This window comes from Lactuca serriola, chromosome 8, assembly GCF_051521515.1.
Source record: "Lactuca serriola cultivar US96UC23 chromosome 8, Lser_US96UC23_V15, whole genome shotgun sequence".
In the NCBI taxonomy this organism is placed as follows: Eukaryota; Viridiplantae; Streptophyta; class Magnoliopsida; order Asterales; family Asteraceae; genus Lactuca; species Lactuca serriola.
The window spans coordinates 174,524,090-174,596,178 of NC_136415.1; positions in this window are offsets into that span (position 1 = coordinate 174,524,090).

Sequence of the window (72,089 nt, forward strand, 5' to 3'; positions counted from 1 at the left end):
AGGCGACTGGTGTCTTGGAAGTGCAAGAAACAACAAACTATCTCAACCTCAACAGCTGATGCGGAATATGTTGTTGCCTCTGCCTGTTGCTCTCAAGTAATCTGGATTCAACATCAACTTCTGGACTATTGTTTGAATTTTCTTGAAGCCCCTATCTTTTGTTATAATGATGTTGCAATCTAAATAGCCAAAAATCCTTTCCAACATTCCAAAACCAAGCACATTGACATCAAAGTTTATTTTGTTGGAGATTGTTATGAACGTTCGCTCATTTGTCTGGAATAGATTCACACTGATAATAATGTGGTCGATCTTTTCACCAAACCGTTCAACATAGCTTAATTCGATGTGCTTGCGGGCTTTTTAAAAATGATACGCTTTGAAGACTAATTTTTGTTTTTAGGTAGTTTAAATTTGTGCATTTACTTTCTTTTCTCTCCTATTCACAAATTTAGGGGGAGAAATCAAATCAAAACAAAAATTAGAAAATCAAAAATCCAAAAATAGTGTTATTTCTGTTTTATTTCTTTTTCAGAAAATATGAAAAATCGAAAAATATTGTCTCATGATAGCTTTGTCTGTAGGTGATGAGTTGGGAAGTGATATCAACCAATTGATAACAGACACTTTTAATTTGTGTAAGGTACCAACGCTGAACTGTGTAGGCTCTGTGTTTAATGCGCTGATAGGCACGAAAGATTTAAATGGACCAGACTAGGCATAGATTGACATTTAAAAGGACTTGACAAGTATTGACTTAGAGAGTTCTATTTGGTCTAACAACAAGACGCTCGGGTAGATTGAGCAGTGAGATATACAGGGGAATCTGCAGGCTACACTAAAGTAATATGTATCTAGAACTGTTACATAACTTTTCCTCGATGTATGGACACATGTCCTTAATTTCGGTACTGATAAGGAGATTGGGGAATTCCGATAAAGTAGGTCTGTAGAAGGTTATTTTCATTCTTTCTTTTTGTTAGTCATATGTTACCTCTTCTCCGTGATTGGAAGAGATCCGACCTGGACTGCAACATATGCAACTCTATCTCAATGCATCTCCTTCTATATGCAAATTCTTTCTGTCTGTTAGTCGTATGTTGTCTCCTTTGCGTGATAAGTTCTTATCTGACCTGGAACACATCATATGCTCCATTCTATTTCTCAATCCCTTTATTCTGGTTAGTCAAATGTTAATCCCTCTGCGTGATTGGAAGAGATCCAACCTGGGTATACGACATATGCAATTCTAAATTTGACTTCCCTTCGAATAATTGTTTGCTCATCTAAAGTAAGTAGTATTCTGGAAGTTCTAGATTACCGGGGTATATCAGGAAGCGGGAAACGCATTCTAGTACATCTAAAATTGAACATTTAATAGGTTATCTATAGATCTCGCTACTGAATTTAGGTGGACAACAATATCCTTGGTCGTCGTCAGTTAAATGGTCATTCTAGGAGTATTATATAGGTATATAGGTTCAAATGTCTTGTCACTTGTCGTATGTCCAAATTTGTAACAATCTTTCGTGTTTAAGTGGTCCACAATACCGATGATTGATCATATCTATTCATGAAGGTGAATGTACTAAAAAACAGATTAAGGCTGTCCTAAAACTTTGATCCCAAAATCATAAAAAGATTATTAACAATGGTGAAGAGAAATTAGTGTTATTTTATATTTAATTTTATTTTTTATTTTTCAAAAAAAAATTACAAAAATTAATTAAGCAAAATTAATTTAGTTTAAATTTTTAGATTTTTTTTTTTTAATTTTTTTAAATTTTTTTATGTCTTCTAAATGTTTTATTTTTTTGATTAAATTGGATGTATTGGGTTTAGATTTGAGGCTATTGGGTTTGCAGCCCACGGGATATGGGTCAAATATGGTACAGGGTATAAAAGGTAATGTTTCTGACTGTAAACCCCATGTCTTTCATTTTTGAGTTCACAACCACAAACTTCTTTCAGTTTCTCTCAATTGTTCCTAGATCCATTCACTGATTCGTCATCGATTTGTTGTTATAATCTGACATTGACCTCTGTATCTTGTATGTACATCAAAGGTGAACCTCACACAACTATTTTTCGTATGATTTTGTCGTATTTTGTGGGATTATTGAAGCAAAAATGTTTTTCGGCATCAAACAGTGTTTACGACCGCAAACTGTTTACAGCCGTAAACCCGTTTACGGCTGTGAACCTATTTTTGGCCATAAAAATGTTTTTCGTTTAAATCTTGTTTCATTAAGGCCTAATAAATTGATAATTGATAAAACTTAATTTAATTGATTAAATCATTAGTTTTCTCACTTAGCTAGTTTGGTGCAGATCAAATGGCAGACTTGAAATTTTCTGATAAGCACAACATTGTTGCTTTCCTGTTTGATCCTCCAGCTGCACACCAAGAATTCAAGTCCATGATTCATGGTGTTAAAAATGTTGTCTTGCACATGCCTTCAAGAAAAATCCCATCGTTTATCAAGACTTAGTGAAGAAATTTTGGAACAAGGCTTCTGTGAATAAAAGAGAAGATGGTGAAGACACAGTAGAATCAGTCATTCATGGAAAGAAGATTGTGGTGTTTGAGCAAACTATTCGCGAGGTGCTGCAAATCAATGACCAGCCAGGGTTTCAAACTAAGATCTCCATGGAACAAGCTGAAGAGATTTTCGAAAGAATGGGATATGAAGGAGTGTTTCCACCTACAGTAAAGAAGTTGTTGTGTCCTTACTGGCGATTTCTTGCTCACTCTTTCCTAATTTGCATCTCAGGCAGGAAATCTGGTGCTGATAAGATTTCCCTATTGAACACTGGTGCTATTACTGCTCTTGCCATGGGTCTTGAGTTCAACTTTTCAAAATACATTCTGAATGAGATGATGAGTAATTTGGAAGGAAAAAGGAAGGACAAATGTATGATGTTTCCAAGATTTCTCCAGATGATATTTGATAGTAAATATCCAGAGTTAGAAAGAAGAGGTGAAACGTTGGACTTAAAGTCTCTGGGAGCTAATTCTTTTGCACTCAGGAAATAAAACCGCAAGGGTACAAAATTTGTATTCCAAGGAAAGGACCCACTAGAGAAGTTTGGCCAGTTTGCGGAGATCAGTGAAGCGTCTGATTCAGAAAGCTCATCAGGCAATGAAAATGATGAAGATGATGTTATTACCGCTTCTGAGCATGAAGAAGACCTTGTTCCTCCCATTGCAATTATTGCCGAGGAACATGTACCGATGGTTAATGTGGAGGTAAATGATGATGATGGTGATGATGAGGATGATGATATGGATCAAGGTGGTGATCTATCCGAATTTGATGATGATGACTTATTCTTTGACTTTGGGTAGGGTAATGATTTAAGGCCAAGTAACGATGACCTCGATGCGTTCTTTGATAATGTCCATGATGTTTTACAACCTGCCACGGAGACAGAGGGAGTTAATAATGTTCTCAAGGTGACGCCTCCAACTACTGATCAGATGGCCGACACTTTAGCTAATCTGGATTCAACTAGAAGGATTCCTCCCCTTGCAGTTACTACTTCAGCCACTTTGCCATCTAAATGTGATCTTATTATGACACAAGCCTCCCAGCATCTAATCAAAAGGAGAAGAGCCGATCCAAGGACGGGAGTGCTTTTCAGGGAACAAGCTCCGCCAGCCCAACAATCTACTGCAACTGCAACACCAGCCCAACCAACCCACGAAGAAAGTTATATTTTGAAAAAAGGACTAAGCGATGTTCGATCTTCGTATGAAGCCAGGAGTTCTTCAATTCCTGGGGCTTCCTCTCCACCACAACCTAAACACGATGTTGTATCCGAGAGGCTTGCTAGGTTTTTGGCACAACAAGATTCTGATCCTTCACCCCGAGGCAAAGGCATATCTATAGGTGGATGAAGTTTAGGGGGAGCGGAACCATCGATTTCTGAACTTAGAGCAGAGATTGGAATATTAAACCAGAAGATTATCAATAAAGATGTTTTGATAGGAACTCTGGACATTAGAGTTTCTGATCTGGAAAAGGAAAATCTTGAAAAATGAAAACAAATTTCTGGTTTACAACTCAACCTTGGAGCCTTGAACGCTGGTTACTACGACCTAAAGAACAAACTGATAGCAAAATTTGGCGAAAAATTCAAAACAACTGTCGAAGAACCAAGTGCATTTGTGACTTCTTAAAGTGCCCCTGCCAATACATCTTAACCCGATCTGCTTGATAATCCTCTACCAGTCAGAACCACAAGAATTGTTGACCGATTTGAGAATGAACCGGCTCAAGCCAATCCAAGAGTTACTCTCAAACGAGCTTGACAACCGGTCTCTTCACAAAATAAGGATAAGTGGCTCTTCATGAAAAATTTAGGTCAAAATGTTTGTGGAGACCAGCCCGAACTCACAGTGACTGATATTGGAAATAGGCAGTTAAGTGATAAGTATGGTGATCTGTCAGGAATTCTTATGCGGGGTTTTCATGAAAAATTAAATTGCTAGCTGATAAAGCGCAAGGGCAGAAACATAGAGTATTACAGTGACAAGAATGATTTTTCTTCTTTGACAAAGGTGGGCCTCACTGAACTTTTTGAAGCTCCATTCTCTAACCCAGCCAATGATCCTTGCAGAACGAATGTCAAACTCTTATTGGAGAATCAATCTAGGAGGAAATTTGATGGGATGAAGACTGCTGAATCCTTCTTGAAAAGAGGCCAAATATGTTTTTGACCCCAAGACCAACAAGCGCTTGAAGAATGTAATGTGGCCTCCTACAAAGCAGATGACACAGATTCCTATTGTAAAGAATTTTTGTGATGGATCACTGAACAATATGGAATATAGGGTTTTCGATGAAGCCACAACCTCTTCTGTCATCAAATTCCCAGATGGTTTCTTTCGTATCATTGATAAGAAGGATTGTCTACAGTTTGGTGAATGGGACATTAACATTTTGGCTCAACATCAAATCATATGCAAGCATGAGATTCTTGAGGTTGCTACTAAAGAACTTACAAGCATGATCACTGAGATTATCGACAAGAAGATGTGGCTAGGGGCGATGGGAAGGTGTAACGTGCTGGTCGTAGAGAAAGACTAAATTCATGCTAGCCTCAATCCAAGGGGGAGATTGTTAGGTCATATTTTGTTGGTTTGGGCTAGGCATTCATCTGTATAGGTCTTGTTAGTCTTTTTATGGGTATTTGTAGGGTTTGTGGTTGGGTGAACTGAAAACAGGGTTTTTCGGTTCAAGTGGTATTTGCGGCTGCAATCTGTTTGCGGCCGTGAACTATGTACAGTCCACTGTTCCCTATATATATATATATATATATATATATATATATATATATATATATATATATATATATGTGTGTGTGTGTGTGTGTGTGTGTGTGTCAGTCTTGTCAGAATGTACAGCGGTTGTGTGTATGTGTTCCATTGTACCCGACGTTTACGGCTCAATACAAATGTGTACAATTTGGATCAGTCTTGCTTCTACTCCTTCTTGTTCTCATTGATTATAGCTTTTTCTTGTGTTTGATCACCAGTTAATTCCATATTTGGGGACTTACAATAGCCCCCGTCCATCCTGCACAAATCGGGTGTCCTCACCCATGATCTTCTCCAGCTTCCAATTCTCTTGACGCATACCCTTAGCCAGAGCCTCCCTGATCAAACCCACAAGTGGAGAATCCACTGATATCCTCAAACAAGTCAATGGGGTAGATGATCCAGCTGACTTGCGGCTCAGAGTGTCCGTAACCACGTTCACTTTACTTGGGTGTATGCGCTGCGATCAAGCCGGGCCATTCCCTTTCGAGCGGAAGTACCCGAAACCATAAATAGCAATTGAAAGCACAAAGCTTAGTGAGTTCTCCAAAATATCATATACCATACATAATATACGAGCCATACATTCATACATATCAAACATGCGATAGAAGATACTATGTGCCAACCATAGTCTTGCCATTATGCCACGAGTCGTATCATGGTCTTTCCTTGCCAGGCTGGGGGAAAAAAACCTTGGTCTTATAGACAAATGTCGGGATCCACCTCATGGTCTTCCATGCGAGTATCACAAAAACAACTAGCATACAATCTACAACTAACTATCTACTTAACTGATAGAGTCCAAATTCTGGTCTTGCATATAGGATTACCAGGTACCACTCACTGGTCTTTCATACAAATGCCAAGAATCCCGTCGCCTTACTATAATACATAAACCAATAGGGTTGGCATTAGTGACATCGACCCATAGAATAGTGAGGAGACTCACCTCGCACTGCTGAAACACACTGATAATCCCTGACACCTGGTCCAACAATCCCCCAAACTATAAATAACCAAATAATACCCAATTAACAATTGGAATTGAATCTATATCCTGAATCCATACTTAGTGTAAAAGACCACTTTACCCCTTATCTAGCTTCGCCCAAGACTAAGGCCCAAAGCTATAATCCAAAAGACCCAACATGGCCCAAAGTATCCCATGGCCAACCCTATTGAAACTTCTAGTCAAAGTCAAAGTAAACAGCCCATGTTGATCAAACACGCCGTGTTGTCCCTTTGACAAGCTGTATCCCGCCAGCATCCAGCCAGTTAAAAAAAATCCCAACCACACGCATTGTTTCCCTTTGAACACGCAGTGTTCGACCGAGATCCAATAGCTTAAAACATTAAGTTGTTTTCTCCGACACCAAGAGCTCCAAAGCTTAGATCTAGTCCATAATATGGTCCAGAAGGATGAAGTTTCCAACTTTATCCATTGGGACTACCCAAAAAGGTTCAAAACTCAATCCATAAATCTTAATAGTGCAAGGTCTTAACCAATAAGCACTTAATCCATAAATACATATCCCCAAAACATAGATTTGACTTCCTTTAGCTCGAAAACCACGTAAAGTTGCCAACTTTATGGTCATGAATGTCTAAATCAAGCTCTTAAGCATAAAAAGGACTTAATAAGTGACTTAATGTGTGCATGTAACCAATTATCTCATAAATCTTGCACATTTATGCTCAAGGAGTCAAATACAAACTCAGATCTAGAATAACAAGCCCTTAAATGACTTTACTCTCTCATCAACCAAGAAAGGGACCAAAAGCACAATATAGACAAATCTAAACATCTATAAGTTAGGGTTCAAACTTGATACATTTGAAAGCTTGCATAAAAGAATATGATTCGGGATCCAAAACCTTTCCACCAACAATACAACTTCAACATCTCCACTTCCTTCACAAATACCAAAAATGAGCAGCAAGAACTTCTTACAAACTCAAGAACACCACCAAGAGACTTAAAAATTGATTTTAGGGTTTTAGTAGCAATGGAGGTAGGTAAGGAGGCCAACCATGAGGAATTAATGCCTTTATATAGGGTGCAACACCCTAAAAATAAGAGTTTTCTCCATGAGTCGCCAACGTGCTGCGTAATGGCATAAAAACGACATGTTGGCCTGAATGAAAGCCAAAATTTTTAAATCTAGACATGCCATGTTCATCTCTCCAACACTTTGTGTCCACTCTTCTAAATGGGATTTATTCCTAACAATTGATCCTCAAGATCGTGGGTGTTACAACTATTCACCACTTTAATTAGATTTCGTCCTCGACATCATTCCTTACCATCCCAGACACATCAGACAGCCTAAAGAACGCAACCACAACCCAGAACATACAAAGGCCTTCCCATGACTACTGAACCCAACTTTAGGAGAATTCTCCACCCCACAGTCTTATAAAACTCCTACTTTGCCATGGTCGCCGCCCATTTTCTTACAACTCATCTATCAATCCATCCATACAAATTTGGAGTCTAACACGCACCCGACCAAGACCCCAAGTTGGGCTCGATTCATGCCTAGAACCCCAATCTGGCTCCATCAAAATCCTGCTATCCATCACCAAGAAGGCACTAACCAACTACTGGGGAGTTTCCTGAACTCCTAACTCACACAATCCTCAATCTAGATGACCACCTGAGTCGCCTTCCTCCCTGATGGGGATATGAAACTCATCCTAGTTTCACGCCTGATTCCACTCTTGGATCTGAACGGTTCTCTTCCACTTTGATTCGATGAAGCTCTCCCAGTACACAAGGTTTGAAGGATTCCCAATCCACCTTACTTCTTATATTGAACCGATAACAACCTGCACTTACCAATGCTAGTGTTCCATTACTAGCCAAACCCAACAACTGTAAAAACCTTGAAGACCAGATAAACACTCCCCGAAATCCCAACAAATCTGATAACTCTAGACGCTTTTAATGATACAACACCCAAATCTTGAAGTACTTTATGTTGCTGACATGACCGAACCTTAGCAATAGACCACTTCCCTTGGCCCTCCCAGTGGCAAACAAAGCTTAGATACTAAACCACCGAACCCCAAAAATACTGGAGAATTAACCCGCTGAACCTGACCATGGACCTTCCATATAATACCCCTAAACCGATCTCGACTAAGAACCTGAAATAACAACTGAGCACCTTGAAACCCGCTTAACAAGATACAACCTCTTGCTGACCCACGAACGATTCATGGCATGTAAAAGGCATATAACAATTCTTGATGATATAATTTAAACATAATAGAGAATATAACTAAAGACCATGCTTACCTAGACCGATACTAAATTATGAACAACATAAATACTGATAAAAATGAAAAAGAAGGCAAAAGATAACATACCCGCAATATCATCTGCTGGAGTCCTGGCCTCCCTTGTCTGACACTGCAATGCCCAATTCCTCTGTGTTAGGGCTCCTGCCCTGCCCTCACGACCATCAATGATCCTCAAAGTAGCTAGAGTACGTGCACTCACTGCTCCTCCCCTCACCATTGGACAGTCGGCCTTCTTGTGGACCACTTGGTTGCAGTGAAAACATAACGGACTTACCCCCCTCTGCCAAGGACAATCCCCGCTGACATGACCAACACTGCCACACTTGTAGTAGCCCAAATCCATAGAACGGCACACCCCATCGTGCAGTTTCTCACACGTGTTGTACTGACCCCGGCCATGCTGGCCCCTCAATTGCTAATCAGAAGTCTTGGGTGTCTTCCCGGAATTGTCCACTGCCTACACCTGATATACTCACAAACTACCTGATGTCGTCCCTCAGCATATCATGATACCTCACATTCTTCATTTCCTCGCCCGCTGCATACTGTGGAACCAATAAGGCCATCTCTTGGAACTTGACAGTAATCTCTGCCACAGTCTTAATGGTCTAGCCGAGATCCTAAAACTCTTGCGCCAACTGTTGCACCTCAATCATCAGTGCGATCTCATATCCGAAGTTGGTCAAAAAATCATCCCATGACATAACAACAACAACATCATCATCACCCACCTCACATCCTACCTCCTCCCACCAATCCCGTGCCCTGTCCTTCAAAAGGCAGGAAGCAAATCTGACCTTTGACCCTGTGGGACAGAAACTCAGCTCGAATGCGTTAGAAATATCCACTAACCATCTCCTATTGGCAATGGGGTCCTTCTCCCCAGAGAACATGCACAAGCACTCATCCAAAACCTCTAAAATCCTCTGCTTGACCTCAGCACGACAAACGCGAAATTCATGGAAGGAAAAAGTGCGAGCTCCAGCGATAGCCATAACCTCAGCATGGAATGCACACAAGTACTCATCCAAAACCTCCAGAATCCTCTCCTTGACCGAAAAAATATCACATGAGTCTAATCCAAAATACCGTGGGTAATATCCGATGAGATAACTCCTGCAACTACTTGTTAATTGGATTAGTACCTACACCTGAGCTGGAACTAGAACCAGAACCTCCTTTTGGACTGCTCTTCACCAAACTGAAACACGACATGCAAATTATCAGAACATACCCAAGAATCTTCATTCCACAAGCTTCCTAGATTCTCCAAGACTCTCCCCGATTCGAGTATGGATCCTATGCTTTCAGTAGTACAGGCCCAATACTACCTTCCATATCTATCCATACTTTCCTTAAGAATCATACTGAAACCTGTAAGTCACCTTCTTGAACTGATGCACCAAACTCTCACTAAACAACACAACCAAACCCAGTGAAGCATATCCTAGGCCTCCTAGGTTCTCGAACTCACCCTGCCCTCAAGTGCTGAAAGGCTCCCACCAATGTCAACTAACTACCTCATGAATATAATAAAAACATGCACATCAGATAATCCTTCGAGTAAAAGACTTAACCCTAGAATGGTTGGACTTAGACAAGAGTTTCATAGTAGGTTCGGATCCATCACTCTGAGATTATTTAACTTGTACCACATGTGACTTAGCATATTCACTTAGAAGTTAATTAGGATTGCCAAGAGTCCCACAAAGCACAAAGCAAATAACATTCAGGCAACGGAAAATCTAACCAGCATACACTAGTCAAACCATTCTATCCACTTATTTGAACACCATAATAGCAAGCAATTCTAAAAGCTCATACAATCAGGCATATAAAGGCATCTCTCCTATCATAAAATCCTGAGCAAATCCTTATCCCTAATCTAGCATGAAATTCTCATAATCATATCACGTATCAGAATAAACAAGTATTGATATTTTAGGAATCACTTACTTGAGCTCGGCCAATTGCATGCATCACACCTCTTTCTTTGATTAGAAATCCTTTTTAATAAAACATTTATTGTACGAAAATTTTCACCAAACCCTCCGTTTGAGTCCAGGCATCCCCGAGAGTATGCCCGAATCCCTCGAACCAAGGCTCTGATACTAACTTGTAACACCCCAAAAGTACGAGGTAAAAATTTCATTTTTAAAACAACCAAAACACTCATTTATCATTACCAAAACACTTAAATGTATTTCATATTAAAACGATTATCCAAGTACAATCCCAAATACTCAAGTTCATAGAAAATATGGGTGTATACGTTGTAATCAAGCCGAACCCTTCCCTTTTGAACCAGAACTACTTGAAACCATAAACAACAATTGTAAGCACAAAGCTTAGTGAGTTCCCCAAAATAACACAAACCATACATAACATACGATCCATACATTCATACATATCAAACATGCAATAGAAGATGCTATGTACCAACCATAGTCTTGCCATTATGCCACGAGTCGTATCATGGTCTTTCCTTGTTAGGTCATGGACCAAAACCATGGGTCTTATAAACAAGTACTAGGAGCCACCTAATGGTCTTCCATGCGAGTATCACAAAGACAACTAGTATACAATCTACAACTAACTATCTACTTAACTGCCAGAGTCCAAACTCTAGTCTTACATACTGGATTGCCAGGCGCCACCTATTGGATAAGGTGTCTAAGTCCATAACTATTTCTAGTATGTACTTGACCCGACCCGGCATGGTCCATTTGGGTTGCATGGCACCATGCAATTGGATAGACTAAATGAGATAAATAACACTTGTGGTTTATTAATATATGATAAGTTCTAATATATTAATAGTATTATTTAATTAGTTTGATCAAGAATTAATTTAGAATTAATAAAGTGATCAAAAGATAACTAATTAAATATATGGGTTGATTATGTAAATCATCCATAACTTGTATAGTGGGCTAAGAGGCTCCATGAATTATCAAGTTGGGTTAAACCCATAGGATGCTTCATGGATGCTTCAAGGGAGTTACACACCCATGGGTCATGGAAATGAAGAGTGACGACACATTAGGGTTTACATGGTGTAACCCTAGATGTGTCAACACTATATAAGGATCATCTCCTCCACCAAAATCGGGTACACATGAACAAGTGAGGGCTAGGACGATTTTTGCTAGTGTAAGATTCTCTCAAAGTTTACTCCTTTGCATTTGCTGTTGTGTGAAGCATTTGAGGCATCACACTTGGGGTGCTAGGCTCACAAGGTTTCAAGGATCATAAGCAACAACAAGGTAAGTTATTCTATCTTTCATTCAAGTTAAAAATGTTCCCCATGTATGCTAGATAGGAATATAACCTTGGAGTTTAACTTTGCATGATAATTAGAGAAACATTGATCCAATGTTATTAGGGTTGCATGTACACTTACGAAGTGTTAGAATGCTCAAAACCCATCAGTGGTATCAGAGACTAGGTTTGTTTGTTGATTATTTGTGCAAACTGCTTGAAAAAATCGATTTTATGCTTTCTACTCGTATGAACTCACCGAGTCCATGGGGGGACTCAACGAGTCCATGAACAAATGCAAGCTACTCGTCGAGTATGTTCTTGCACTCGACAAGTACAGGCGGCAGTTTTCAGAATTTCTACGTTTGTTGCTGGAAATGGACTAGAAACATTAACCTAAACTATTTTGGTACTTGAAAACTTGTTTTAGATGGTCTAATGTTTATGCTAATCCATTTACAATGGAAATTATCAAAATTACAAGTTTTTGTGTAATTTTTTTATTCTTGAAAGTGTTCATAATAATGTTCTTGAACTTATGATGATTAGATGATCATAGGAATTACATGTAACCTTCATGGTAGTAAAATTCATGATAATAATGTGTTTTAATGGAGTCCATAACTTATCCTCAAGTTATGGAAAAGCAAAAGTCACACTTTTATTAAAGCCATTAAAAGAACACAAGAGTTATAAAAAATGAAGAGTCTTCATTTTTTTACTCAATTAATTCATAAGTTATAAGAAATGAAATGTTTTGAAAGTTTACAAAACTTGCCCTCAAGTTTTAGAACAAGTAAAGTCTTGATTAAAACTTTAGTTCCAACCCTTATAATTTTAAAAGTTAAAATTCAACCCTTATACTTTATAATATTATAAGTTAATATATATATATATATATATATATATATATATATATATATATATATGTGTGTGTGTGTGTGTGTGTGTGTATGTATGTATAAGATCAAGTCGTCTTACCGCTAGTACGCCTCATTCACGAAGTCGGTCTATAAAGGGGGGGGGGGAGTATAAGGCTGTTGCCTATAAAATGGCAACTTAATGGGTGTCCACTCTCACCCACCGCTCCCTTGATCGGTGGAGGATCGTTAGCCGAACGGGTAGGACAAGGACTTATAAATTCTCATTAAAAGTATAATGAATATTATAAAGTAACTAAATGCTTTTATTAAATTCCCATTCTTAGTTACTTTAGGAAAAATGTGAATAAGGTGCTAATCCATGAAATTACACTTTACACTTTGTTTAAGTCGTTGGTAGAGCGTGTGTAGTTAACCAGCACACTAACTTGGACTTAACAAGGTAGGTAAAGGGTGAATTACGGTTTATCTTAGTATCGGTGGAGCGTGTGTGGTTTACCGGCACATCGATTGAGTGATAAAATTTAAAGGTACCAAGTGATTTGCATGGTTACTTCACACCTCGTTTTGTGATCGTCGGTATCCCAATCACAAAACTTGGAGGGCACACTCGAGATTGAAACATGCCATTGAAAAGTTCAATGAATCTCAAAGAATCTAGGAATTTTTAAGAACCAATTAAAAACCTAATATCTATATTTCGTTTTTCATGGTGGAAATTGGTGAATCGTCATTCACCTACCTTTCAAATATGTTCTAGCTTGGATTACGGCATATCTCTTCTAAGTTATAATATATTGTGATTGGATCCTAGCCTTAATATTACATTTTGGTGTTTTATTAAGGACTCTCTTAATATCTAAACTAATCTTCTTCTCTTCTTTCAGATGTCTTCAAACAATGCTGCTTCTGGCTTTAATCCTAATGGCTCCTTTACCCTTATGAACTTGTGTGGGAAAGTCACTTTTAATGGATCCAACTTCAATGAATGGATCAGAAACATCAAGATGATTACCCGCTACGAGGACAAAGAATATGTCCTCTATAAGGAGCTTAAGGAAATTGATGAGACCACTGGAACTCCTCGGGAGATCGCTGACTTCCAGGCACTTGAAAGGGATGCTACCAAAGTTGCATGCATCATGATGGCCACCATGACAACGTAACTCCAAAAGTCCTATGAGGACTTTTACCCTTTTGAAATGCACCAAGATCTGATGGAAAGATACCATCAAAGTGCATGACAAGAGAGGTATGAAATCATCTGCTCCATGATAACAACCATGATGAAGGACATGGAATTTGTCACGAGCCACATGCAGAAAATGCAAAGGTATGTGGATCAATTGCTGAAGCTTAATGTGAACTTCCATGAGGAGCTTGCAATAGATATTATTTTGCACTCCTTACCATCGTGCTATGATCAATTCCGCATGTCATATCACATCAATAAGGAAGAGGTCACACTCAGCAAACTTCAGGGACTCCTCAAGACCGCAGAAACAGGTCTTAAGGGTAAGTCGGTTGTTAACACTCCTACTCCAAACTCCGCCCCGGTTTTGGCAATCTGGAAAGGACGAGGGAAGAAGAGAAAGAGCTCTTCGAAGGGTACCAAGGCTAGGACCCTTGATGGATCTTCTTCAAGCAGAACCAAGAAAAGTTCTGTCACTCCTAGTTCTGACCCAAAAGAGGCTGAATTATTCTATTGCCATGAAAAAATCACATTGGAAGCAGAACTGCCCAGAGTACTAGGAAGATGTGAAGGATGGGAAAGTTAAACCCAACCATGTAGGTATTTACACTATCTTATCTAATAACTCACCCCATTCTAACTCTTGGGTCCTTGATACTGGTTGTGGTATTCATATCTGTTCTGATTTGCAGGGACTAAGAAGAAGTGAGAATGTGGAGCATGGAAGAATAAACTTAATCATGGGGAATAGGAAAGCTTTACCTGTCACCAAGATTGGAGTTTATACTTTATCGCTAAGTAGTGGGTTTAGTTTAGATTTGAATAAATATTGTTATTCGCCAGAAATGGCAAGAAATATTATTTCCTTTCATGCATTGGAAAAACAAGGTTTCACCTTTTCATTTGATAATAAAGTTGGTTCGATTAATGCTTTCTTTAATAATGTTCTTTATTTTAAAGCATTACCTTGTGATGGTGTGTATGAAACTGTATCTGTGGTTGATAACTTAGGAAATAATGTTTTGTGTATTGATTCTATTAATAACTTAGATAAAGCGTCATTATGGCATTGTCGTCTTGGACATATAAGCAAGAAACACATAGGCCAACTCCAAAAGGGTGGAGTCTTGGAGTCATTTGACCTAAAGTCAGATGATAGTTGCGGATCATGCTTACTTGGAAAAATGACAAAGTCACCCTTCACAGGTTCTTGTGAAAGGGGTGAAGGTTTGCTGGATCACATACACACGGATGTGTATGGACCCTTCAAACATGCCACAAGGGATGCTAATTGTTATTATTTGACTTTTACTGATGATTACAGTAGATATGGATATGTCTACTTAATCAAGCATAAGTTAGAGACTTTCGAAAGGTTTAAAGAATTTAAACAGGAAGTCGAGAATCAATTGGGAAGGAATATTAAGATGCTTCGATCCAATCGAGGTGGTGAGTATCTTAGTTCAGAGTTCCTCGACTATCTTAGGGAAAGTTAAATTGTCTAACAATTGACACCTCCCAGGACACCGCAGTTGAATGGTGTAGCTGAGAGGCGTAATCGAACCTTGTTGGATATATGGTTCATTCCATGATGATTCGAGCTTCACTACCAATCTCATTTTGGGGGTATGCCTTAGAGACTGCCGCCCATATCCTTAATTTAGTCCCTACAAAGAAAGTTGCCAAAACTCCTCATGAGATGTGGACTGGTAAAGTACCCAAACTAGACCACATTAAGATTTGGGGTTGCGAGGCTTTCGTGAGATGTGAGACTCATGATAAGCTCGAACCTCGAAGCGAGAGGTGTATTTTCATCGGCTACCCACAACAATCCTTTGGTTACCTCTTCTACAGACCTAGTGAAAATGTGGTCTTTGTAGCAAGGAGGGCTGTCTTTCGAGAGAGAGAGAGTTTATAAGCCAAGGAAATAGTGGGAGGCAAATTGACCTTAAAGAAATTCAAGAGTCAAGTGGTGAAGGAACTTCAAACCCTAGCACTCAACTTGAGGAGGAAACTCCTGTTGAGAAAATTGACATGTTTGTACCTCTGAGGCATTCCACAAGGGTTAGGAATGCACCTGAGCATTACTATGGATTCCATATTACTGCGGAATGTGATACACTTATCAGTGATGAGACACTGATAGGTCTGGATGAACCTAACAGTTACGCGGAAGCCATGGCAGGCCTTGAGTCAGCTAAGTGGAAAGAGGCTATGGACAGCGAGATACAGTCCATGTATGACAATCAAGTTTGGAACTTGGTTGAGAATGTACCAGGTCGTAAGACTGTAGGGTGCAAATGGATCTTCAAGAAGAAGACCGACATGGATGGTAATGTACAAACTTATAAGGCACGATTCGTTGCAAAGGGTTTCTCACAAACTCCGGAAAATGATTATGATGAGACCTTTTCTCCAGTGGCCAAGATTAAGTCTATTAGGGTTCTGTTAGCCATAGCTGCATTTCATGATTATGAAATATGGAAAATGGATGTCAAAACTGCTTTCCTTAATGGAAAGTTGGCTGAGGATGTTTACATGAATCAGCCAGAGGGTTTTGTCAGTACAGAATACCCTAATAGAGTGTGTAAGCTTGAGAAATCCATTTACGAGTTAAAGCAAGCACCTCGCAGATGGAATCTTTGCTTTGATGAGAAAGTCAAAGAATTTGGCTTTTCTAGGAGTGAAGATGAATCTTGTGTATATGTCAAGGCTAGTGGGACTATAGTTAGCTTTTTGGTATTGTATGTGGATGACATACTACTCATAGGAAATGACGTCCCAACTCTACAGGAAGTTAAGTCCTGGCTTGGGAAGTGTTTCTCTATGAAGGACCTAGGAGAAGCTGCCTATATTCTAGGGATAAGGATCTTGAGAGACCGGAGTAAAAGACTAATTGGACTTAGTCAAAGTACCTACTTGGATAAGGTGCTGAAGAGATTCAGCATGCAAGACTCCAAGAAAGGAGAGTTACCCATCCAAAGTAACGCCATATTGAGTAAGACACAAAGTCCTAGTACTGAGGCTGAGATAGCAGAAATGAGTCGAATACATTATGCTTCGGCAGTAGGATCGATCATGTATGCTATGACGTGTACTCGACCTGATGTAGCCTTTGCCTTGAGCATGGTTAGCAGGTATCAGGGGAACCCTGGCAAGGCACACTGGACTGCGGTAAAGAATATCCTCAAATACCTACGGAGGACTAAGGACTGGGTCCTTACCCTTGGTGGGAGTGATGACTTGAGAGTTGTAGGGTATAGTGATGCAAGCTTTCTGACTGATAAAGAAAATTTCCGCTCTCAGTCAGGTTGGGTCTTTACCTTAAACGGAGGAGTAATTTCTTGGAAGAGTTGCAAGCAAGAGACAGTGGCTGATTCAACTTGCGAATCAGAGTATATAGCAGCTAGCGACGCAGCAAAGGAGGTGATATGGCTGAAGAACATCATTAGAGACCTTGGAGTTATACCAGCTATTAAGGAGCCAGTGTAAATTTTCTATGATAGTGAAAGTGTTGTTGCCTTAGCCAAGGAACCAAGGGATCACGGGAGATCTAGACACATTGACAAAAAATACCATTTCATCAGACATCGAATAGAAGAAGGACTCCTCGTGGCGAGGAGGGTATCATCGGATGAGAATCCATCAGATCCCCTCACAATGTGACTGAATCGGGTTAAGCATCTCTAGCATGCTCGGAGCATAGGGCTGAAGGATGATATTAGATTTACTAGTTAGATAACCTTGAAATTTGTAAACTGTAATTGACATTAGATGATGAATAAAAGGTGTTTTATTTATGAGTAAAGTGTTGCTATCTCTTGTCAATCGTTTACTATATTTCTTTTGCATGTTTTGACTTCCAACATAATTATGTTTGGTATATCATATTATTCGAACCTCCATAGTCGGTCATATGTCGGAAGTAGGTATAAATCAAGACTGTCATGATTGGTTGTAGAGGTCTAAGTTGTTGGACATTGCTACAACACTCATGAGTGCTCATAAGTTCTGAGCATTGGACTCAACCCACGCTCACTAGAATCACTTCATGGAATTTATCTCGAGTGATCGTGAGACGGTAATATCATATAAGTCTTCAAACCGAGAGATATGATTTGTTACTTATGATTTGGTTATGCAATGATTGTACGTAAATGCATTGGTAACTCGATGTTATAAAACGTGCTTTTGTGTATAATTCAATGAGTAGTATAACAAACATATGATTCGAAGTTTATCTGTTCCTTCTTGGATTAGAAGCTGATATCTGGGCCCCTCGATGATTTTGTTTTGACCTATGTATCGGGCCCGGTCAGAACTGTAAAATCCAAAAATACGACCCAAAAATTTTTGTTTTATAATATTAAAATCATGATACTGAAAACCATACTAATAAACGTATGTCATAAATCTCAAAAACATAATGAAATGTATCATATCAAACTGTATCAAACATGTGAAAATGTCCAATCAAACTCCCAGGAAAAGAAACTGCCGAAGCTGTGGTGTGTGCGATGCTATCAATCCGAGCTCTTCCCTTTTCTTGCGGAAGTACCTGAAACCAAAACTGAAACTGTAAGCACGAAGCTTAGTGAGCTCCCACAAACTACCACATACCATACAATACATATAAATCACATATTGGGCCTTGCCCACTGCATCGGACCGAAGTCCGGAAACTGCATCGGATCGAAGTCCAAAACTGACTAGGACCTCGTCCCCTGCATCGGACCGAAGTCCGGAACTAGCTGCATCGGACCGAAGTCCGGAACTGACTGCATCGAACCGAAGTCCGGAACTAACTGCATCGGACCAAAGTCTGGAACTGACTGAGCATAGCATAGCATAAACACATATCAACTAGCATATAAACATATCAACCAGCATAAACACATATACTGCATACTGCATCAGGCCGTAGCCCGGAACACATAACACATAGATCTTGTCTGAGCCACGAAGGCATCAAACCCACTAACCGCTACATCAGACTGAAGCCCGGAAACTACTGCTAACTAGTCGGGTCGGCATTGTGGCCGTAGACCCGTTCCTACTGGGAGGAAACTCACGTCGTGCACTGGCTGCTAAGTGAACTGCTCTAGAAACTGTCTGCTACTCCGGTACCTCCCCGGCTACAATTTCCATAAATACACTCAATCAATTACTGATAACTATACTGAGGGTAAAATAACTATTTTACCCCTGGTCAAAGTCAACTTCCAGTTGACCGGAATCGCCGAGTCAGGGCGCAGACTCGCCGAGTCCTTCCTTTACTGACTCTAACTTACTCACTGAGTCCCTCTTTCACTCACTGATTCACTCCGAACTCTCGACTCAAAGTAAGACGGGGACTCGCGACTCGACTCGTCGAGTCCGAAGAACTACTTGTCAAGTCTGAGGAACTACTCGCCGAGTTCTACCGTGCAGACTCCATACACTGCTCTCGAATCCTCTCTATGGTTCCCAACTCGTTGATCTGAAATCTTGGACCCATTTGAACACATAAAGTTGCTAACTTTACGTGTAACTACCAAGGAATGAAACCATTCATCTTTGACACACTTTACTCGAGAAAACTCATCCAACTCGCCGAGTTGCTCATGCAACTCGTCGAGTTCTAACGCAAACTTCATCGGACTTGCCGAGTTGTTCTTCCAACTCGCCGAGTCAACGGCTATCTTCATATAACTCGCCGAGTCGCCCTGGGGACTCGCCGAGTTCTTTCAGTCCTTTTTCCATACAGGTCCGATCTAAGCCATGCAGCTGATTCAAATCCTGGATCTGAACTTCTAGGGCATGCTTTTCACGTAAAGTTGCTAACTTTACGTGCATGCATGGCTTTAAAGGCTTCATATGACCAAAATAAGCTCTTAATGGGGTTCTAGGCTCAATAGGGACTTCAATCACAACCACAACCAAAACTTTATACTTCTAGCATTCCATGAGTGTCCAGATCTGAAGTATAACCCGGCCATAAGGCCTAATAAAAAAGGATTTGTGGTTTTAGGTCTTAGAAACCACAAATTAAGGACAACATAGATCTATATGAACAATAGCCAAGGTATAGAATTTAATACCAGAAAAGCTGACCAATAGAGTGTGTATTCTGGATCTACTTCCTCTTCCTTGAACTCTCTAACTTCCACCTTCTCCTTCTTACTCCAAAGATGCCTTCACAAGCAATAAACACACATACACACACACACACTAAGAAACGGCTAGGGTTTTGTTAGCAGATGCTCTGGGGTGAAAGGGACGAGTTTGGGCGCATAAGAAAGTTTAAATAGGTCCAAAACCCTAAATTTAGGGTTTCCTCCAGACAGGCAAACTCGTCGAGTCCAGCGTATGGACTCGCCGAGTAGCCGACTAAATACGCGTGCTCATCCCGTCTCTACTCGGCGAGTCGGACAACAGACTCGTTGAGTTCTCCTCAAAAATGGAAAAAACTTATTTAAATACATACCGGGAATGAGGCGTTACAAGAACTAAGTTGATGTGTTCAATTAAGTTCTTTGTCAAACGAATCAGAAATCGGGAAACAAACTGCTAGACAATAAGTAAGACATTGTTCCATGTATTTGTCTGGCTGATATCTAGAATAGAGGATTATTTGATCACTTTTCTTAAATGGCATATCATCATCTTCTCAGTTCCGAGAAATCTTGTAAGAGCTACGATTGCTGATCGGTTCCTGAAGTCAACTTGCAGTTATAGTTATTTGATTTATCCAAGTGGGAGACAGTTGGATAAGGTGTCTAAGTCCATAAGTATTTCTGGTATGTACTTGACCCGACCTGGCATGGTCCATTTGGGTTGCATGGCACCATGCAATTGGATAGAATAAATGGGAAAAATAACACTTGTGGTTTATTAATATATTATAAGTTCTAATATATTAATAGTATTATTTAATTACTTTGATCAAGAATTAATTTAGAATTAATTAAGTGATCAAAAGATAACTAATTAAATATATGGGTTGATTATGGAAATCATGATGGGTGTTGAGCATTCTAACACTCCCTAAGTATACATGCAACCCTAATAACCTTGGATCTATGTTTGTCTAATTATCATGCAAAGTTGATTTCCAAGGCTATGATCCTATCTAGCATACATGGGGAACAATTTTAACTTGAATAAAAGATAGAACTACATACCTTGTTGTTGATTGTGATCCTTGAAACCTTGTGAGCCTAGCACCCAGAGTGTGATGCCTCAAATGCTTCACACAACACCAAATGCTATGGAGTAAACATGGAGAGAAAGTATAACACTAAAAAAATCGGCTCTAGCCCTCTTGTTTCTTGTCTAACCGATTTTGGGAGAACACATGAGCTTTATATAGTGTTGACACATCTAGGGTTACACCATGTAAACCCTAATGTGTCATGACTCTTCATTTCCATGACCCATGGGTTTGTAACTCCCATGGAGCCTCCATGGATCATCCAATGGGTTTAACCCAACTTGACTATCCATGGAGCCTCTTAGCCCACTATATAAGTTATGGATGATTTACATAATCAACCCATATATTTAATTAGTTATCTTTTGATCATTTAATTAATACAAAGATTAATTCTTGATCAAACTAATTAAATAATATTATTAATATATTAGAACTTATAATATATTAATAACCACAAGTGTTATTTCTCTCATTTAGTCTATCCAATTGCATGGTGCCATGCAACCCAAATGGACCATGCCGGGTCGGGTCAAGTACATACCAGAAATAGTTATGGACTTAGACACCTTATCCAACAGTATCCCACTTGGATAAGTCTAATAACTATAACTGCAAGTATGACTTCAGGAACCGATCGGCAATCATAGCTCTTTTCAAGGTTTTTCGAAACTGAGAAGATGATGGTACGCCATTTCAGATAAGGGATCATGTAATCCTCTGTTCTAGATATCAGCCGGACAAACACATGGAACATCGTCTGGCTTATTGTCCAACAGTTTGTTTCCCGATTTCTGATTTGTTTGACAAAGAACTTAATTGAACACATCAACTTAGTTCTGACCGGGCCCAGTACATAGGTCAAAACAAAATCATCGAGGGGCCCAGATATCAGCTTCTAATCCAAGAAGGAACAGATAAACTTCGACTCATATGCTTGTTCTACTACTTGTTAAATTACACACAAACGCACGTTTTATAACATCGAGTTACCAATGCGGTTTCATATGTTCAATGCATAACTAACTCGTAGTTAACATGTCATATCTCTAGGTTTGAAGACTTATATGATATTACCGTCTCGCGATCACTCAAGATAAATTCCATGAAGTGATACCAGCGAGCGTGGGTTGAATCCAATACTCAGAACTTATGAGCACTCATGAGTGTTGAGGCCATGTCCAACATCTTAGACCTCTACAACCAACTCATGACAGTCTTACTTCCTATCTACTTCCAACATATGACTGACTGTGGATAATTTGAATAATATGTAAAACAACATAAATATTTTGGAAGTCAAAACATGCAAAAGAAATAATAGTAAACGATTGACAAAAGATAATAACACTTTACTCATAAATAAATAAAACTTTTATTCATCATCAAATGTCAATTACATTTTACAAATTTCAATATTATCAAACTACTAAAACTAATATCATCCTTCAGCACTATGCTCCTAGCATGCTAGAGATGCTTAACCCTACCCAGTCCCTTCGTGAGGGGATCTGCCGGGTTCTCAGCCGATGATACCCTCTTTGCCACAAGGAGTCCTTCTTCAATACGATGTTTGATGAAATGATATTTTTTGTCAATGTGTCTGGATCTCCCATGATCCCTTGGTTCCTTTGCTAAGGCAACTGCACTTTCACTATCACATAAAATCTCTGTAGGCTCCGATATAGCTGGTAGAACACCAAGGCCTCCAATGAAGTTCTTTAGCCACATAGCCTCATTTGCCGCTTCGCTTGCCACTATATACTCTGATTCGCAAGTTGAATCAGCCACTGTCTCTTGCTTGGAACTCTTCCAAGAGATTGCTCCTCTCTTTAAGGTAAAGACCCAGCCCGACTGAGAGCGGAAATTATCCCTATCCGTCTGGAAGCTTGCATCACTATACCCTACAACTCTCAAGTCATCACTCCCACCGAGGGTAAGGACCCAATCCTTAGTCCTTCTTAGGTACTTGAGAATGTTCTTTACCGCTGTCCAGTGAGCCTTACCAGGATTACCCTGATACCTACTAACCATGCTTAAAGCAAAGGCTACATCTGGACGAGTACAGGTCATAGCATACATGATCGAGCCTACTACCGAAGCATAAGGTATCCGACTCATTTCTGCTATCTCTACCTCAATACTCGGGCTCTGATTCTTACTCAATCTAGTGTTACTCTGGATGGGTAACTCTCCTTTCTTGGAATCTTGCATGTTGAATCTCTTCAACACCTTGTCCAAGTATGTACTCTGACTAAGTCCAATTAGTCTTTTACTCCGGTTTCTCAAGATCCTTATCCCTAGAATATAGGCAGCTTCTCCTAGGTCCTTCATAGCAAAACACTTCCCAAGCCAGGACTTAACTTCCTACAGAGTTGGGATGTCATTTCCTATGAGTAGTATGTCATCCACATACAATACCAAAAAGCTAACTATACTCCCACTAGCCTTGACATATACACAAGATTCATCTTCACTCCTAGAAAAGCCAAATTCCTTGACTTTCTCATCAAAGCAAAGATTCCATCTGCGAGGTACTTGCTTTAATCCATAGATGGACTTCTCAAGCTTACACACTCTATTAGGGTACTCTGAGCTGACAAAACCCTCTGGCTGATACACGTAAACATCCTCAACCAACTTTCCATTAAGGAAAGAGGTTTTGACATCCATTTGCCATATTTCATAGTCATGAAACGCAGCTATGGCTAACAATACCCTAATGGACTTAATCTTGGCTACTGGAGAAAAGGTTTCATCATAATCCATTCCAGGAGTTTGAGAGAAGCCCTTTGCTACCAGTCGAGCCTTATAAGTGTGTACATTACCATCCATGTCAGTCTTCTTGAAGATCCATTTGCACCCTACAGTCTTACGACCTGGTACATTCTCAACCAAGTTCCAAACTTGATTGTCATACGTGGATTGTATCTCGCTATCCATTGCCTCCTTCCATTTAGCAGACTCAGGGCCTGCCATGGCTTCCGCATAGCTGTTAGGTTCATATAGACCTAGTAGTGTCTCATCACTAATAAGTGTCTCACCTTCCGCAGTAATATGGAAACCATAGTAATGCTCAGGTTCATTCCTAACCCTTGTGGAACGCCTCAGAGGTACAAATGGAGGTATAATTGGATCAACAGTAGGTTCCTCCCTAAGTTGACTGCTAGGGTTTGAGGTTCCTTCACCACTTGACTCTCGAAGTTCTTCAAGGTTAATTTGCCTCCCACTATCTCCTTGGCTTATAAACTCTCTCTCTCTCTCTCTCTCAAAAGACAGCCCTCCTTGCTACAAAGACCACATTCTCACTAGGTCTGTAGAAGAGGTAACCGAAGGATTTTTGTGGGTAGCCGATGAAAATACACTTCTCGCTTCGAGGTTCGAGCTTGTCATGAGTCTCGCGTCTTACGAAAGCCTCGCAACCCCAAACCTTGATGTGGGCTAGACTAGGAACTTTTCCAGTCTACATCTCGTGAGGTGTTTTGGCAACCTTCTTTGTAAGGACCAAATTAAGGATATGGGTGGCAGTCTCTAAGGCATACCCCCAAAATGAGATTGGTAGCGTAGCTCGACTCATCATGGAACGAACCATGTCTAAAAAGGTTCGACTGTGCCTAGATCTAGTCCATCATGTGGTCCAGAAGGACATACACGGTGTTGCCGCTTGAACATGTGGCGTTCGCCCGAGATCCAACATCTTAATACATAAAGTTGTTTTCTCCGATACCAGGAGCTCGAAAGCTTAGATCTAGTCCATCATGTGGTCCAGAAGGATAAAGTTTCCTACTTTATCCATTGGCACTACCCAAAAAGGCTCAAAACTTAATCCATAAAGCTTAATAGTGCAAGGGCTTAACTAATAAGCACTTAATCCATAAAGACATAGCCCCAAAACATAGATCTTACTTCCTTAAGCTGGAAAACCAGGTAAAGTTGTGAACCTTACAGTTATGCATGTCTAAATGAAGCACTTAAGCTTAAAAAGGACTTAATAAGTGGCTTAATGCATGCATGTAACCAATTATCTCATAAATCTTGCACCTTTATGCTTAAGGAGTCAAATACAAATTCTGATCTGGAATAACAATCCCTTAAACGACTTCACTCTCTCATCAACCCAAAAAGGGACCAAAAGCACAACAAAGCATGATATAGAGAGATCTAAACATCTATAAGTCAAGGTTCAGACTTGATAACTTAGATAGCTTGCACAAAAGAAGATGATTGTGGATCCAAAACCTTTCCACCAAGCAAGACAACTTCAAGATCTCCTCTTCCTTCACTAAGACCAAAAATGAGCATAAAGAATTTCTTACTAGTTTAAGAACACCACCAACAGACTTAAAGATCAATTTTAGGGTTTTAGTGGCAATGGAGGCAGGTAAGGAGGCCAACCATGAGAACTTAAGGCCTTTATATAGGGTGAAACACCCTAAAAATTAGGGTTTTCTCCACCAACCACCATCAAGTCGCGTAATGGCATAAAAACACCGTGGTGGCCTTAATGAAAGCCACGTTTCTTCAAATATTGACACGCCGTGTTGGTCCTTCCAACACGCTGTGTCCACTCCTCTAAATGGGATTTATTCCCAACAATTGATCCTCAAGATTTCGGGTGTTACAAGTGTCATATAACTGATCGACGTTTCTCCTTCCATAGTTATATATAAACCATAAAACTCAGGAGGTTGGCTAACCCTATTGGATCTGCGAAGAGGTAATGAAATTTCATTTGGTTCAACAGGTTTTTCAACCTCTAGTTGAGAGCTAGTGCAAACTATAGGTTCACTATCAATTAACTCTTATAATTCCTCAAAGTCAATTTGACTCCCACTAACTCCTTTAGATATAAGTTCTCTCTCAAGAAACACTCATTTCGAGATACAAACACGACGTTTTCATTGGGTCTGTAAAACAAGTATTCGAAGGCCTTTCGTGGATAGCCGAAAAAATGACACTTCACATATCTAGATTTGAACTTGTCTTGGGTTTCATGCCGAACTAAAACCTCACAACCGCATACCTTTATTTCATTAAGTGATGGAACTTTTCCAGTCCACGTCTCATGAGGTGTCTTAGAAAATTTCTTAGTTGGGACAAGGTTTAAGATATGGGTTGCTATTTCAATTGCATAACCCCAAAACATAATTGGTAATGAAGCCCAACTCATCATGGATCGAACCATATCTAACAAGGTTCGATTTCTCTTTTCAGAAACAACAGCCAATAGCAAAACTATTTCACAATTTCTGAAATGATTGCAGAACTTGATACTAAGGTGTTCCCCGCCCATGTCGAATCGGATAACCTTTATCTTCTTACCCAATTAATTCTCATCTTCGCTTTGATACTCTTTAAACTTTCTAAAAATATTTGACTTATGTTTAATCAAATAAACATAACTATATCTACTAAAATCATTAGTAAACATAACATAGTAGTGTTTATCGTCCGTTGTGATATATTTGAAGGATCCACACATATCTGTGCGTATGAGATCCAACAATCATTCACCTCTTTCACAAGTTCTAATGAATGGTGACTTAGTCATCTTGTCTAACAAACATGATTCACATACATCATCTAATTTGAGATCGAATAATTCCAAGATTCCTTTCGATTGGAGTTTGGCGATACATTTCTTATTTATATGGCCAAGACGGCAATGCCATAAACACGATTTATCTAAACTGTTAGAGGAATCAATATTTAAGTTAACATTGCTATTATTAGAAACACAAATAAGACGTTCAAACACACAATTGCTAGGAAAAACTTTAAACAAAAAACAACTATCTTTATAAACTAGAATATCACCTTTTTCACTGTCAATTGAGAGTTGAAAACTTTATTTATACAATGCATGAAATGAAATAATGTTTCTAGACATCTTCGAAGAGCAACACCAATTAACTAAACTAATCAAAATTCTTCTACTAAGCTTGAACTCGAACTTTTCAACCATCTAGACAGACAATGTTCGTCTATTTTCCGTGATTTGAGTCATTTCTCCATGCTTAATGTTAGTGGTATGCAATCTCTCCTGTGTTTTATTATGATAATCACACACTCTCTCTCTGTGTAAGTCTCTCTCTCTCTCTCTCTCTCTCTCTCTATATATATATATATATATATATATATATATATATACATGGCCGATCCAAACGTATATGGGGCCCAGAGCGAATAGAAAAAAAGGGCTTCTTAAAGACAAATATAATAAAGATTCAAAAAAATATCATTTATTCTTCACTATAAACGCATTCAATTAGCAATAACAAACAAACCAAATTGTTTATCTTTTGAGCTAGTTTGAATTTGAACCAATTTAGGCCCTAAAATCATTTAGGTAATATATATATATATATATATATATATATATATATATATATATATATATATATATATATATATATATATATACACCACATAACCCATAAATTTTGGGCCCCTGGACACGTGGGCCCTGGGCGGTCGCCCGGGTTGCCCACCGTCTGGACCGGCCCTGTATATATATAACACCAGGCCCGCACTATTTATGGATATACATTGAATATATAATATCTTCTATGACAAACAAACATTCCTATATGTAAGGGAAGAATATCTCGTCTAATATTTGAAACTGATTCACAAGTTGATGGTGGTTTGGCTGCTCCAGTTGAAATCGATTTGCACATTAATTTCCTTGCAACATATCCAAAGTCTGGAAACCATGGATCTATCGCTAAAATGAATAATATGGGGAAAGGCGATGATAATACAAAATTTTTCTATGCACGTTGAATCGGAAAAAAAATGTTAGCATTTTAGGGAGTAACATCATCTCAGATTGAATTACAGATATCCCTATTCTAATAAATGAATATGTTTATTCTTCTATTGACAAGTGACATACTATTGGAACTCTTCGTTAATATTATATGTTATCTATCATGACACTTGTCAACCTATTAATTATTAATTTCAAATTAAAAATTTTAAATTTCTCATTCTAATTATATTAAATTAATAATTGATTCTCCATTTTAAATTTTTCACTATAATTATATTAAGTTAATAATATTAGATTAAAATATAAAATAAACTTAATAAAAATTATAAGATGATATAATTTTGCGTATTTATTTAAATCAATGATTATTATTTTATATAACGAAAAAAATATCTCTTCAATAATAATTTATTTAAAATAATTGATTAATAATTTTTATTTTTTAGTATAAAAGTCTAATTAATTTTATAACCGTGGTTTTTTAGAGTTATAAAGTAATAATATAATAAGTATCAATGAAGAATTTTTTTTTTTTTTTTTTCGAAATTTCAAAACTATGTTCAGTGAGGATATGCTCAATCGATCCACTCAACAAAGTAACACTTATAAATATCTCGAGTCATATCAAACTAATTTCTAAGAAGCTCCCTTCATTGTTTTTGGAAATTTAAAAACTTTTTTGGGACTATGGTAATGAAAAATCATCGGGTCAGAAAGGCTTTAACTTTTCATTCGTTAAATCTCTCTTGGAAAAAACTATTTATTAAACACTTCTATAAAATTATTTTTGCAAATATCATTATTATATGTTTTTTAAAACTATTTAAAACACCTTAAATTATTTATAAAAATCATTTTGTAAAATATGATTTTAATTTTCTTTTTTGACAAAGTTATTTAAAACACTTTAAATTGTTTGTAAAACTCTTTATAAAATTTTCTGTTAACAAATATCATTTTAATTTTCTGTTAACAAAATTGTTTAAAGCACTTTAAATTATTTGTAAAACTCTTTATAAAATTCATTTTTGTTAAATATTTTAATTTTCTTTTTGGCAATTATTTAAAACACATTATATTATTTATAAAACTCTTAATAAAAGTCAAATTTGTCAAATATCATTTGCATGTTAATTAGTTAACACTTTAACAAATTTTTTGTGTTTAACATTTTGAAATCCAGTTTGAGAAGACATTCAAACAATAAAACACAACCACATGTAAGTAACGCTAATCATTGCTTCAATCCTTTGCATTTTTTGGTGAATCATCACATAAAAAAACTAAATGATTTTAGTGACAAACAACCATAATTATGCATAACTCTCACTTGCTTCATTATCCACACATGATGCTCCAATGCAATGCCATCAATACTCCACTCTTCACAGACATTGCTTGGTTGACTCCGGCCTTCGTTTATTTACAAATTGCAACATAATACATTTTCCTATCTAATATAATAACTATTGAAATTACAAAAGGAAATTGTAATAAGAAAAATAAAGAAATGACATGCGTGTCGAATTTAATAAACTTAAAATAATATATAAAAAAACAAGACATAATAAATATTGGTCCAACTGAAACAATACGTTACTGGTCCATACAATGAGTAAAACAACTCGTAACATTACATAAAATAATATTTTGATAAGGATTTTTATATACTATAATGTCAATAAAACAACTTTAAAGATATAAACATATAAACACTATACAAATCTTTATAGAATCAAAATAAATGGGAGTTAACAAATTCAAAAACATTGAATACATATAAACACTAAAATCAAAATAAAAGGGAGTTAATAATGTAAAAAACATTGAATATACCTTCATATAAATCAATTTTGCTAAACAAAATTGTTTGAAAATGGTATCCCTTGGAAAAAGGTTGCGTATTTTTATTATTTTTTACACATTAAATTTTCATATGTGTTATAAAACCATATACCATCAAGACAGGTTGATAACTTGATATGACCTTATTTAACTATGTAATTTAGGCCATTATTCTAATATATTTGAGTAGAAATGTTATATTCTAAGATATATCATATTTAATATGTTTTTAAATATTCAATTATAGTTAACACGGAAGTTGAGATGCAAAAGGAGAAGAACGGAGTTGAAAAAGATGTAAAAATGATGTTGTTGGACAAATTGACCCTTTTCAGTATTTTGGTCATATCTAATGACTGATAACTCTGATTAAGGAGATTCAAAATGTTCCGAAAAGTAGATAAAATTTCGGATGACTTTCGTGTTCGTGCCAAATATGAATTTCCAGTCCCCACGTTGTTGCAAAGGCATTACCGCGTCGTGGTGAATCAAAAATCGAAAAAATGTCCATATTGGTTTACGAAGTTGAATACGTTACGAATTTAAGTTACAACGATGTGGCAAGTCTTTCACCACATTGTGGCGATGATGAAACCTATAAACTTAGCCGAAAATTTACTCTAAAGGGATATTTTACATTCGACTTCGTTTTCCACGTTAATAAACCCCAGAGCTGCTGTTTTAAGGGTCTAGAAGGCAGATGGAGGGTCGTTACGCTGATATGGAGTGAAGATCTGAAGGATTCGAGCGCTGCTTCATGACAACAATCATTCGATTTGCTGTTCTGGCCATGATTAGCATTCTAGTTATTTCTATCTATGTTTTACTTTTTGAATTAGGGTAATAAAACTTTTTTATTTTCGTTTGGAGTAGATAAACATCGATATTATACATTGAATTCAATAATTCTGATTTTATTAGATTGGTTTTTAATTGTCTTTAATTGATCACATCACCTATCATGTTAAAGTTATAATTTGTATTTCCTATTGTTGAGTTATGTGTAGTTTAGATGACCAATCTGATTACATTGACTTGAATCTTAAGTATTTTATGATTATCATCTGTTAGGACTAGAGATTGAACAAATCATTGAGTTAAATATTAATTGTTGACTTTGACTATGTTATAGATTATTAATTATCCATGCGATGCTTCGATTGATTTTCATAACCATTGATGAGAAATCACTAGATCATATCTTTCATATTTTGAATATATATCAAACTAATTATGGGTTCACTAATAACATGATCATTGTATTTTTTGTTCATTAACTATTAGTACTAGGAAATTCACTCAAAATAACTAGTCACATTAGAATTCGGTAACCATCTATTAAATCCATTGCACTATTAATGAATCTAACCATGATTTTGAGATGTAATCCAATTCAAACCAAAGTACCTGATGTGATTCATTTCAAATTAGTTTATCTAGTTAGCTTGGTTGTTGATTAACTGAGCTTTCATAATTAAACCCCCCCCCCCTCTTTTTATTGTTTGCATTTAGTTAATGTAACCTATAATCATGGATTCTAATATTAATTCAGTACCGTTCCCCTTGAGTTCGACACCTTTGCTTATCAACACTTTAATATACTCGATCGGATTTACTGCCTGTAACGTGTGGTTTAGATGTGATATATTAGAAATTATAAATTTAAAACTAGTGTATTAAAATACACAAATTTTTGGCGTCGTTGTCGGGGAATGGTTCTCAATTCATTTATTTTGTTTGATTATTTGTTATTATTTTTAGTTATTTTATTTGATAACATGTCACTTGTCGGAAAGGTTGTTGTTATGTGTAGGAATTCATGATCATACACATTGAATGGTTTATGTTTTTACATGGGTTTTGAGATTGCAAGCTATTAGCGAATTCTTGACTTGTTTAATCTACAACTTTGGTGATTTGTCCAACTCAATCCACGAGGTATAGTATAGAAAGACGGACGTGGTGATTAAGCGGAAGACCAAACTCTTGCTACTCTTGACTAGTTGGGTCACTCTTGTTCTACTTACTAGTTAATGGTACAAAAAAAAGAAAAGAAAATAGTCTGATGAGTGTCAAAAGTTTTTATTTTCACAAAACAATTCTTGCATGCAAGAGATTTAATCAACAATTGTAGCATAATTCTGGCAAAGACGAGTGATTGTGATATCATTTTTAGTTGATTTCTATTTGCTAAGTTTTAGTTATTTTAATGTGGTTTTATTTTTTTATTTTTTATGTTTTAGTTTGTTTAATTTTGTTTTCCATGTTGATGCTCTTTGATGTTTTAGATCTTTGTAGAATTATATTGTCCTTCAGATGCTTTCAGTAATTTCAGCAATTAGGATCGAGTGAGGTTTTGTCATGAGAGATATTTCATGAAAGGCATTGCTTCATATAAGTGTGGGGTTACTTACCCATACGAGAGAGGAATCGAGGCTTTATTAAAACCATGACTAGAGGGAAGAACTTACACGAGAGACAAAATGATTGTTTGGCCGACACAACTCGTGTTGATTTTTATTTGTAATTTTTTTTCATTGTTTAGTTACCATGTCGTGGTGCATGCACATCCACGACGCGAAAATATCTTTTTATGAGACGACATTTCCCGAGGTTTCAAAAGCGTCGTGTCACCATAAAGCGCACCACATTCACATTATTCCCAGATTTTTCATATTCACTGTTATACGATGTTTTTGTAGATGTCAAATTTAGTTGTGAGGTGTCGAATGTTATTATTAAGCTTCGTTAGTTTGTAACTTTATTACAAGGACATTTATATTTCGAAACTTAGTGTGTCTAGTCCCTTGTATTTTTTTTTGTTCGCTTTCATATTTCCTATAAATAGAGAAGTGTATTAGAGTAGATAAGAACTTTGCTTTTGCTTATCGTTGTAATCTTGTTTAAACACTCTGTACTCCATTGAAAGCTAATTTGAGCCACACAGATATTATTTACATCTTGTGTTCATCTTTTATACTTTACTCTGATCATATTATTCATTCTCAATTTCATTGGAACTTCATTTAGTATCAGAGCAGGATTCATACAAATTTGATATGTTTTCTGATTTTTTGCAAAAGTTTTGAGTCTTGTTCTCATTTTAGATTTCAATTTTATGCTCTTTTGCATTAGAAAATCATCTTAGATCTACTGTCGTGATTCGATTATGCGTTACAGTTGCTAAATCGAGTGTTTGATTGGTGAATTACAAGTGTTTTAGCTGTTTGATCTTATTCAAATTTAAAGGTTTTCTCAAAAACTATCCGTACATAAATGAAGAACTTCAACATGAACACAATGACGTCTTACTCTCATCTCCTTGGTTCATCAACGAAGATTCTGATGTTGATACCCGAGTATTATGATCAGTGGGCGGATCGGATGGAAGATTACTTAAACGGGGTCTATGAAGAGTTATGGAAGTGTATCTTGGTGATGTTCATCCACCTCCTTCTGTTCAGAGTATTGGAACTTCTTCCAATAATCAAAATGTCACTGAAAAAGCTGAAAGATTGTTAAATAATGAAAAGAAGTGTATGAGAGAACTCAAAGGTGCTCTACCTCCTGTTGTTTACAATTATGTTTGTAGTTGTAAAACTACTAATGATATCTGGAATAATCTGAAGCAGAAGTTTCAAGGGAAAGAAAAGTCAAAAATCAATTCATTAAAAAATTATCTGGTTGAATTAAGAGAATTCAAATAAAAAGATGGTGAATCTATCGAGTTGTACTATGATCGTCTGAATAAGCTAATATACAAGTGCAATCGATATGGAATCACTAGATCAACAATGGCGTTTAATCTCACATTTGTTATGGGGTTTCACAAAGAATTGAGAAATATGAGTTTGATGTTGAAGACTCAACAGAGTTTTGATAACTTTTCGTTGAATGATTTATACAATCTATTGAAAACTCATGAATCCGAAGTTAATGAAATTGATGAAGAAGCGAAGATTAGTCTGGGAGGTCCGCTTGCTTTGGTTTTGAAAGTTACTTAAAGGGAAGCTGAGAGAGAAGCTACTGAAAAGGAAGGTTCGGATGATGAGGTTCTGATTGTAAATTCTGATGATGAGGCTATTACATTTTACTCTAACAATATAGTAAAGAATTTTTTTAAGAAGCCATTCAATGCAAGGTCGAAAAATAGTGATATGAAAGGAAGTGCTGTTACTGGACGTGATGAGAAGAAGGTAGAAAAGAAGGAAGTTTGAGCTAAGGAAGAAAAGAAAGAGAAAAAGCTTAAAGGTGATGTTGCATTCAACTTCGATTACTGCAATGGGGCAAATCATATGGCATTTAACTGCATGCTTCGTAAGCGTGATGAGAAAAAGACCAAGGTGAAAAATGAAGCTTATTATGTGGAAAATATGGAAGAGGTTCGTATAAAAGCAAAGGGTTTGTCTTTGGTGGCCAAAGGTGTAGATGAAGAAGATGACACATACCAAATTTGGTCTTCAGGTTCAGACGACAAAGAGACGCAGAACCCTACACACGGGGCAATGTTTGTTGTGCATGAGGAAGGAGAGGAAGACAAGATAATCGGGAAGTGCTTTGTGTCAACATCTTCGCATAAATCAGTAATGACTTCTCATGTACGTCCTTTATTTCAATCTTTTAATATTCCCTCAAGTGCATATGAATCGATTTTATCTGAGTTTGATGCAGCCATTACTTACATTAATGATCTACTTATTTTTGCTAGTAATGAGGCTAAGAAGTGAAGCATCCAACTCTTATAAACTCAGAAGGTGTTGGATTTGAAGAAAATGAAAATTGAATACTTAGATATGCAAACTACGAATTTGATGTGCCATAAGGATAATTTAAATGCAGATGTTAATTTTGTTAAAAAAAAAAAAACAAAATATCTACTGTAACTCTGCCAAAAGAATATATAGTAAATTGACAACATTGCATAATTCTTCGGACATTAGCAAAGAGCAACATAGGAAACTTTTTCCCTTTTTAGCATTCGAAAGGGAGAAAATTGACTCAATTTCCTATGATTGTGAACAAACAATTGCCGACTTTGATAAAGTTCCAGATAATATATATGCATATGGAATAGTAAAGATTGATGAATGTTTGGATGCTAATGAATTAATTGACATTGTAAATGAAACCTTGAATCTAAGTCCTTTCACATATCACATGGTCAGATGTTCAGCTTTGCTACCATAATAACACGAAATAAAAACACGAGATAATAACACGAAAAATCACATAACACATATAACACATAACATACGATTGTTCCTATATATTGAACTCATCGTGAAATAACTAAAGGTTAAAATAGTAATTTGGGCAGCACTTCGGCTCTAAAAATGATTTTCTATGAAGAAACCAGGGATTTTAGTTGAAAACCCGGCCTTGCTCGGGCAGAGATTCGACTTGAAAATATGCTTTTCGTGGGAACTTCGGAGCGTCAGGGCTTGCTTCGAGTGCCAGGGATGATACTAGGCTACGGGGGGTTAAGATATGCTAAAAATAGAATATAGAGTGAAAGAGATTCCAAAATTGTAAGACAAATCTGGAGACCTCGCACCCCTTTTATAGGTGACCGAAGCCTTGGAGTACGCTAAGCGTACTTCGGTACGTTGGGCGTACGAGGCGTGCCACCTTCTCGATTGTCGGGTCTTGGACGTGTCATCCATGTGAGATACGTGGCTTTAGCGAAGGAAGGGTCAACGTGGCTGTCTCTGGGTCGCATACGTGTGAAGTACGTTGGGTATACGAACGAAGCATGCTGGGCGTACGAGCTTCAGACCATTTTCGAAGTTTATGTCCAGAATTTCAAAAATCCATATCTTTCGCATACGAGTTCCATTTTTGACGTTCTTTATATCCACGCATAGGTGAAATTATGCTATAAAGATTTTGTTTAGACTCCGTTGGCTAATTTTGAATTTATTTTTAATGTTATATTTTTAGCAGGCCGGGACAGGAAAAGTCCGTTAAAAATTCATAACTTCTTCATCCGATATCCGTTTTCATTTGTCTTTTTACTGTTGTAATACCATTACTGAGTCCTTCATTTCTCATTAAGATTGTGTCGGATAAATGTCGCTCGATCTTTATTTCAAGTTTTTAGCTGTCTACTATTATACCGAAATTTAGAAAAATCATAACTTCCGCATACGAAGTCAAATTTAGACGTTCTTTTTATGAAAATTTTCTGTTTAACGAATATTACAAATTTCATTTAGATCATAATGGCTAAAAATTAGTTTATTGAAAACTCATTTTTTACGTCAAAAGGAGTGGTGCAAGTTCTGTCGCGAAACTTCAATAAGCCATAACTTCTTCATTATAACCCGGATTTCGATGAGGTTTTCGCCTAAATGTTTTTAGCGAGATTTTTTACAACTTTCATTAACATTATTTTCACTTATTTCCAACTACATATTTTTGTTAATTTCAATAACTGACATTTGGTTGGAATCTCATAAGACTTTCAAAACATTATGAATGATTCTAAACATAGTTTTACTTCCATTCTAGTAAAAACTATTTGTTAGAACTCAATACTCAAATTCATATAATATTTCATAATATTATTCATTACAAAACACGGTAATTGAACGTGTATGTTACATGTATCCAAATTTCAATTGCACTGATGATGTCGTTTTTCCAAATCAAATGTTTGTCACAACTGGAAATGGAGAGAATGTTAATCCTGTGGTTAACAAATTTGTTGAAGAGGACACTTAAAAAGCATCAGAAGAAGGATTTTTCTGAAACCCAAGTACCATAAAAAATAATTTAACAAAGAATTCCTACACATTTCAAAGACAGAAACCACAACGAGTTTGGTTTGAGAAATCTGAAAAATCAAAAGATGTTTCAAAGAAGGATGAAATTGTCTCTCAAAATGTCAAACTTAATTCTCAAGCTTTTAAGGATCAACTTGAAACCATTTCAAAAGAAAACAATATTTCAAAGAGACATCCACGAAAGAAATTTTTTTGGCATAACATTGAGTGTCAAAAGAAACAAAATAATTTGCTTAACAAATCTTCTAAACAACAAAAGTCTAAATGTGTTTAAACCGTTTTTGTAAAGAAATATGTGAACAAGCAAAACCACCCAATAAGTCAAAATAATTTGTCTCTACAAAAATTGCAAAATGCTTTTACCAATAACAATGTACGTGTTTCAAATCTAATACAAAAATCTAATGTTCACACTTCTTATCATGATAGTTATGTGAAACATCAACAATCAAAGAGTTTTGTTAAGAATTCACAGAATCATATATTTTCACAAAATAATTTTCAAAGAAGTGATTTTCACTCAAATGAACAAAAGGGTTATCATCGTGTTCCACATTAAAATCAATTTTGAACTCTCAAAAAGTTTTTCAAAGAAATAACATTGGTTATCAAAATAGATTTCAGACTTGTTATACCTCTAATGTTTCAACAAGAAAACTAACAAGAAACTATGAGCAGTTACAAGTTCAATGGAAAAGAAATGAACCTTTCAAACATGATCCAACTCCTTTTCCAAACCCACCTTCAAAAAAAACGATAAAAGCTTCATTTATTAAAGGAAAAACAAATGTGAAGAAGATTAATCATTGGTTGAATGGAAAGGGAAAGAGATTTCAATCTGACAAATTTTCTCAAGAACAAATCAAGGGTGAATATGAGAAGTATCTGAATGAATCATCTAATGGAACTTCCTCATCAAAAGACTCAAATATTTCTATCAAACAAGGAGAGCTTTTCCAAATGCAAAGGTTATTGAGAAACAAATTGAGAAGAAAAAGGCAAAAGTCAGTGAAGATTTTAAACCAACGAGTACTTACTTTTCTGTAGCTTTAACTAACGAAGTAGATTTAGTTGATAGTCTCAAGTCTAAAGTTTGTAATTGGATCAAAGGATCTTTGTTTCACAGTATCATTCATACTAATCACCAAGGACCCAAACAACCTTGGGGAGCTAAATTCTTTCATCAATTGCAGGTTATGAGTGACGAGCAATATGATGATAAATGGTATATCGATAGTGGTTGCTCTCGTCACATCACTGGCAAGAAAGAGAATCTTCGTTATTATAGAACTTTGGAGAATGCAGGAGTAGTGAAATTTGGAAACAACAATAAATGTCATGTTAGAGGATATGGAAAAGTCACAAATGGGAAATTCACAATAAACAGATTTGCTTATGTCGAAGGTCTTCAACATAACTTGATAAGTGTTTCGCTACTTGTTGTGGGCACTGGAAATCAAGTGGTGCTTAATGAAGAAGGCAGTGTGAGTTTGAACATTGACACAAACGAAATATTTCTCAAATCCAAATGAAAAGGCGATATGTTTACTTTTGACATCAATCCAATTGTTGGGATTCCTTCAGTATGCTTACGTGTGAAAATTTCCTCTGATGTTAGCTGGCTCTAGCATCGACGACTATCTTATTTGAATTTTCGAAATTTAAATAAATTGGTGGTAAATGATCTTGTTAGAGGTGTACCTGTATTAAAAGTTGATAATGATACTTTGTGTGCAACTTGCGAACAAGGAAAGCAGCACAAAAAATGTCCTCTCATTGTTATTGATTCGAAGATTGTTGAAGCTCTGGAATTACTTCACATTGATCTTTGTGGACCATCAACTGCTGAGAATGTCAACAAGAAAAGACATATATCGGTCATTGTTGATGATTTTTCAAGATTTACATGGGTATATTTTCTAAGATTCAAATCTGAAACTGCTCAAGCATTGATCGACTTTGTCAAGCATATTGAACTAAGTTTGAAGAAAAATGTTAGAAAGATTAAGAGTGACAATAGCTCTGAATTTAAGAACAATGTTCTTGATTCGTTTTTTACAGGCAAAGCAGTTTCACATAATTTCTACTCAATGGAATGGTGTTGTAGAAAGATGTAATTGTTCACTTTGTGAATCTGCAATGACGATGCTCACATATGCGAATTTTCATCAACACCTATGGTCCGAATCAGTTTCTACTGCCTGTTTCACTAAAAATTGATCCTTTATTGATCGTTGTTTTTAACATTACTCGTTATGAAATTATCAACCGAAAACCAAATGTTAAATTTTTCCATGTTTTTGGATGGAGATGCTTTATCATGAATCTCAAGGATCATCTTTCGAAGTTTTAGCCAAAAGCTAACGACGGGATATTTTTGGGATATTCACACAATTCGGTTACTTACAGGGTGTTAAACAAATGAACGAGAAAAATCGAAGAAACATTCAATCACACTTTTGATGATTATTTTGTTAAACAAGTTGATAAAGTCTTTGAACAACAACCAATAATGAATGAATCAAATAATGAATCTCAATCTTTGAATTCATTAGATTTTGATTATGAGTTGATTTTTGGTATTCCAGATCATGCCATTGATGCAGAAGTGAATGCTGATGACAATGATGTGCCTGAAGCTTCGAAACATTTAGATGACTCTACTATCACCCAGGATAACAATGATTTGTTATCATCAAAAAATTCTTCAGGAAATAACGAAAGTCTGCCAATTATGACAAATGCTCAAATTGAGGGGGATCATATTTTCGAGGGAGAGAGAGAAAGTATGAATGTTGATGTCGAAGGGAGCATCATGATAATAATCCAATTGTTAAGGGGAGCAAGTTGGAAATAATACAAATGTCTTGAATGATCAAACTAATGTTTTTCATGATATTAATGATAACTTCTCAAATGCAGGTGAAGGATCTAAAACTGAAGAAATGTTCAAAGATGCACCATTGGATTTTGATCTAGCACATCCTCCTATGGATAGATGAACTCGAAATCATCCACATGAACAAATTCTTGGAGATCCACAAGTTGGAGTATTAACGAGGGCTTAAATTCATGAGAAAAATGAGGTACTCAATACTCACTAGCAATTTTGTATGTTTAATTTTTTTATATCAAAAATTGAACCAAAGTCAGTAAAGATTTCTATGGATGATCCTGATTGGATTCTTTCTATGCAATTTGAATTGGCTGAGTTTGAAAGAAATAAAGTGTGGAGACTTGTAACAAAGCGAAAAGAAACTTCGATAATCGGTTTGAAATGGATTTTTAAAAATAAACTGATAAAGAAGGAAATATTGTGAGAAATAAGGCTAGGCTAGTTGTTAAAGGATGTTCAAAACAATAATGGATTATGAAGAAACCATCGCCCCTGTTGCAAGACTCGAGGCTGTTTAAATCTTTTTAGCCTATGCAGCACACAAGGATCTTGATGTTTATCACATGGATGTTAAATGTGCATTTCTCAATGGCATTCTCGAAGAGATAGTTTATGTTGAACAACCACCAGGTTCTGTCAATTCTCAATACCCTAATCATTGTTATGTATTAGAAAAAGTTGTTTATGGTCTTAACAAGCTCCTCGTTCCTTGTATGCAACTCTTACTAATTTCTTTAAACCTTCGAAATTTAAACAAGGATATGTTGATCCCACTCTCTTTCAAAAGAAAGTTGGGAATCATCTCATGCTTGTTTAAATTTATACTGATGATATTATTTTTGGTTCCATTGACCCTCAATTATCATGATAATTTAAAAACATGATGAAAAGTCAGTTTGAGAAGAGCATGATGGGGAAAATAAACAATTTTCTTGGATTAGATATTCGTCAAATCAGAGAAGGGTTTTTTTATCAATCAAGAGAAGTATACATGAAATCTACTTGAAAAGTTTGGAATAACGAATAGCACAAAGTTGAGAGTACCGGTGGCAGTTGGCACAAGACTAAGTCCTTCATTGGAAAAACCAGCGGTTGATATCACATTGTATCAAAGCATAATAGGTTCGTTACTATACCTTACAGCTAGTAGACCTGATATCATGTTTTATGTGTGCAGTTGTGCTAGGTACCAATTGAATCCTAGAGAACCTCATCTGACAGCTATGAAAAATATCTTTTGCTATCTCAAAGGCATAATTTGTTAGGATTGTGGTATCCTTAAAAAATGGGGTTTTTCATTCAAGCATTCTCAGATGCTGATATGGGTGGATGTCAATTAGATCGAAAAAGCACAAGTGGCGGATGGCAACTATTATATGGGAAGCTTGTGATCTGGCAATCGAAGAAACAAACATGTGTTTCGATTTCCACTACGGAAGCAGAATATGTTGCTGCTGCAGCTTATACTTCTCAAATCATATGGATTCAAAGTCAACTGCGTGATTATGCAATCAATATGAAGAAAATTACATTGTATTGTGATTCACAAAGTGCAATACACATTTGTCACATTCCTGTGCAACATTTGAAAACAAAACACATTGCTCTTCATTATCACTTCATCAAAGATCATGTCGAGGATGGAAACACTCAAGTTCATTTTATAAAAACTACTGATCAGCTTGCTGATATTTTTACAAAACCATTGGACGAAAATTATTTCATGAGAATTCTGAATGGATTAGGAATGTTGGATGCGAATTATGTTCCTAGACACACTTCGTTAGAATGACAAGCAAACAAAGTGGAAAGATGTTGATTCAGCAGTTACTATTCATAGTCAACGCTTCGACATGCTTCAATTTCGACAGTTGTGCACACTGGTTTCACAAAAATTTTCATTCATTTTATCATTTTTTTTATTTTCGTTTGTTATGAATTTTTGTTTTTTTTATAGTTAAAAATTAAAAAGTCCAAAAAGATTTTCGTTTTTGTCTTTCATAGTTAAAAATTAAAAACACCAAAAAGATTTTCGTTTTTGTCTTTCATAGTTAAAAATTAAAAACGCCAAAAAGATTTTCCTTTCTGTCTTTCATTATTAAAAATCAAAAATATCAAAAAGATTTTTCGTTATTCTTGTTCTTTTCTTTCACATATCAAAAATTCAAAAATATTTTTGTGTCTTATTAATATTTTATTGTGTAGATTTTTGTGTAGATTTTGCTGGTACATGCTACGATGCTTGAGGGAAAGGTGTATTTTCATAAATTTTATCCTAGTTAGGATGTCCCTAAAAGCATGTTGCAGCGTTTTGTCCCAAGCCTCCATGAATCTATTTGTTTTCATCACGAAAATTCCTTCCCAATTATGATGTATTCACATTAGTCTCTGAGCTACCTTACTCTTCTCATATAAGTTAACAGTTAACTGCTTGGTCCAATCATAGCAGTGGTACTTTTTATTTCGAAACCAAATCTTTTTAATCCTAAAGTTCTTTCACGATCACACACAATTACATATGTCCAAGAGATTTCTAGTATAAACCAATCACGATCTAGAGATATCAAAATTATGTGTTTATGATCTAACATCATGAGGCCGTGATGAAAGTGAAACCCAAAATTATGAACCGATTAAGGAATTCATAGGGAACTTTGTTCCATATTTTACGAAACTTTTTGTTTCCGTACCCATTTTCGATACTCAAAGTCATATTCTTTCTTTTTGAGTGATCTTGATCAAATGTTCAAAACCCACGACATTTGTTATCCAACAAGATCCAGCTATAGTTATGTTTTATGGAGTATGATTTAAGTATGAGTATCATTCTAAATCTTAGATACTTACTAAAATTTTCCAAAGCTTACTTGTCCCTCACTACACTAGCCAAACAAGTGATTTTGTTTACAACTTGTCACTCTTATGTATAGATGTGCTTTGTAACGAAATTTTAAGCCGCCTTCGAAACTTGATAAAAGAAGCCCTTCAATACTTATCTAAAAGTATTTGATTGTAATTTATAGGAAACCACACAAGTTGTTGATCATCTCTCTTGATGATTAGCGAAGCGATCTATGCCTGGGATCTAATTGCATTTGTGTCAAAATATTTTTGACATCACAAAACCAAAATTTTCTTACTTTGATTCTTATTTTTTTTCTTTGGTAAACATTGAACTCATGAAATCCTTGAGGTTCTGAGTAATACCAACTCATGCTGATGATTTCAAACGTCTGGCACTTGACTTCGCTTTAAAACACAAAAGTGAAAGAGCCCAACCTCCATTCCGAAGGTTTTTGACGTTCTCATTCTCTTGGGGCAAGTTAACAGCCTGTGTGATGTGATGTTTTGTGTTCCATTCCTGGTTTCAAGGAAAAAATGATGAACACTTTGTCAAGCATGGATACTTTTCCGGTTACTGGTGCGATTTTCAAGGAAACATGTCAGCTGCATTTAATGCTGAAACGTCTTCAAATTCAAATTTCCGAGCAACTATAAAAAGGGTTTTTAGGGATTGATTCCAAGTTTACGCTTACTTAAGATTCTCAAAAGATTTGTGTCTTGATTTTTTAACGTCAAAACCCTAACCATGGCTGCTAATCAATCATAAACCACTGATGACATTACTTTTCACCCAATCATGAAGATTCAAAGTACCAGTTATCAAGTTCTTGGTGATGTTGATGCTTATCCAGAGGGATTACGGATGCTAATAGTTGCTCTTCAGAATTCTGTGTTGTCCATGGCTATGTTCAGTTCATTTTCAGTTCCTCTCACTTGGCTATTGTTTGCTGGTTCTACTACTACTCACAGCAAGACAATGTGGATTGTCACTTTCCAACTAGTGAATGATATGAAATTTAGGTTAACCAAGAAAATTTTTGCTCAAATTCTGACTATTCCACATGTTGAACCTTTTTATAAGGTTACCAATGCACAAATATTCACATGTTCAACGATGGGTCATCAAGTTGTTCTTCATAAGATTAGTGATTTCAAGACTTCTGGTTAACCATGTATCTGGCTTACAATTCCAATGAACGATCTGCAAGCTTTTCACTGAAACTTCATTACAAACAACAAGTGAATCGAAAGGGGGTGATTTTTCATGAAATTTTGAATCCTGTTTCTCCACAATCAAAGAAAAGGCGCGCTGATGACGTGGCCAAGCATATTTCAACGAAACGGAAGAATCACAAGAAGTAGAGGAAATTAGTTTTTCAAGAAAACTCAACTGATGACGAAGTGGTTCCGATAAATCCAATTGCTGATACTATACTGGGTCATTCTTCACCTGTGAGGGATTCTCCAGTTAAGTCGACTTTCAAGGTGACTGGAAATATTAATGGCATTGTGGAAACTTCTATGGTGAACTCAACCATTAATCACAGTGAACAACCAAAACATTCTACTCCTAAGAAGACACCGGTCATACCACCCAAAGATTCGCATACTGAATCATTTAATGAGGAGGTTCGAACTTCAAACAATAATGCACATGTATCTGATATGGGTGTAAATGTTAATAAGGGTGAAGGAGTAATGACTAATCCAGCCTGAGGTAATCCTACTTTCGTTACATCTTCCTTTATTCACACTTCTTTCATTGACACTACTGTTTCGTTTCCACCTTACATTGTGTAACACCCACAGATTCGAGCAAGTCAATAATAAGCGTTAAAAATGGTTTTTTTATTATCTAGGATAAATAATCTTAACAAAACTAATACTTATGGTAAAAAATTGTAACCATTTGATTTAATAAAGGAGAATTATTTGAATATTATATGTTCCATGATTATTTAATATAATGAAATACGAAAAATTAGCTGAATCGTCCGTAAATCGTAAAAATAAGTGCGCCAAAACACACACACACACACACACACACACATATATATATATATATATATATATATATATATATATATATATATATATAAAGTACACGTCTTCCCAATTCCGAAAGTATAAATTTCGTAGAAATCCGACTCCGTATGAGTTAGATATGATTTTTATAACATATAAAAGTAATTCGCGCATAACGAATGTATGACGTAAAAAGCTATGAGAGAATCGTAGACTTTTAGCGAATGTGACCCAAAAGAAAATCATAGTACTCCTTAAAAAAAGAATTTTGAGAAAAAGAATGCCAAAAACAGAGTCCGTACGAAAGAGTTATGATTTTAGCAAAATAATTTAATTTTATAAAAAATATTGACAACAATATAAATTCAAAATTAGCTGATAGAGTCTAAACGAAAGTTGTAGATCTCGTCGATAACTACACGTGGATATAAAAAACGTCAAAAATGGAGTTCGTATGAACGAGTTAAATTTTAATAGCACATTTAAGTACTAAAATAAAATGTAAATCATATATATATTCGTATATATATATATATATATATATATATATATATATATATATATATATATATATATATATATACACATACACATGCATTTATCATTAGAAATGTATTGATGATGTGGTCGTTATAATACTAGTATGGAGTACTTTCGCCATTAGTGTAGTACAAATATCATTAAGTCTAATAAAATAGTATTATAAATGAGTGTTTAGTCTTTTAAGTTAATATAGAGGGTGATTTATTTGAAAATTCAATTATTATAAATAAGAGCCTCTAGGCTCTCATATTTCTTACACCATTCTCTTGATTCAAGAGTGTTTCTCTTCTTATCCCCCAAACATTTCGGTCCCTAGTGATTCGACTTCTCTTTCTATAGTTTTAGTATAGTAAGGTGAGGATTGAAGCCCTGCAAATCTTTGTAAGAAAGATTCAACGATGAAGTTCTGCCCCTGCAGAGCCTGACTCCTTGATAAAATCCCCTTATAGGTAAGTTATGCTTACCCTTTTTTAAATATAGCTTATATTTAAAATTAATATTTTTATTATGAACTTATAATAAATATTTGGGCTATTATTATGACTTATATAAGTTTCGTTATAATATCTTTTTAACTAGTCGAGGTACGGAGAATCTAGTTTAAAGGGCCGCATAGGGTTGTTTGATTTTAGAAGTGCTATATGCCAAAATGGTCCTACCCTCCGGTGTTTTATGTCTGGCCCCTGTCTGTACATAGTGGTTGAAAATATTGTTTAAACGCTTAAATATTAATAATAATGCTAAGAGTAATAATTAGTCATGGTAAATATTAGACTAAAATCTAGTGGTGATAATACTAGGTTTCGTCGAAGAAAATTATATTGTTAAGAAGCGAAGCGCTGTCCGAGTTTGGGGAATCATCACTTTAACAAGTGAGCGCATAGTCCCTTTCATAAACATGATTCTACTACAAGTATTGATTGAGGTATTAAATATATGTTTATGTGTGAAATATTTGATGTTGCCTGAAATACATGTTAAAGAGCATACCTGATAATATATGATGATTTAGGATAAAGAGTAAAGCTAAATTACTTATGAGGAATATTGGGTAGTATCTTCTTAAGAGTACGTGTCAGATATACACGGAGAATAGAACATTAAATTATGTCATTGATCCGGGAGCATGGATTAGACATATTAATTCATCCCTTGTCCAAGAGTATGGATTGGGCACAATCATTTGTCATTAATCAGGGAACATGGATTAAGACATAGTCAGTTGTCATTGTCCGAGAGTATGGATAGGACATAGTTATTTTTCATTAATCCGGGAGTATGGAGTTAGACATAGACATTTGTCCCTAGTCCGAGAGTATGGAATGGGGACAATTATTCATCTGAGAGCATGGATTAGACCCGGGAGTATGGATTAAGTAAAAAGGTAAATTTTAGATCTGAGAGTATGGATAGTGTCGTTGAGAGGATTGACGTGGTGTGGTAAGAGTTGTTTATACATGGTGAAATTGTATACTTGTGAGTTCAAATATATATATATATATATATATATATATATATATATATATATATATATATATATATGTGTGTGTGTGATATAACATTATGGGATTGAAACCCCTATGTACTCACCAGGTTTCCCAACCAGACCCACTCAGTTTATTTGTATCTAGGTGTTGATATGAAGTTATATTACACAGAGAGATTAAGGAGATGTAGATCACTAGTGTAAATGAATGTAAGGTCCGTTTATGCTTATGTTTGTATTAACAATGACATCCCAACATTTTAAAAGGAATAAAATACATTTCTTCATAAATGGTTTGATCACATATTTATCATGTTGTTCTGGGAACAAATTCCGCAACATATTACTGTAAAAGATACTATGATTTTCAAAATAAAGCATAAACAAATCGGTCTTTTATGGCCTTAAAAATGGGGATGTCATTGTTGGTATCAGAGCATTAATTTAAGCGAACTAGGAATAATGATTTATTTCTATATTTAAACTTAGAATGGTAAGCAATGTTTGTGAGTTATGTGTGTCTAATATATTTTAATTAGTACACCTGAATAGACACGAGCACTAGCTTATTTAGGAAAGATGCCTAACATGCTTTTATGTATTAAATGATTTTTAATGCTTTATAATACTATCATTTAATCGGATCTTTGGTCTGTTGCTGATTGGATCTAGAAATTTTATGTGTTCCAATTTTAAAACGTTAATTACGGTATTAAAACTGGCATATAACATTTTGGAGTGATAACGAGATTTACATGTCGATTGTAAATAAAATCTTTCCTATCTTTATTCTCTTCATTACACTCCAAACGTCTGATTTGGTGTATAGATCAAAATGGCAAGGACCTGAAGCGGAGTTAGAAACACGAATGGAAACAGGAATCAACAACTGTAAACCCAAGTGATTGAGCAAGTACCTGTAGTAGCAGCTACACCAGAGCTAATCACGATGGTCGGAGTGCAAGCGATGATCCAGATGATGTTGGATCGTCAAATGGAAGAAACAAGGTGTTTGCTCTAACAAAATCGGGATGAACCTACATTGTCTGTTGAACAGCCCGAGCTATATGAAGAGTTTTCAGAGTAGGGAAATTATAGTTGTACGGTAAGTCAAGTTGGACCCCGAGTGGTCAGGAGAAATGACCCGGATAAAAGGACTGACAGGGATGGGCGCATGTATAAAAATTTCTAGGGTGCCAAGTCACCGAGTCTTTTTGGAAACCCGAAGCCTGAAGAGATCATGGACTGGATCTCTGAGATGGAAATGGTATTTGAAAGCTGCAACTGTAGCGATAAGTAAAAGACCGTCTTTGTAGTTAGACAACTGTAGATCGAAGTTTTAAGTTGGTGGAAGTTGTTGGCAGATACAATGCCACAGGGAGAAGCCCTGAGGTTGTCTTGAGAAGCATTTATGGAGCAGTTAAAAATGCAATATTACTCCAAAATAGATCTGATAGACCTAAACAACGAGTATCAAAACCTGAGGAAAGGGAAGATGAGTGTGGATGGGTATGCCACCGCATTCACTGAGAAGATGAAGCTAATTCCTTACTTGGTGCCTACTAAACTCTCCAAGATAGATAAGTTTGCTAATGGGTTGCCAACAGACTTTGGTGCAACAGTAAAAATAGCAACTACCTTGAACACAGCCGTTAGAGCAGCTAAGAATGTGTAGATCCAACTTAAGGAAAAGGGTTGGAAAGAGATGAGGTAGGAGAGAATAGGAAGTTTAACATATCATATAGATCCGAAAAAAGAAATAAGTCCCCAAAGACTGACCCCAACAACATGAGATATGGGGATAATAATGAAGAAAGGTGGTCTGACAAATGCAGTAGGAAATACACCGGGAGATGTCCTAAAGAGGTAACCTGCTTCAAATGCGGGAGGACTGGTCACTATGCCCACACATGCACAAACCAGAGAGAGTTTTGCTTTAAGTGCAGTGGAGAAGGTCACTTCAAGAAAGACTGCCTGAACAGGGAAGGGGATACAAAGCAAAATGTGTGCCATAGTCGAAGGCTAGAGCATTCCATATGATCCTTGACCAAGCAGCTGACAATGTAAGGACTCAGGAGTGAGGACCGATATCCGAAGATCAAGTTATGAAGTAGCCATGTGGATGGTATCATGTGGCTTAGATTATTAGAAGCATAATATAGGATGAACTTTAACATCTATGTAATCGTTTCGAGAAATAATATAAACTTTGGTTATATTATCTGGTGTGTTAAGTTGCTATATGGTTTTCTTAAATGGTGACTTGGAAAATTGCGAGACAATACTTGGGACGAGTATGAGTAGGTGTGGATTGTAGTAGAGGCCTATACTACTGGAAGCACATGACTCACACTTGGATCAGCGAATGTCACAAGGTTACCAAGGCGCTAGTAATTGATTCCGTTTTGTTCATGTATGTCGTTACCATCGTTTCTGTAATGACTAAGAAGATGATTATGATCCTGAGCCTAGTGGGCATATAAAACCGAGTCCGACTATGATGAGTGTATTACGTGGTTCAGAGAACCAAGTTCGATGTAGTATCTAAGTTAAACCAGAAGATTGAAGGGAAAGATAATTGAAGCAGGCAGTAGAGGTATCGAGATCGTTGTTAAAGTAAGAACCTTATAGATAGAAGTGCTACAAGCTAGAATGTGATTATATAACATTAGAACCTGAAGGAAGGTATATTCCATTCTGGAATTTGACTCAAAAAGACATGAATCTAAGCATTGCATCATACGATAAGAGTTCATTAGAATATGAACCATCAGTCTACTACGGTAATCGTAGTAAAGACCTTATTGTAAGTTAAGTATGTTTAACAAGAAGCAGGAGTCTCCAATAAGGACTGACTTTGTAACTCGAAGGTTAAGATTAAAAGTCCAACATAGGATAAAGAGCGGCTGCAAGATTGCACATCGCCATCAGTCAAGGAGTCCTAGACTTAGATACTAATTTGAAAGGACATAATAGTTACGATTACCACCTAGGATGGAAAGGAAATGTATGAAGTCATTATAAAAGCCCTGTTTTGTAGATGATTCTGGGACGTAATCATCCTAACAGAGAGATAATTGTAACACCCACAAATTCGAGCTAGTCAGTAATAAACGTTAAAAATGATTTTTTTTATTATCTAGGATAGATAATCTTAACCAAAGTAATAGCTATGGTCAAAAATTGTAACATATTAGATTTAATAAAGAAGAATTATGTGAATGTTATATGTTTCATGATTATTATAATGTAATAAAATAAGAAAAATCATTCGAATCATCCGTAAATCGTAAAAATAAGTGCGCCAAAACATATATATATATATATATATATATATATATATATATTATATATATATATATATATATATATATATATATATATATATATATATATAAAGTACACGTCTTCCTGATCCCAAAAGTATAAAGTTCGTAGAAATCTGACTCCGTATGAATTAGATATGATATTTATAAGATATAAAAGTCAGACGCACACAACGAATGTATGACGTAAGAAGCTACGAAGAGAATGTTTGACTTTTAGCTAATGCGGCAAAAGAATCGTAGTACTCCTTAAAATAGGAATTTTGAGAAAAAGAATGGCAAAAATGGTGTCCGTACGAGAGAGTTAAGATTTTAGCAAAATCATTTAATTTTATAAAAATATGGACAAGAATATAAATTCAAGAGTAGCCAACGGAGTCTAAACAAAAGTTATAGATCTCGTCGATAGCTACGCATGGATATTATGAACGTCAAAATGGAGTTCGTTTGAACGAATTATAATTTTAATAGCACATTTACGTATTAAAATAAAGTGTAAATCATATATATGTATAAATATATATACATATGTATATATCATTAGAAAAGTATCGACGATACGGTCGTTATAAAACTAGTGTTGCGTACTTTCAACATTAATTTAGTACAAATATCATTAAATCTATTTAAAATTGTATTATAAAGGGGTTTTTAGTCATTTAAGTAAATATAGAGGGTGGTTTTTGAAAATTCAATTACAATAAATAAGAGCCTCTAGGCTCTCATATTTCTTGCACCATTCTTTGGATTCAAGAGTCTTTCTCTTCTTATCCCCCGAGCATTTCGGTCCCTCATGATTCGACTTCTCTTTCTGTAGTTTTAGTATAGTAAGGTGAGAACTGAAGCACTGCAAGAATCTTTGTTAGAAAGATTCAGCGACGAAGTTTTGCCCCTATTTTTAATATAGCTTATATTTAAAATTTGTATTATTATTGTTAACTTATAATAAATATTTGGGCTATTATTATGACTTATATAATTGTCGTTGTAATATCGTTTTAACTACTCGCGGTACGGAGAATCTGGTTTAAAGGGCCGCATAGGGTTGTTGGATTTTAGAAGTGCTATATGCCAAAATGGTCCTACCCTCCGGTGTTTTATGTCTGGCCCCTGTCTGTACATAGTGGTTGGAAAATATTGTTTAAACGCTTATATAATAATATTAATGCTAAGAATAATAATTACTCATGGTAAATATTAGACTAAAATCTAGTGATAATAATACTAGGTTTTGCCGAAGGAAATTATATTGTTAAGAAGCGAAGCGCTGTCCGATTTTGGAATCATCACTTTAACAAGTGAGTGCACAGTCTCTTTCATGAACATGATTTTAATACAAGTATTGATTGAGGTATTAAATATATGTTTATGTGTGAAATATTTGATGTATCCTAAAATACGTGTTAAAGAGCATACCTGATAATATATGATGATTTAGGATAAAGAGTAAACCTAAATTAATTATGAGGAATATTGTGTAGTATCTTCTTATGGGTACGAGTGAGATATACACGGAAAATAGAACTTTAAATTATTTCATTGATCCGGGAGCATGGATTAAACATATCATTCGTCCCTAGTCCAAGAGTATGGATTGGGCACAATCATTCGCCATTAATCCGGGAGTATGGATTAAGACATTGTCAGTTGTCCTTAATCCGAGAGTATGGATCGCACATAGTTATTTGTCATTAATTTGGGAGTTTGGATTTAGCCATCGTCAATTGTCCCTAGTCCGAGAGTATAGAATGAACACAATTATTAATCCGAGAGCATGAATTAGATCCGGGAGTATGGATTAAGTAAAAAGGTAAATTTTAGATCCGAGAGTATGGATAGTGTCGTTGAGAGGATTGGCGGGGTGATGTAAGAGTTGTTTATACATGGTGAAATTGTATACTTGTGAGTTCAATATATATATATATATATATATATATATATATATATATATATATATATATATATATATATATATATGATATAACATTATGGGATTGAAATCCCTATGTACTCTTCAGGTTTCCCAACCTGACCCACTCAGTTTATTTGTATCACAAGTGTCGATATTAAGCTATATTACACAGAGAGATTAAGGAGATGTATATCACTAGTGTAAATGAATGTAAGGTCTGTATATGCTTATGTTTTGTATTAAAGATGACATCCCAACGTTTTAAAATGAATAAAATACATTTCTTAAGAATTGTTTTGATATCATATTTATCATGTTTTTCTAGGAACAAATTCCGCAACATATTTTTTTTGAAAGATACTATGATTTTAAAAATAAAGCATAAACAAATCGGTCTTTTTTGGCCTTAAGAATGGGGATGTCACATATTGTTCCCAACCCATTTCATAATCCTTCATTCACTGATTCTCCTACTTTTGATACCGTTATACAACAACCCATTACATTTTTGTTTCCTTCCCAATCTTTTGAGGAACCTCAATCTGTTCATGAAGATGAAATGTATGATGGAGGGTTTGTGGGTTCCTTCGCTGAAATTCAGTTTAGTTCTGAGGAAAAGAACATTTCTGATCACATGTTGATGTCAGGAAAGACGTTTAAGATTCTGAACATGAAGTTGAAGTCCTTGCTTCAACTTCAAGCTGATGGAGGAGGTAAACATTCGATATATAGTCTTGAGGTTGATGTCATGTTGTAAGCTCAAGAGCATCGTCTCATGTATAAGTTTGATAGAATGGAAAAGAACAATGAGCTAAGGATTAAATTTCAGTATGAGTCTTTAGTTGGTGCACTTCGTGATTTAAATGACACTGCAAGGTCTCAACATGTTCTATATGTCAAGATGTGAAGATTGTTCGGGAAAATGTCAATATAAAGGTACAAGAGTTACGAGAAGACATGAAGAAGGAGATAGCTGCCTTAAATCACAATTATTCTACTCTTCACAATATGGTAGATATAATTGTTGATGTTGTTGCAAAAGCCGTTGAAATCTATTCTTCATTGGTTCCGAAGTTTGATAAAATGGCTGAGGTGGATGTTACCAGCTTTGGGAACATTGATAAATGTTTGCAAGAGTTAAAGGATCTCATGTCCAAGTATGATTCTTCAAGGACTTTGGTCGTATCTCCTGATTTTTTCAATGAAAAATTTCGCTTGTTAGAGTCAACAGTTCACAAAGAATTTGCTCCACTTGCGAAGTTTGTGAAATTTATGCCAATGAATGTCCCGCCTGTGAGCACAGGGGTGCAAGGGGGATAAAGGAGAAATATTGGTAGTGGAAGTGGATATAAAGGAAAAGGGGGTTCTGGAAGTGTTGGAGGTGATGCGAAGATGGTTGGTAAAGTGTTGGCTACTCAAATTCCAACATCTCTATCAAATACTTCAATTATAACTTCATCAACAATAACAACGACAGGGCCTATCACAAAGGGAATTGTAATTCGAACTGTTGGTGGAGAGTCAGGATCATCGAAACCCAAGCCAAATGAAGAAGATAAAGGAAAAGGTAAAGGCATAAGTAGTGAATTGTCGAAAGAAGAGAAGAAATCTGCTCTTGAAGCAGAAATGGAAAAACAAAGACACATTCAGAGTATTCTTCGACAACATGCAAGTGATCCTCTTGGTCTCAATAAAGGGGATCCTACAAAGCTTTATCATTATGAGTATATTGAGGCATTGACTATAATAGGGGAGATGCATGATTTTGCAAAGGTACCCAGAAGAAGTTACGGCACTGTGAACTCAACCATGAATCAATTGGACTTTCCAGTGAATAAAATGATGTTTTTTGGAGAACAGTTTGATATTGCTAACAAATATAAGAATAAATTAGATTACATATGAATGAAGTTTCGTTTCCACGTTGTACTGGGAAAGAAGGAAGAGGAGATTTATTTTTTAGTCAAGATAGCTCGGGATTTGGCATAACCAAAGATATTTTGTTCTAGGGCATGATGCGGAACTATCGATTTCATGTTGTCTGAGCAAACAATCATTCTTTCGATTTCTCGGTTGCAGACTTTCCGCTGATGAATCTTCATGATCTGTTGGTTGTGGCAATGATAATAAAGAATGTGGATGTTTCGAAATTACAAGTGACAAGTAAAGAAGATTTCTTGAATGGGTTTGGTCACTTGAAGGTTTTCATTGATGGGTATAATGGCGCATTAGCCTTAACAAATATTAAATTGGCTAAGTCATTGGTCAAAGAATTCGAAGTTCCTCAAACTATGCTTATCTCTAAGGCTAGTTTAAATAAATTTGAAGATGGGGAAATCACCTTGAAACCATTAGGAATTGTTTTTGTTGGCAAAAACAAGAAGGGCAATAATTCAAAATTCCTGTTTCAAGTGTGTGATGTTAAACGATATACATCTTCTCATTATACAAATGTCTTAGTTAGGATAAATAGTTGTGACAAGAATAATGATAAGGAGAAGGAAGAAATTCAGAATATTGGGAACTAGTATGTAGACTTCTGAAGGATAATTCATCAACTGCGAAGGTTTTAATGACCTAATTCGTCACTGCTCAAAAAGGGGGAGAATATAGATGTCAAATTTAGTTGTGAGGTGTTGAATGTTGTTATTAAGTTTTGTTAGTTTTTAACTTTATTACAAGGGAATTTATATTTTGAAACTTAGTGTGTCTAGTCCCTTGTATTTTTTGTACGCTTTCATCTTTCCTATAAATAGGGAAGTGTACTAGAGTAGATAAGAACTTCTGCTTTTGCTTATCGTTGTAATCTTGTCTAAACACTCTGTACTCCATTGAAAGCTAATTTGAGCCAAACAAATGTTCATCGTTCATACTTTACTCTGATCATATTATTCATTCCGATTTCATTGCAACTTCAGTTTTCACCAATGTTTTCACGTACCAAGTCTCGATATGAGCAAAAAAGTGCAACATTCCATTTTTCAGTTTCCGGAGAAATTAAAGCTACCCACTATAGTCAGATTTGATCTCATCACTACTATCTTAGGGGAGTATATTCCTTTTTTCTCCCTATTAGCATTTATGTGCTTTATTTGTTTTATACATACAATAGTGGCATTGTATGAACTAGGTGTGGGGTATGGGGATAAGATAAAGGACAACAAGCATGCTAGATTTATATATATGCTAGATTTATTAAAATTGAAAAATGGTGTAAATAAGAAAATCTAGTTAATTTTTAAAATTTAGTTCTGATAGTATTGCGTTAGGACTAGTTTGCTAGTGTTAAACTCCCTTTTGTTTCAAAAGTTATTTCCAAGCACCAAGTGACACTACTTAAAGAGAAAATAACATATATGAATGTTGTTTAAAATGAGTATGCAACATTTAAATGGATTGTGAGTATTTAGGAATTGGGAAATATTTAGGATTTTAGACATAAATGTATGCATTGAGGAGAAACATAATTCGTGAGTTCAAGTTGGATTGTTCTGTGTAATGTTTGTGAGAAAAGTTTGGATGTAATATATTGATTAATTGAAATCATAATGAATCTAGTTTTTCTTGGGGACAAGCAAAAGAATAGTGTGGGGTATTTTGATATAGCCTTATCTAACTATGTATTTTAGGCCATTATCCTAACATATTTGAGTAAAAATGTTATATTTTAAGATATATGATACCTAATACGCTTTGAAATGTTCAATTAGAGTTAAATTGGGAGCTAAGATGCCAAAGGAGGTGAATGGAGCTGAAAAGATGCAAAAATGATGTTGCTAGACGAATTGACATCTCTTCATTACTTTGGGAATATCTAATCACTTGTAACTCTGATGAAGGAGATTCAAAATGTTCTGAAAATTAGACAAAATTTTGGATGACTTTCATGTTCATACTGAATATGAATTTCTAGTTCCCACATCGTGAATGGGAATTACCATGACGTGCTGGATCAAAAATCGCCAAAAAATGAATGTGTCGGTGTATAGGTTGAATACGTTACAGATTCCAATTACCACGATGTGGCAAGTCTTTCTCCATGCCGTGGCAACGTTGAAACCTATAAATTAAGCTGAAATTAACCCTAAATGGATATCTTACATTCCACTTTGTTTCCTGCGATGATAATCCCCAAAGCTCTTGTTTTGAGGGTCTAAAAGGTGGTCGGAGGGTCGTTAAGCAGATATGGAGTGAAAATCTGAAGGATTAGAGAGCTTATTCATGACAAGAATATTTCAAATTGTTGTTCCGACCATGAGTAGCTTTCCAATTGTTTCTATATGTGTTTCACTTTTCAGAATTAGGTTGTTAAAACCTTTTACTTTCATTTATAGTAGATGAACCTCGATATTATGCGTTGAATTTGTTAATTCAGATTATATTATTTTGGTTTTTAATTGTGTTTGACTGATCGCATCACCTATCATGTTAAAGTTATGATTTTTATTACCTATTGCTGAGTGATGTGTAGTCTAGATGGCCAATCTGATTACATTGAGTTGAATCTTAACTGTTTTATGATTACAAACTGTTAGGACTAGAGATCTAACAAATCCTAGGGTTAGGTCATATTAGTTGTTGACTTTGACTATGTGAGAGAGCATTAGTTATCAATGTTATGCTTCTATTAATTGTCATGACCATTTATGAGGAATCAATAGATCATATCTTTCATATTCTGTATATATATTAAATTAATTACGTGTTCACTAATTACATGAACATTGTGTTAGTTGTTCATTAATTATTAGTACTAGGAAATCGAATCAAGATAAGTAGTCATATTAGAATTCGGTAACCAAGTAATAATCCATTGCACTATTAATTAATTTAACCATGATTTTGAGATGTAATCCAATCTAATCCAAAGTACATTAAGTGAGCCGTTTCCAATCAGTTTATCTTGTTAGCTTGGTTGTTGATTTAATTGGTCTTTCATAATCAAAGTCCATTTTTTTTATTGCTTTCATTTATTTAATGTAACCTATAATCATGAATTCTAATATTAATTCACTACTGTTCCCATTGAGTTCGACACCCTTGCTTATCAAAACTATATAATACTTGACCAGGTTTACTGCATGTAAGGTGTAGTTTAGACACAATAGACTAGGAATTATAAACTAAAAACTAGCGCATTATAATACACATCCTGAGTCAATAGTTATGAACAGATGGCTATGAATTAGTTTTGGATCACAGTGCTATGTTACTAATAACAAGACAAGAACGGATAATAGAAGCGAATAAATTAAACACTATGATCTAACGAGTGGTATCATTGTTCATACATTACAAAACTTACTTAACCTACAAGTAAGGTTTAAGGATTACCTTGTGATGAAGGTAAGTGGAGACTACCGTCCAAACCAGAACCCTTTGATAGTATCGTACCCCTTAGCAAGCAAGCAAGATTTTATCTTAAGAAACCCTGGTCAAAATCGACCAATGCAGGTTTATTGAAGAAACATGAGACAACAATAGAAAGAAAGGAAGGAGGTTAAGACTCCTCTAGGGTTTTGGTGTTGTACAATTTCCTTGGTCCTAACTTGATATGTCGTAAATTATAGATATTTTAAGGGACATTTTATGAGCATTTTTATAATTAAAATACGAAAAAAGGTGATTAATTCCTTCTTATTTATATTTTGTAGGTAAAAATTCGATGTTGATGAAATAGAAGTGAAAATGGGATAAAACGGAGCTAAATTGATGATTTGGAGAAAATAGAAAAAGGTCTGCAAAATTATAAATTGGGTAATGGACCCATTTACAAAGCTTTAGTCATATCATATGATTCGTAACTCCAATTAATGAGCTTAAATGTTTTTCTAGAAACTAGAGAAATTTTCCTACAACTTACTTATAATCATATTTTTGCTAATTTGGCTTTTGTCTTGTCCAAAATCAGCCTTGAAGTCGCACCAATAAAACTGGAGTTAAGCATGGGAAAGATTTTGAAGATTCTTTAAAATATTTTCCGGATTTATTATTTACCTCCGAGATTTCAAATCTTGCCATGATTTGGTTCAGTTACTGAAAACTATAAATATAAACCTAAATTCATCCACAACAATGTATCACATCAGAAAATACACAGAATACAGAATGAAACGACCAAAGTAGACTGTTTTGAGGGTTTAGAAGGTTATATCAGCCGACATGATAATATAGATGCAAAAATATATTGATCAAGAGAAGAAATCATTAGGTTGCCAGTATGTTTAATTTTTTCACTATAACTTGTCAACTTTTTGGTGTCCTATACGTTCTCTCAAAGGTTGGAGATTAAACCCTTTATGATTATTTGATATATATGAAACCCTGGTTTTAAGGATTGATTAATAGTTTCTTATTAAGAGTAATTTAATTTATTATGTTCATGCTCAATTAAATATTCATGCGTATTGATATTGATTTTTTTATGTTTATGTACCCAAGTGCATGATTTTTGATTAGGTTCAAATTATGTATCTTGAATTAACTGTTTAGTTAACAATTAGGAGATCAAAACTTAACTAGTTAAGGTGTAGACAAAATCAAACTAGTGGAGGCATCCCTAGGGTAAACATAATAAAAAAACATTTAATATTCATGAGTAACCCGATAGCTTGGACAATTTAAGAAGTTACCACTAACCCTTGAAGTAATTATACCAATTGATTCAACACACAATATGAACAAATAGACCGAGTCTAGGGGAGCTATCATTGCTGGTAGACAACGTAGAATCATAGAATTAGTGACTTGACCAACCGATCTAACAATTTAGGAATTAATGAACAACATACCAATATCCATTGCACACAATAGAAATCATCAATTGAACTGGGATAGATTAAATACAAGTATGAGTACCATCATATTATGTTATCTATATAGTTATCCATGGTTGATGATATTAGTTGTTATGATTAATTATATGCTTACTTATTTTCTATCTATTCTGGTGACAATTATTCCCTTTAACTACTTTCTTTTAAGATTGACTAATAAGAATATATTGATGTATTAGTACACTTTTGTTCCCCATGTGTTCGACACTCTTACTTACCTAAGCTATGTTGTTATTAATAAGGTCCACTTTGTGGTATAGATAGTCAGTTTGGTTTGTTAGCAATTATAAATGTAAAACTAGATTTTTATTTTCATGTCTATATCTTTTATGTTATAAGTTTTTGGCGCCATTATCAGATGTGATGGTTTTCAAGTTATCTCAAGTTTATAGACTATCAATTACACATCATTACCTTTTTCTGTTGGGTTTTGTTAGCATTAATACACATTCTAAAGGCAGTGGAAACAATCACAAATTTACCTATTCATACATGAACCCTAAGATCTAGGTTTTACTAGTTATAGAAACAAACTTTAAAAACAAAAAAATAAGAATACTAACCTCTTTGTTCTTTGCTTGAGACCTTGTGATTTCCAGTGATCACAAGGGATGAAGGGTCCATAGCAGAATCCCTCTAATATAGTCAGACGCCCTAACACCAAAAGCAAAAAAAAGAAAAACCCTAGATTATGGTTTATGAGAAATTCATTCACCTTATGAGAGGGGTTATGAATTTCATGTGAAGGGGAGAGAGAAGCCTTGGATGAATTTTAGAGAGAAAAAGAACAACCAAGGTTTGAACCCTAAGGTGTTGTTTGTTTTTTCGAAAAGAAAAATATTCAAGTCTGCAAATCACCTCTGCAACGCTCTACAACAGAAGAGGTGGACCAAATAGCTGCAACATGTAATATGAAGTATGTTTGTTTTCAAAAATCTGCAGTCTGCTGCAATAAACTAAAATTTAAATAAACTGATTTATCAAACTGAAAATAGTTATCAACACTGAAATTTTAATAATTCTAGTCTTAAAACATTGAAACAATACAAAAAAGAACATGTAAAAAACAAAAATATAAAGATTCTAAAAAAAATATAAAAAAAAGTTTTTTTCTAGAAAAAACCAATTTGAAAGAACATAAAAATATAAAATCCTCAGTAGACGCCCTCGTTTTGGGAGTTTAAGGCTTTTAGAGATCCTGATTTCTTTGGGGTGAAGCATGCCATCGTTAGCCGACGCTGGATTGCTGACATGGAGAATGCTTAGTGGACGATTTTGTGCCCTGAGGGGGCAAAGGTGGGATTTGCATCTTGCCTGCTGAGCCCAATCACGAGACTACTGGGATGAAGCTGGCCGAGCTACAGGGTCTGCGACAGTAGCAGTCATAATTTGGGAGTATTTTGTTATGAGATTCCAGAGGAAGTCTGCACCAGCAATCAAGGTACAGCAGATGGCGAAGGAGTTCAAGGATCTTCACTAGAATACCAAGACTATGGCAGAGATCACCATCAAGTTCTGAGAGAGGGCCCTATTGGTCCTACAGTACGTTGTGGATGAGGAGATGATGAAGATGAGGTACCATGACATGTTGAGAGATGATATATCAGAGATTTTGTAAGCTTTTTGGGGTGCAAGACACTGAATGATATGATTGAGAGGGTCCGTGAGCGAGATCGAGTTGGAGCTTTAGACGAAGCGCAAGCCAGAGCAGGTGCAGGAAGTTGTGAGTTAGGCTAAAAGTCGTAAGACTTTAGAGTCACATTCCTGGGGCTAGTAGGGCTAGGGACATTAAGGCAAGTGCAGCAAGCCGGGTAGTATGGTATGTCGATTGGTGGGTTCTGGATGTTTCAGGTGTGGTCATACTGGGAATGTGAGTAGGGTTGTTCCCAGAGTGCATTGATATGTTTTCACTGCAACCAGACGTGCCATAAAAATGTCGATTGTCCGAGGTTGTCAGTTGGAGCAGTCGCAGCACCTGCACCAGCGACTTTGAGGATAATCGATGGCTGTAGAGGCAAGGCAGAGACACCTGTGGTGAAGAGTAGGGCATTTCGGCTAACTACTAATGAGGCTCGAGCAGTGGGGATGTGGTTACCGGTATGTAATTTTGTTATGTATTTTACTATTTTTCTTATTTATACTTATATTGTATCTAATCATGTATATGGCCTTTCCTAGTCAATGGTATGACTGCTCATGTTTTGGTTGATTTGGGTGCTACCCGATCCTTTGTATCTCTTCCGCTTAGCAAGATGTTTTGTGATACTCTGGGGATTCTGTATTAGCCATTGGAGGTTGAGATTGTGGATGACCGTTCTATGAGTGCTTCGAGGGCTCATCACGGGTGCATTCTAAATCTATTCAGCGACTTATACTATATTGATTTGGTGCTATTTCCTCTGCAAGGGTTGAAAGTTATTATTGGGATGGATTGGTTAGGTTCCAATGGGGCCATGATGAACTATGAGTGCTAGTTAGTGAGAGCTTGAACACCAAGTAACGAGTACTGGTTATTCCTGGTGAGAGAGATTCGTATGGGCCGACTCTCTGTACAGCTGCGAGGGCCAGGAGATATCTTGAGTGGGGATGTTCTGGTTCCTAGCTTACATGGCAAATACTCGAGTTGAGGGCACGACGACATTGAGTGAGGTTCCAATTGTTTGGGAATTTCCTGATGTGTTTCTTGAGGATTTTCCAGGAGTGCCTCCTCAAAGGCAAGTTGTGTTTCAGATTGACCTGGTTCCTGGTGCGGCTCCAATAGCCAAGGCACAGTATCGCTTGGCACCACCCGATATGCATGTGTTATCTATGCAGCTTTAGGAGCTACTAGACAAGGGATTAATTTGGCCGAGTAGCTCACATTGGGGAGCATCGATCCTATTTGTGAAGAATAAGGATGGTTCACATAGGATATGCACTGACTAACAAGAGTTGACTAAGCTAACAGTGAAGAAGCGGTACCCACTCATGAGGATCGACGAATTATTTGACCAACTTCAGGGTGTATCTTGGTTTTCTAAGATTGATTTAGGATCAGGTTACCATAACATGAGGGTTAGAGACGAGGATGTACAGAAGATGGCCTTCAATATTCACTATGGTCATTACGAGTTCATGGTGATGCCATTTGGGCTTACCAATGCACCAACAACATTTAAGGATCTCATGAACTGGGTTTGTAGATCGATGTTTTGACCAGTTGGTGATAATATTCACATATGATATACTGGTCTACTCCAAGACCAAAGAGCAGCACGAGGAACACTTGAGAGAGATATTGGAGACCCTAAGGAGAGAGAGGTTGTATACCAGATTCTCCAATTATGAACCAGGAGAGTATATTAGCCGATTCGGCCAAGATCGAGGTCGTGATGCAATGGGAGGTTCCAAGAACATCATCTAAGATTTGGTGCTTCCAAGGTCAGACGGGGTATTATAAGAGATTTATCCACGATTTCTCCAAGATTTCAGTGCCACTAACCCTCTTGATAAAGAAGAATGTTACTTTTCGATGGGGGCCCAATCGTCAAGTAGCTTTTGAGATGCTGTGATAGATGTAATACGAGGCCCCGATTCTCATGCTTCCTGAGGGCATGGATGATTTTGTGGTTTATTTTTATGTGTCTATCTTGGGTTTTAGAGTGGTCCTCATGAAGATAGAACATGTGATTGCTTACACTTCGAGGTAGATGAAGCCTTATGAGGCGAATTTCCCTACACATGATTTGGAGTTGGAGGTCATGCTTTTTCCCTCAAGATTTGGAGGCACTATCTTTATGGGCTGAGGTATACTATCTACACTGACCAAAAGAGTTTGAGGTACATGATGGATCAACCAAATTTGAATATGCAATAGAGGAGATGGTTGTATGTGGTAAAGAATTATGATTGCGAGATCCTAACTACCCTGGGAAGCGCAATGTGGTGGCTGATGCTTTGAGCTGCAAGACAGTGAGTACATCTGTTGGAGATTTTTGTGCGAAGATAGTTATCATTTCTCCATTATTGTATTTGATCATGAAGGCTCGGGTGGAGGGTTTGAAAAAGGAGAATTACAAAGCTGAGTGAATCAAGGGGCAAATTCCTCTATTTGTCCGAGACAGTCGGGGGTTGTTGACTCAGCGTGGTAGAGTTTGGGTTCTGACGATCGGTGGGGTGAGGCAGATAATTCTAAAAGAGGCTCATAAGTCAAAGTTTTCAATCCATCCGAGGTCCATGAAGATGGATAGGGATTTGAAGTTAAGTTATTAATGGCCTTGCATGAAAAGGGATTTGAAGTTAAGTTATCAGAGGCCTCATGGCAAGATGCAACCATTACCCATCCCCATGTGGAAGTGGGAAGAGATGACCATAGATTTTATCATAAACCTTCCAAGGACGACATGGGGAGTAGATTCTATCTGGGTCATGATTGATAGATTGACCAATAATGAACATTTCATTTCGACCATCGAGAGTATATCTGCTGAAAATATGGTCGAGATTTACATTCGAGATGTGGTGGTTCGACATGCGGTGCTAGTTTTGGTGGTTTCCGACCAAGATGTTCGTTTCACCTCCAGGTTTTGGAGGAAGTTCCATGAGGAGTTAGGCACTCAGCTGCATTTCAGTACAATATATCATCCTTATACCGATGGACAGAGTGAGTAGACGATTAAGACACTCGAAGGTATGCTGCGGGTGTGCATGTTTGACTTTGGACGGAGTTGGGATACTTACCTCCCACTAGCTGAGTTCTCATACAATAAAAGTTATCATGTGTATGGGAGGAGTTAAAGGACCCCATTTTGTTGGGGTGAGGTTGGTCATCGGGTCATGGGAAGTACTGAAGTGGTAGTCAAGTCCATTGAGTTGATTCAGTAGTACATGATAGGTTGCAAGTCGTTCTAAGTCGGTAGAAGAGTTATACATATCAGCGACGTTCATACCTCGATTTTCAAGCGAGGGACTTGGTGCTTCTGCAGGTATCACCTCGGAAATGTGTTATCCGATCTCAAAAACGGGGCAAGCTAGCCCCTAGTTCATTAGTTCCTTTATGATTATCGCCTGGGTAGGCAAGGTAATGTACCAACTGGATTTGACTGATGAGCTTAGTCAGGTCCACAACACTTTGCATGTCTCTCAGTTATGAAAGTGTCTAGCTAATGAATCCGTGGTGATTCCCTGGGATGATATTCTAGTCGATGAGCGCCTGAATTACGTATGGAGACCAATTGAAATTCTCGAACGAAAGATAGAGAAATCTTGCAACAAGGAGGTGAATCTAGTGAAGGTGCAGTGGCAGCACCAAAAAGGTTCCGAATCGACTTGACAACCTGAGACCGAGATGATGGAACATTACCTTGATCTATTCGAGGTGTAGTAGTTCAATGGTGAAGTCATATTCTATTAAGGGAGATTTGTAACATTAAGTTTTAAGGTATATGATTTCAAGGTTTTTCTTTAGCCTTTGGATGAAGTCACGACATGAGCAATACCTCTCATGTCATGAGCCAAGGTTGACTTGTTAACACGTATTCCTTTAGTCTCATGATGTGATCCCTTAATGCTCATGACTTGAGAGCGGTGTAATGACGAAAAACCAAATTTTTTTGGTATTAAATAGAATGAGAGGGATTGGGTTCTCCACCCTCTGCCTCCCTTACTCTCTAAGCCTCTAGAAACCCTAATCACAACCCTCTTTGAGATCCTTAGCCATTTTGGTGCAATTTCTAGCTAGAAGAAAAAGAGAAGAACTGGAAAGGAAGTGTCCTAGTGGTGGAGTTTGCAAAGTAGCATCCTCATCATCTCTTCTTGTTGTTGGACCATTGTAAGTGCTAGAGCTTTAAAATTTATTGCATATCATTGGTAGCTCTAGGTTTTTGTCCATATTATTCATGTTTATGCAAGCTTGAGTGGAGTAAACCCATAAAGTTTGCAACTTTATGTATTCTAGGGGTATCTTGGACTTCATATTGTCCAAATCTGGAAGTTGGTGAGGTATTAGAGTCATACATGGGAGTTTGATGCATATTTCCCCATTTTATTTTACCTATAATAGATTGGGACATGCATGATGCATGCACGTCCACAAATAAAATATTTTTATGGACCTTTAGATTGAAGTCACGATGTGAGACATAAGGTCTCACGACATGACAATGAAAAAGACTGTAGTTCATTGAGTATTTGAAACTCACTATGTGACATGGTGATGCTCACTCCATGAGGTCTATCCAGTAGAAAACCGGCAACTGAGATGACTGAGTCTAGAACGAGTTGTTGGAATCGGACATCATGGACTCTCACGACGTGACTAAGGGATGGTTACAATGTGAGACCCGATATTAGGGTTTTGTCCCATCGATTTGACCTTGTGGGTTGACTTCTTGACACGTTTTGACTTTAGGGGTGGGTTCTAGCCAAAAGGGGCAAGATTTTCATTTACCTTAAGGAGAGTAAGCTTAGGACCCTTATTTATGGAATGTTACCTTAATTGCTAACTAGGGTTGTTTGGATATGTTTAACATGAAGAGATTTTCTAGCAGCTACCTAGTGGATCGAAGGCACCAATGTCAACCCACTGATTTGTATGTGTTGGATGTACATGATTATGTAACTATGACTGATATGATTGAATGATTTATGTGCCTGTATATATATATATATATATATATATATATATATATATATATATATATAGAGAGAGAGAGAGAGAGAGAAAGAAAGAGAGAGAGAGAGAGAGGAGAGGGAGGAAGGGATAGAGGGAGAGAGAGAGAGAGAGAGCTAATATTGGCTCAGAGTCATTATGGACTCAGGGGTTGATACGAACCCAACACAATTACTTACTGCCATATGGGTTGATACGAACCTAACACAGCTACGTGTTGTCATAAGGGGTTGATACGGACCTAAAACAACCACGTGATATTATGTGTATATGTGTTTGTATGTGATACTTTGGGAAGCCCACTAAGCCTTTTGCATACAGTTTATGTTTATAGTTTCAGCTACTTCTAGTTCGAAAGGGAAGGACTCGACGTTATGGCACAACATCCTCCACTTATGATTTCCGCACTTTTGGATATTTTTTCTCTGATATTATCATATTACATTTGGTGATGGTTTTTTAATAAATTGATGAATGAAACTATTGGATCTAAAAATGAAAACTTTTATCACTGTTTTAGGGTTGATACATATATGTTATGGTCACTGATGTTGTTGTTTTCACCGCTGCTGCTAGACAACCGAAAGCCCAGATGGTGACCTACCGGGACGTCTACACTATCCACCCTCTTGATTTTGATGTTGGTATGGATACGATCATCAACATGAGATGGATCATCGATGTGGAGAGTGCTTTTACCATGTCTTGTTGCTTGTATGGCCTAACATTCACGTTTGCACTGAACATTCTTAAGTAAAGGCGAAGGATTGGTGGGGCCCGGTTTCCAAGAGCATTTCTCCTATTGAGCATGAGGCGATGGCTTGGGAGCAGTTACCGTCATATTTGGAGCGGAGTATATCCCATAAGTTGAGAGGGAGCGCATGGCTCAAGAGAACCTATCCCTGAAGTAGACAACAAATTCGGTAACCAAGATCACCAATAAGTTTACTGAGAGAGCTTTATTTTCTCCAAACTACACATCCATAGAGGAGATAAATATATCTCGAAATTTATGTATGTTGAAGATCGAGATCAGGAAGTTTGTGTTGAACTCCAAATATCACACTTTATCAGAGTTGAAGTCGCATGCAAGGAGGAGAGAGTCAGAATTGGAAACCAAGAAGAGATAGAAAAGACATACTGAAGGCCGATGACAACATGCAACGATGAAATCTAGGACAAACGAATCAGGAACAGAAGGCCCGAGGGACCCTGAGTAGTAAGTGTGGGAAACTTCATGATGGAGTGTGTCAATCATCCAGGTGTCACATTTGTGGCGGGGAGGGTTAATAGAGACTTTAGGCAGAGTATGCACGTATGTTTCCATGGCGATTAGTTAGGCCACATCAAGGCCAATTGCCCGTTCTCGTTGCTAACGCAATGCATACTCCAACATGTATAACACTAAGGATCACATATGGACGATATGGGTAGGAGTGGTACGTGTGGTGATTTCTGGTACCAATTATATTATTTATATTATATTCTTTCGTCTCATCATTTTATGCATATGTATGGTATTTTACTTTTGTGCGATGACAGTTAGATTGTAGGCAAATATTTGGTTTAGACATCCTAAGCTCTTGGGGTAACTATTCAAAGGACTATTTAATTCCATTTATGTTTTGTTTCTTAGGAACAAGGTTGGTATTATTTTAGATGGGATGGTTAGGAGCATTATGATGGTATTTTGACAACATTTGAGGGTCCAATAATTCCAAGTGGGGGATTTGCAGTGGTTGTACGGACTGTAGCGCCCTACGTTGGTTATGTTAGAAATGTATATATATATATATATATATATATATATATATAGGGAAGGGTTATTCGGAAAACAAAAAAACCCTAAAAATCATAAAATGCATAAACAAATAACTAGACATTACAATACTTTTTTTTGAATTTTTTTTTATCAAAAAATCGCAACCTTTTTTACAATTTTGCTGAAAAAAAATAAAAAATCAATTTTTTTTTGTAAAAAATTTTCAGCGCTTTTATGTTAAAAGCTGCGAGTTTTTGATAAAAAAAAAATTCAAAAAAAAGTTTTGTGATCTCTAAGTATTTTTTTATGCATTTTTATGATTTTTAGGGTTTTTTTTGTTTTCCCTAGAACCTAAACCTATATATATATATATATATATATATATATATATATATATATATATATATATATATATATATATATATATATTTCGGCTAACCATAGTTGCAGATTGTAGAGGAACTTTCTAAGATTTTAAGGTGTTTGTCAATGTATAGAATTCAAGGATATTAAGGGACTCTGGTTGAGGGTTGTGATGGAAAATCTCCATGTTTGTTATTATCTGATAGGGCTTGGGGTTCAAGTCATACTCTGAAAGTTAGTTACGGAAAGTTAGGCTTTGTGAGTTCGGCTTATGTTTTATGCTAGTTTGACTTGATTTTATGGAAGGGTTGACAAATCAGGTTGAGCCAGAGAGTCATTAGTAGTATATAGATTGGGTTAAGCCTGAGAGTCATTAGTGGTTAACAGATTGGTTTGAGATCAAGAGTCATTAGTGGTTGATGGATTGGGTTGAGCCCGGTCGTTATTAGAGGTTGATGGATCGGGTTGAGCTTGAGAGTCATTATTGGTTGATGGATCGGGTTGAGATCAAGTGTCATTTGGGTTTGAGGGATCGGGGTAACCCAATGATCTCTAAGCGTTGTTGGATTCGTATTGTTCTCTTTGGAAGATAGTCAGTACGTAAGTCAGGAAGATTATTTACAGAAACAGAAGGATTAATTGAATCTCGGATTGGTGAATTTTGGGTATTGGTAAGTTCTCTCTTTAGGACTTGGTCTGGACTAATATGCTTTAAGATGAGTGGCAGTGATTTGATGAATTATTGCTTGGTTCAGTAAGAGCAGATGATTAGCTCAGGTATAACAACATATAAACTTGGAGAACCCATATTAAGTGTATGGGTGAGGTACCCGATTGGACTTTGAAAGACAGATTTCGAGGAAGAAATCTAAGTCAAGTAGATGAGAACTATAACACTCGTTTTTCGATTCTCGATATGTAATTCTTTTTAGATGTTTGAGAATAATAATAATAATAATAATAATAATAATAATAATAATAATAATAATAATAATAATAATAATAATAATAATAATAATAATAATAATAGAAGTATTTGAAATTTATAAGTACAGAGACTAATTTATAATTTTTAGAACTTGTTGTATTAAGCGAATTCGAATTTGGGTATTTTCTGCCAACATGCCAGACCTAAGGGACCTGAACTGCCAAAAATCAATTCCTGCCTTATCTCCTTCCTTAAATAGTGACGCGACATCTACGCGAAAACACACGCTTTGTATTCTTTTTTTTTTGGACATACAAAATTCGATTTCTTTGAAAGCAAAATGATCCTAACCCCTTATATGCTTATCCTTGTTCGTAAAAGTCAACCTCTCTCCATCGCTTTTAGCCCCATTCCTGAGTGAAAGTTATGAGAGAAAAGGGTTTTTCGTTAGGGTTATCAGGAAGGGAAGTTGTGGTGGAGCTCATTTCAAGCCATCTCCAAGGAAGTTAAGGTCCCATTCCATCTTAGTATCCCCCTGACTATGGACGACTAAGCTACCTCCAACAACCTCTAAATCACTAAAAACCATTAATAACTGGATTTTCTATTTTGATTCATTTCAGTTGGGTTTTAGCAAGCTCTAGATCTTTTAAATCATTTATAATGATGCTAGATTGTTCTTATAGTACCTGATATCGAGTTTGGACAACAAAAACCAAGTAAACCACTTCAAATGTCTTTAAAACTTCTCATTATCGAGTTTGGACAACAAAAACCAAGTAAACCACTTCAAATGTCTTTAAAACTTCTCATACACTTATATTTCAAGATTTTTGTAATGGATTAGTTTGGTTCTTCTTTTAAGCATATGTATATGTTTTTGACCTTTTTTAAGGTTGCTAGGCCTAGTAATTGGCTCCCTTAACTTTCTTTAGTCTTGTGTTGATGTCTAGAACCAAGAAACAACATTTTACTTTCCTAGCTAAGTTTTACTATTAAAGCATAACCCACATCATGTATTACAAGTTTGGTGGGAAGTGAGTGTTTAAAACAAAAAGTGAGTCCCGGTTTAGGGTAATGTGTGTGTATGGTGCGTTGAAATCTAGGAATATTTTTGGAATCATACATACCCTAATATTTGTACAAAAGATGAATAAAAGGTGAATAAAAGATGTGTGTACAACATGATTGTACATGAATGATTCTGAAAGTAAATGTATAAATAAAGTATAAAATGTGTATTATCGGGAAATGATATAAGTAGAGTTAGTGGTATGGATGTAACATGTTTAGAAAGGGAGTTCATCTTAGCCATTTCAATAGTTTGATTCTGTGTTGCTGGTTTAGATGAGGTTTCTTAATATACTACATGTTACAGTATATGTCCCTTGTATGCTAAGATGTACATGTACTTGTTGGATAAGGTGTCTAAGTCCATAACTATTTATGGTATGTACTTGACCCGGTTTGGCATGGTCCATTTGGGTTGCATGGCATGATGCATTTGGATAGACTAAAATGACAGAAATAACACTTATGGTTTATTAATATATTATATGTTCTAATATATTAATAATATTATTTAATTAGTATTGATCAAGAATTAATTTAGAATTAATTAGGTGATCAAAAGGTGACTAATTAAATATATGGATTGATTGTGTAAATCACTCATACTTATATAGTGGGCTAAATGTTCCATGGATCATCAAGTTGGGATAAGGCTCATAGGATGCTCCATGGATGCTCCATGGTGTTTATAGGACCCATGGGTCATGGAAATGAAAGGTCATGACAATTAGGGTTTACATGGTGTGACCCTAATTGTAACACACTATATAAGCTTCATGTTACACACCAAAATCGGCACCTGAGTGTTCAAGTGAGGTCATGCCGATTTCTAAGTGGTCTACATATCTCTCAAGTTTATTCCAAGTGCATTTGGTGTTGTGTGGGACATTTGAGGCATCACACTTGGGGTGCTAGAATCACAAGGTTTCAAGGAATCCAAATCACTATAAGGTATGTATTTCTAGCAAAATTTTTTGATTAAATTTCCCATGTATGCTAGATAGGATTAAGAACCTTGGAAATCAAATTTTGCATGTATTTTAGACAAACATAGATCCAAGGTTTCTATGGTTGCATGTACACCATAGGAGTGTTAGAATGCTCAAAAACCCTACCGTGGTATAAGAGCCTAGGTTGTTTGTTTGATACTTGATGCAAAATAGTGAAAAAAAAGTCGATATTCTTGCTGCCTGCACAGGGGACTCGCCGATTCCAAGTGAATCATCAACCAACTCGGCGAGTTGGTTCATGCACTCGACGAGTTGGCCATGCAGAGTGCAGATTTTCGATTTTTGCTGTTGGAAATGGACTAGAAACTTTACCCTAAACTGTTTTGGTGTTTTAAAACTTGTTTTACATGGTGTAATGGTTGTTCTAATCCATTTACAATGGCTAATATCAAAATTCCATGTTTATATGTGTTCATATGTTCTTGAAATTTTGATATGAATATTCATGTTCTTATGAGTTCTTGATAGATCACAAGAATTACTTGGTTAATGCTTAATTTATGATCCTTATGTGTTTTAATGGAGTCCATAACATGTCCTCAAGTAATGGATAACCAAAATCATTTTGTATTAAATCCATTAAAAGAATACATAAGTTACAAAAATGAAGAGTCTTCATTTTTAAATAAATCATAAGTTATAAATTGAAAGGTTTTGTAAAGTTACAAAACTTGCCCTCAAGTTTTGGAACATGTAAAGTCATCTAATAAACTTTAGTTCCAACCCCTAGAATTTTAAAAGTTAAAATTCAACCCTTATACTTTATAATATTATAAGTTAATAATATATATATATATATATATATATATATATATATATATATATATATATTTATATATATATATATGTGTGTGTGTGTGTGTGTATGTGTGTGTGTATGTGTACATATATATATATATATATATATATATATATATATATATATATATATATATATATGTAAAAGATCAAGTCGTTTTACTGTTAGTAGGCCTCATTTATGAAGCCGGTCTATAAGGGGGGGGGGGGTATAAGGTTGTCGCCTATAAAATGGCAGCTTAATGGGTGTCCACTCTCACCCACTGCTTCCTTGACTGGTGGAGGGTCGTTAGTCGAACAGGTAGGACAGTGACTTAAACTTCTTATTAAAGTATAATGATTATTATAAAGTAACTAAATGTTTTTATAAATTCCCAATCTTAGTTACTTTAGGAAAATGTGAATAAGGTGCTAACCCATGAAATTACACTTTGCACTCTGATTAATTCATTGGTGGAGCGTGTGTTGTTAACCGGATTACTAACTTGGACTTAACAAGGTAGGCAAAGGGTGACTTAAGGTTTTTCATAGGTCGGTGGAGCGCGTGTGGTTAACCGGCACATCGATTAAGTGAAAAACATTAAGGGTACCAAGTAATTTGCATGGTTACTTCACGTCTTATTTTGTGATCATTGGTTTCCTAGTCACAAAACATGAAGGGTACACTCAATATTGAAACATGCCATTGAAAAGTTCAATGAATCTCAAAAGAATCTGGGAGTTTCTATAAACCAATTAAAACCTAATAATTTATATTTCGTTTTTCATGGTTGAAATTGGTGAATCGTCATTCACCTACCTTTCAAATATGTTATAGCTTAGATTACTGCATCCCTCTTCTAAGTTATAATATATTGTGATTGGATCCTAGCCTTAATATTACATTTGGGTGTTTTATTAACGACTATCTTAATATCTAATCTAAACTTGTTTTCTTCTTTTCAGATGTCTTCCAACAATGCTGCTTCTGGCTCAAACCCTACCAGGTCCTTCTCTCTCATGAACCTTTGTGGGAGAGTCATCTTTGATGGATCCAACTTTATGGATTGGATCACAAACATCAGGATGGTCACTCGG